Consider the following 67,946-nt stretch of genomic DNA (forward strand, 5'->3'; position numbering starts at 1 on the left):
TCTACACTGTGGGGGGATCGATCTAAGATATGCAACTCCAGCTACAAGAATAGCGCAGCTGAAGTCGACGTATCCAAATCTAATTAAAATTATGTACTTCGCATCCTCGCAGTGCTCGATCGACGGCCACAGCTCCCCCATCAACTTTGCTTCTGCCTCTCGCCAAGCTGGAGTTCAGCAGTCGATGGGAGAGTGATCGGGGATCGATTTATCACGTCTACACTACACGTGATAAATCGATCCCAAATAGATTGATCACTACCCGCTGATCCAGTGGGTAGTGTAGACACACCCACAGTTGCTGGGTGCCTGGCTAGTTATAGGATTGCTACTTACAAGGCCACCATCCCTGTTTCTGAGCAAAATAGTCACCATTTCCCACCCTTCCCTTCCTGGAAGCTCTTTTATGGACTTCAAAGAACTTGTGTCCCTATTTTTGTCCCAGAAATGTGGCTCTTTGTAGCTTCCCAGACCTTATCAAGGAAGCTACTGTGGTTAGTGCTGAAGGAACATTCCAGTCAAACAAGCCCATTAGAACCACCCATCTAGGCAAGCCAGGCACAACTGGGGAATGGGGGAGGCAAAGGGGACATTTATTTCCCCCCCCCCACACCCAACAGTCTTCAAGGGGCCCCACATAATGGTCAGAGAGGCCAAAATATGTACAAAGTTATCCAATGTTAAACAATGGAACAGCAGCAGACTGGTGAGCCTTCACCTTTTCATAGGTAACCGTTGACACATCAGCCAAGTTTTCCTTTTTTAAACTCTTAAAATCCAAGAGTTTCCAGGGGTCTAACTAGCCCTCGGACTCCTGGAAGGTTGTTTTGTTTCTAAAATCGTGACCTCCCAGAGTCCCAGACTGCTTGCCCCCCACTCCAAGTAATGGGACTCTAGAGCCACCCTCTGTGTCTAGGTCACACTGCTTCATGCAGAATAGCCCTCTTCCACTGTTCCTGGCTCCTTTAGCACTCATGAGTTCTCACAGACCATCAAGCCTTGCTGAAGGATCCCTTAGGGATGTGAATTGTTGCGGCTAGTAGTTGTGGTCCCATCTGCATATTTGACCTTTTAGTGGGCCCAAACTGTATGTCCACCAAATCGACATTGTCAGCATGGAGGGACATGGTCAAAATGCAGCCTGGTCCTGCTCCCACTGATCCGTGGTATAATGGGGCCCCCAATGTGGTAGCGTTTTACACCGAAGACAAGATCTGAATATTTTCCAACATACGATGTAGCAGTATTCACTGGGCTGTTTGTGTGCCTGTTGGATGAAGTTGGAACCTGTGCTGGTCCAGCAGTTAGTGATGAGATGGAAGAGGGACAGAGTTTGTTGCAGCACATAAATCTGTTTAGTTTTATCATTGGGTGAGAGAAGAAGCATGGTCCGTAGTCGACTGGGAGTAAGGTCTTGGGTTGTCCTATGGGCTGTACCACTAATACGCTATAAAAGGGGTGGCCAAACTGTGGCTCATGAGCCACATGCTGCTCTCTTACCGTCAAAGTGCCATTCACAGAGCCCCCCATGTCCCTCACTGCATTCTCCACCTACCAGACTGGGGAAGAGGGGGAAGCTCAGGATGTCTGCCTGCAGCAGGGTGGTGGGATAGGGGCTTCTGCCCAGTGGGAAGAGGGAGACTTGGGGCTTCAGCCCTGCGGGGCGCACCTGCCAGGGCTCAGGACTTTAGCAGGAGTGGGACTGAAGCCCCAAGCCCCGTCAGGAACCTATCACAGGGCTGAAGCCTGGAGCCTTGGCAGGTGTGCCCTGGCTCGCGAACTTCTGAAGATTGTTGTATGCGGCTCAGGGGATCAGTAAATTTGGCCACCCCTGCACTATAGGATCTTTGCTTAACGTATCTGTACTTCAGTTTTCCCATCTGAAAAGTGGGGATAATGGTGTCATCACAAGGGTGTTGAGGATTAACGGGTAACACCTGTAGAGCTCTCTGATTCTCAGAAACTGCTATAGCAATGCTAGGAGCTGTTTTTATTCTTTATCAGTGTTGTTAATGGAAGATCTGCTAATGATGTTCCCATGGAGATAAAAGAGCAGAAACATCCACTGAACTCCTGAGCAGTTTGCAAAGTGTTTAGCTTTTGCAAAGGCTGCCCTTGCTATGCTCTGATCTCAGCAAGGGGAAGAAGTGTCACTGGGAAGCTGTACGGTTAGAGGCCTGACAAGCCAGACAGCTAAAAGTCTAAACAAAAGTTATAACCACAAACACAATGCAAGACAGAATCTTATAGGGCACAGATGAGCCTGAAGTGGCAAGGTGTTTGTATGTCAAATAATAGAGGACACACAACATCTTGCATTAATATACCACCCTTCATCCTGGATCCCACAGTGCTTTACAAGACAATGTCACTGAAGTGCAGCCATTTCTGAGGTGGAGTGCAGCAGCCAGCTGATGGCACCACAGTGGGAGGACTTAAGAAAAGTGCTATGGGATCTTTTATGTTCACGTAATACAGATGGGATGTTGGTGTTAGGGCCTCATTGTGACGGGCAAAGTCAACTGTGCCAGGATTCAAACCTGTGGTTTCAAGGTGGTGTTGTTTCAACCCAGAAGCTTCTAAACCAGCCCCTCCAGCAATGGATTGACGGGCAGAGTGCTAGAAGAGTAGATGAACAGACAAAACAGTGGGTGGGTGAATGACTGGATGGAAAAGGAAAGAAAAAACGATTGATAAGTATATGGAGGAAAGATCACATGGATTGGTGCATGGATGATGGATGGATGAAAGAATAGACATTAAGATCGTGGCTGACTATCTAAATGGAAGAAAGAGTAGCAACAGTTAAATGGATAAATGGCTGAATAAAATGACTTACCGTATAACAGGCGAGGGATTGAAAGAAAGATGGTTACAAGAAAGGGGATAATTTGGCAGCAAATTCAGAGACCTAGAGTCAAAGAAGCAATTTCATTCAGTTCTCCTTCATTGGCAGCAGCCGCTTCCTCCAGCCACCAGCACAGATGAAGAATTGCAATTGCAGATAGCGCTCAGCCTGAGCAAAAAGGAGCATGAGAAGGTACCCCACACCCAGCAGGTCAAAGGGCACTTTCCTCTTCTTGGATTCTAACTTCATGAGTTTCTAAACGGACCTTTGGAGTATTAAACATTGTACAATTTTCTGCCTTGCTTGGTGTCTTCCTGGGAAGTGGTGTACCCCAGTCCTTCTGCTTCTGGTGCCTGCTTGGCTGTAAACGTACTTTCACTGCTCTTAAAGCTGTGTGCTGCATATTCCTAACAGTGGATTTATCATGAAATGTGCAAATACATCAGTAAAATAAAACAAGGCTGCTGCTGGCTAATGCATTACAGTTTCGGGCACAGCAGCCTCTGCCCTTGGTCTCTCTGCAGAGAGTCAGTGCACATTGGTGATCATTTATCCTGTGTCTTTACTGATCACATCCCGGACATATGCACTGTCCATTTTGACTGCAGGAAGTGAGGGCATGCCAAGGAGAGAACTCACTGCTACAGAGGGCACTGCAAGAGACCCACATGGGTATCGAGGAGGAGGAAGAAGAGGATAAGATGAAGAAAAGTCAGGTGAAAAGCTTTAGTTGGTGGTCTGGAGGTCTGGGGAGATATATAATGAGGTACAGAACATTCCATCTCTTGGTCTCTGGTTCAAATCTATCCTAGATTGGTAATGAGCAAAGGGATTTTACTTGATGGCTGTTCACTGGTGTATGTGACTTGATCTGGTGATCTCAGTGTAATGCTTCATGTCTGCATGATTTAAAAAACAAAAAAAAGACTCTCCATAACAGTTCACACCTCATTAGCAGCCTGACCAGGAAAACTGAATTATCCCTGGATTGTCCCTCCAGGATGGGTTTGAACGGGCTGGGAGACACTTGCCCTGTTTCTGCTCTGCTGTATTTGTTGTGTGCATAAGTAGAAGAGTTCAGCTGGCCTTGCTGTCCCCCTGGCTTTGTGCATGAGCGCTGCATTCACTTAAAGCTTTAGCTGGAATAGATTTTAAATGACGTATTTCTTGACTACAGAGAGAAGCCAGATCAGAGCATTCCTGCCCAGCCCTAAGATCTAAGCTTAGGTTGCTTCTCTGCAGGAAGTACAGACGTCTCCCATGTTACACAAACCTGACTTATGCAAATCCGCACTTACGGAAAAAGTTCCATAAGCTAGAAATACAGTTTTTTTGTTGGTTTTGTTTTTTGCGTAATGGTTGGGTATACGTTTCCGACTTATGCAAAATTCGAGTTACGCGAGGGTTCTGGAACAGAACGCTTGTGTAAGCGGGGAGCGTCTGTATGAGGTGATGTCTGGAGTTACCTGGGAAAAACCCCTCTAGTAGCCCCTTTCACTCCAGGAGCAATATCGGACAAGGCCTTGCAGGTATCCCTGATCCTTAACTTGTTTCTTTTTCTCCTTACAATTCTAGTCCTCTATTGCGGAGCTGGCAGACATTTTTGGACCAGCGCCAGTAACTTCAACCCATGTTTCAGCTGACCCATGGGATATTCCAGGTGGGGGCAACTTTCAATCTGCTGATGCTTGGGAGAATGGCAGAACCTTCTCCTGTCCATATCTGTCCTTGTCCAATTCTGGGGAACCTAACAGTAAGAATCTTTGATTGTGTTCTCTCTGTCTGCCCTTTCCCCTTATCCTCTGCTCACTCACTGCAATCTCATAGCAGCTTTTAACCACACCCGCTCTATTGAACAGAACCGAGAAATGAAGGAAGAAGGGTTGCAAATGGTAAACATGAGCTGATTACTAAATGCATCCTGCCTTCTGGCCTCATTTTGCTTTATGCGTTTCTTTCCCGATTACCTGCTCTTTTCTTTTCTTTCTTTCTCCTGCTCCTCTCTAACCTATTTGCCCCTTTGCCCCACCCCTGGCTGTGTTTCAGTTCTCTCTGCAATGCCTTTGAATGGTTCCCTCCCTTCATTCCACAACTTCCTGTGTGTCTTCCAGGTCTAAAGTCCAATGTGGAACCAGCAGGAGCCTCTTGGGTCACCTCTGGAGACCCCTGGGCTCCAATCCCTGCTGCTTCCGGGGATCCTCTAAGCCAGATGGCAGCATCAATCAACCAGACCTCCACAGGGCCTTGGGATCTTCCTCCCATAGTCTCCTCCTCCTCCTCCTCTGACCCTTGGGAGAAGACCCCCCTCTCTTCAAGTCTGTCATCAGCAGATGCCTGGGTAAAGGCATCCCCACCTTCTAAAGCTTCTGCTGATGCTACTTCTGCTGCTGATCCTTGGGGAGGTGTCGTTGACAGTCCTCCCAGGGCAGGTAAGAGAAGCTCATTTTGTTTGTCAGTTTCCATTGCTACTTGAAGCTCAGGATTATTCTTCCTGACTTCCTCACGATACTTATCATCACATGCCTTCTTTTGGGATCCAGTTTCCTCTGATCCTCTAACAAATCTCACCTAATACCTGCGTCTTGTATTTCCTTACCAGGGAACGTCTTTGATGGTCCACTTTGCCAGCTCCACTCTGATCCCTCTCCCGAGGAGGAGATTGTAGCAGTTTTTTGCCTAAATCTTGAGCACACTGGGAGACCTAGACCCACTCTTAGCCATGTCTATACACAAAAGAGAGTTGTTGTGAAAACGGTATAGCCCCCTGGGAGAAGAATAACAAAACCACAGATCAGGTCTGTCCAGTGTATGGTGAAAGTCCTTGCAACGCCCAAAGGGGAAAACCCCCAGGAGGACAGTAGTGTGTGATAGAGGAATTTACATTAGTCCCACTGGGGGAAAAAATGCTACAAGAGTTGGACTACACAGAGTGATACCAGTGCTGGTAAGGCCCACACGGGGGAATCAGAGCCACAAATGTGTAGAAGCACAAATTTGCAGACAAAGAATACTTGAGAAAGCAAATTTCTTAGGGCTTGACTCTGATCTGAGTTACAATGGTGTAAACTTGCAGTAACGCGGCTGAAATCAGTGGAGGAATGGATATTTAAAAGAAGCCAGATTCTGATCTCATTTACATGGGCATACATTCATGGTGAAATGACTCTGAATTTAAATGCATGTGAATGAAATCAGAGTCTGGCCCCTGGTGAATATCTTTTCCTTGCCTTTGTTACTAATTAATGATGATTATTTACGTATTATTTGTATTGCCATTGTGCCTTGGAGCTATGGTACCAAGGGCCCCCTGTGCAAGGTGCTGTACAAACACAAAAGATGTCCCCTGCCCAACTGAGCTCAGAATTTAAGTATTTCTCAACAATGGTTCTTTCCTTTAGAGAAAGGAATTCAGGTCACTGGCACTTCTTTGGGTTGCTAGCTTTTCTCGGTCTGTGCAGGCCTTAGGATAGAAATGAAGGGTGACAGGTTTCCGGAGTCATGGGGCGTGCCTGTCCCTGCAGGTCTGCGATTGGTCTGAACACACCTTCCAGTTGCCCTCTGAGGCACTAACAGTCGGGGAAGCTGCCAGGCTGCAGAGGATGGCATGTATGAAGTGGGCCCTCCCTTGCGTGCTTAGTTTCTCTGTCTCGTCTGCTGGCATTGGTTGGTCAATGGGTCACTGATTTGGACTCGGTGGTTCATTCATACAGGTAGCTTCAGGACTCACTGACCTATTTCATTCCTTTCTCCCTCTCTCTGGTGTTCTATGTTCTCCTTAACCCCTAACTCCCCATCTCTGCTTGTCTTGCCTTGTTTTTGTCCCTTTTAAAAATTGATTCCCTCTGTCCTTGCTCTGTTGTTTTCCTTCTCCTCACTTCCCTTCTGGGTCTGTCTGTCTCCTTTGTTCCTCTCAGCTTCAGGTGATGTCACTTTTGACTTGTTTGGAAAACCGCCACAACCAACAGAGCAGCTGGAACATGAGAGCTCACAGGCCCCATCCTCTGTCAAGCCTACCAGCCCTGTTGGTAAGAGAGTCCGAACAGATCAAGGATGCTGGGGCCAGAAGGGCAAATAGGGCACTGTGGAACAGGGGGGAAGTCGGCGGATGTGTGAGGGTGAGAGCTTCTTTGGGGCTCTGTGGGAGGGTATATTTGTTTCATATTGTGGCATGCATCTGCGTGATTATAACATGGCATATGGCTACTGACCCCAAAGTCTCTCACTGTCATAGTGTCGTACAATTTCATCTTTGTGTTAGACATCTGACGAAAGGGTTAACTATCCCAAAGTATTTGCATATGGGCGAAGATGGAGTCCGTGCAAGCTACTGTTTTTCCATTAGCTAGAAATACTTGGGAACAGCTGGGGCAAACTTCCATTGACATTTGTCTTCTGAGTCTGGCAACAATGTATGCCGCGACCTGCTGCTGAGCAGACAGAGGACGCAGCTTCTTGAAGCAGAGATGCTACTTCTGAGCTCGACTCCCTGCAACAACAATCTGTGTTAAGGAGAGTTTGTCCCAGATAAAAGAGAAGCATTTGTGAAGGCAATTCAAGCGTGTGCTTTCTGATTCTTCAAGACACAACAGTCAGCAGAGAGGCAACATCACTAGGCTTATGGTGCATTCAGTCTGCAGGATGCACTGTTCTGTTTCTCTCATATCGCAGTCCACACTTCTGCCTGTTGTTCTCTTGACGTTCATTATCCCATCTTTGTTATGCTATTAAGTCTCTGCTGTTTGTTCTAGATTTGGACCTGTTTGGCGACCCGATTCCCAGCACCAAGCAGAATGGAGTTAAAAACACAGATGTTTTTGATCTTGCGGGCTTAGGAGACTCTCTTACTGACCCCAACAAAGAAAGGAAAGATTGTAAAACTCCAGAGTCCTTTCTTGGCCCAACTGCCTCCTCCTTGGTGAATTTGGACTCCTTGGTGGTTGCCCCTGCAACCCTGAAGACTCATAATCCATTTTTGTCAGGTAGGTCATGGGGCACAGGGCCCAGTCAAAAAGGCCGCTGAAGGATGTTGTGCAGTTTTGGAGGGTGTATCTATGCTACAGCGTAAGTCTAGGGTTCAAACTCTGGCTCAAGCCTAATCCCCATTCTGTCTACACACAAATTGCACTAACCCAGGGTCCCAGGACCCCACAGGGATGAAGGGTCCGAGCCTGAGTCAACCTGGGACCCAGGGTTCAAGCCCTGTTGCTTTGCAGTGTAAATGCAGCCCCACTGAACTTGTGCTCTGGGAATCTGCAAAAAGTATCCCACAGTCCCATCGGCCAGCTTTCTTTGTCCAAGTTTGGTGGACAGTCAGATTTTCCCACGCTGCACCACGAACAAAAGGCTAGAGCAGCCACATATTCGGAGGGTGCTAGGAAGTCTGGAATACGGGTGGTTGAACTTGGGCCTGCACAATGCAGTGTAGGTGCCAAAGCCCTAGGTTCAGTAATTCCTGAGATGGGGTTACAAATGAGTGTAGATGCTCAGGCCCTAAATTAACAAACCCAGAGTCTGCTAACTTGAGTTCTACTAACCCCGGGCTTACGTTGCAGTGTAGATGTACCCTGAGGCTCTTGGTGGACTATGTAAGGATGACAGGTGGGACCTTCAGGTGGCTCATGAGCTGATGTGAATCAGAAGGCCACAAAAGGATGGTGTGCGGACCCTTGGGAATGTTTTCACAATGACTTGGTTTCACATGCAGCACCTACAGTGATCGAGCTTTGCCCTTAGTATCATAATGAAAACAAAACCACACTGAAGTTCTAATCCTGGCCAGGAAACGGAGGTCAGCCTGAAACTCATGACAGAAGCTTTTGTTTGAACTTAACTTCTCAAGCTAATTTTTTCAGTCTTCTGTCTGAATTTCTGAGGTTGAGTCAAAGCCTGAATGTTCCTGAATCATCGATTTAGCAGTTGAATTTAATAGCAGTATGTTTTGCGGCCAGTGACTAGCCTTGACCTTTAACCCTATCCCCTAACTTCCTGTCTAGTAGACTGTATCTCTGATGATGCTGTGTACTTTCTCCTGACAGGTCTCAGTGCACCTTCTCCCACAAACCCATTCAGCACCAGTGACCAGATCAAACCAACACTCAATCAGATGAGGACCAGCTCCCCGGTGCCAGGCATGACCATGGGGATGACCATGAACTCCATGACCTACAGTGCTTCACTCCCTCTTCCGCTCAGCAGCGTGCCAATGACCCTCCCCGTCTCCATGAGTGCCTTCCCGCAGGCCGGAGCAGGGCCGTTTCCACAGCTACCCAGTAACCTGCCTCAGCCTTTGTTGCCACTGACTGGCTCTGCTCTTCCCCCTGCCTCACAGGGGGTGATGAACCCTTTCCTCTGAAGTCTCTGGATCTGTGTTACGTGTAGTCTGTCTTGTCCCGCGCCCAGCTATTATGGAAATCTTTGCATGTTCTCATGCAAAGGCCTTGTGGGCACAAGTTCATTAGTTGTGATGGAGGAAACTATTCACCCGAAACGCGTAACCCAACACCTGCCCAGGTTACAGAGACACAGTTAGCATGAATCTCCTTGCTTGAAGTGCTGTAGAAGTATTTGGTGGGTAAAGGACGGCTAGATCTGCCTCTGATGGCAATAAGGACACTCTTGTCATCAGCTGGCATTCCCATGATCTGCAGAGTAGATGGAGGGTCCCTAAGAAAGGGCTTTAATTATCTAGGGCCCTCCACTCTCCAGCACATAAAGATATGCTGGTACATAAAGAGCCCAGTATGAAGCATCTTAACAGACATTTTCTAGTCGCCATAGATCTCTTGGAGATCATTGTGGGCCTGTCAGTGGGACAGAGGAATCCTTCTGTAATCTGCATGGAAGGTGCAATCACTTGCTGAGACTTGCAGCCCTAACACTTGCTGGAGGTCAGGATGTTCTCAGGCACAGAAGGAGTACTCCTTAAAATCCCTTTCCTCTGCCAAGTATCAGAGGGGTAGCCCTATTAGTCTGTATCCACAAAAGCAACGAAGAGTCTGGTGGCACCTTAAAGACTAACAGATTTATTTGGGCATAAGTTTTTGTGGATAAAAAACCACTTCTTCAGATGCATGGAGTGAAAATTACAGATACAGGCATAAATATACTGACACATGAAGAGAAGGGAGTTACCTTACAAGTGGAGAACCAGTGTTGACTCACTCTTACAGACCTTGAGAGGTAGGCCAGTCCTCGCTTACAGATGGCCCCCCGACCTGAAGCAAATACTCACCAGCAACTACACACCACAGAAACACTAACCCAGGAACCAATCCCTGAAACAAACACCATTGCCTACTCTGTCCCCATATCTACTCTAGCGACACCATCAGAGGACCCGACCACACGAGCCACATCATCAGGGGCTCATTCACCTGCACATCTACTAATGTGATATGTGCCAGCAATGCCCCTCTGCCATGTACATTGCCCAGACTGGACAGTCTTTACGTGAAAGAATAAATGGACACAAATCAGACATCAGGAATGGTAACATAGAAAAGCCAGTAGGAGAACACTTCAATCTCCCTAGACATTCAATAACAGATTTAAAAGTAGCTATCCTTCAACGAAAAAACTTCATAAACAGACTTCAAAGAGAAACTGCAGAGCTACAATTCTTTTGCAAACATAACACCATTAATTTGGGCTGGCTCATTACAAAAGCAATTTTCCCTCTCTTGTTACTGACACATTCATCAATTATTGGGAGTGGCTCATATCCACCCTGATTGAATTGGCCCTGTCAACACTGGTTCTCCACTTGTGAGGTAACTCCCTTCTCTTCGTGTGTCAGTATATTTCTGCATGTATCTGTAATTTTCACTCCATGCATCTAAAGAAGTTTTTCTTTTTTTTCCTACGAAAGCTTATGCTCAAATAAATCTGTTAGTCTTTAAGGTGCCACTGGACTCCTCGTTGTTTCCTCTGCTAGTCACCTGTATGTTTTTCCCCATGGATCTGGGGATAATTGAACTCTGATCCTGAGAATCCTCTTCCTCTCCTGCTGTCACCCATATGTTCCTCTATTTGGATGCTAATGTTTGGGACCCTTTTCTCTGCCTGCCTTATCCAGATGTCTTCCTCCCCCACATCTGGGTGTCACTCTTGGGAACCCTGTTTCTCTTCTGCTGTCACCTGGATGTTACTCTGCTTGGGTACTGATCTTTGGAAACCTTTTCTGCTGATGCTGTCATCTGTACTGTTCTCCAGGGGGTGCTGACCTCTGGAATGCTGATCCTTTGTGGATGTTCCCCATTTGTTCATTGACCTTGGTGCAGATCCTCACGGCCTGACCCCATCTCCCTTAAACTCAGCAAGAGACAAAACCTTTCCGAGACAACCCACATGGGCCTGGATAGCTTCAGCTACTGGATCCCAGTTTCAGCCAGTCAAAGCCCTCCTGCCAGGACTGCTGTGCTGTGTGGGAAATATATTGGAGTGGGGGAGGAAGGGCTAATGAGCTGGGATTGTAGGGTGGGGACAGTGTGAGGTTAATATCCAGCTGTGTCTTACTTTGAGGACTCTATGCCAACTCCATTAGACCCCAGTGCAGAGGGAGGGGATGACTCTGAGACACTAACACAGCAGAGGGAGGGGTGACTGGACAAGGAAGGGGGAGTTGCCATGCAATTGTTAGCTCTTTAGTGCATTCGTTTAACATTTCTCTAAAGCGGCAGCAGTAGCAGCACAGTAATGGAGACTTCGTGGCTATAATCGAACTTAGGAAAACATGAACTGACTATAAAACAATAAAATATGCTAGTGTATTTCGGTATGGGGCTTCTGACTTCCAAGGAAAATTGGTCTGGGCTTTACCCTTTATTTCCCTTCCTAAGTTTGAAGGCTTTGCTTCCCGCTTCTGTGTCTTTTACTGTCTGCCCATCACAGCAATGCCTGGCCTCTGGATCCAGACCCAATCCCTATCTTGATAACTGCCCTATCTCTGGCATTCACACTTGCCTTGCACCTTGGGTCATCATTTACACCATTGTCAAGTGGGTTTACAATGCTGCCATTCTGATTTGCCAGCATTTTTCACCCACTTTCATGCTAGTGTAAATGCCACAGGAAGGGCAGGGCAGTGGGGAATCAGGCCTGTTGACACTATGGTGATGGAAGCCATGTATGTGCCTGGATGGATTTATAAAGCATCTGTCACCGAGATGTTGGTTTCCTCCCAGAACTTCTACGTCTGCTCCCCATATCTGGGATGAGAGTCTGTGCTGTGCCTCCAGGAGGCTTTCAGCCACTTTTGCACCCTCCCAGTTCTGACCTGCTACAAGGGACAAAATGGTCCTTGGTGTAAATTAGAGCAGTTGGGTTCCACCTTGGGCAGCCTCTGGGCTGCTGCAGCCTAGACTCCCTGGTGCAATGGGCAACACCCCATGTTCCTGGGACATCCCCTGCACCAGGTCTGGGAAGGGAACCAGCATGTAGAGATGCTTACAGTGGCTGTACCAGGGACATTTCCCCCAAGCCATTTGCAGGCTGTTTCTGGCTCATGCATACCAGTACAGAGGCACAGAGAGTCTGGAGCAGGGATGAGAATCTCACTGCTGATCTTTTCTTTTACCAGTGCTGTGGGCTTTCTACTCTCCATTCCTGAGAAATGCCCTTCTGCTTCTCCCCTCCAATTGTGAACATCCTCCTCCCACCCTGGAGCTCTCTCCAGCACGGCATTACTCCCAGTCTGCCTGACCTCTCAGCAGTGCTCAGCTGCTTGCCCCCGCTTGGAATCTTTTGCCAGGCCTTCTGGATGAGTTTGTCGAGCAGGCATTTGAGAAGTTCCAGTGTCAAAGCAAAGGAGACTGTCTCTTTAAAAGAATGAGCCATGGACTTGCTGCCTTGTGCTCTGAAGGACAAGAATTGTTTCTGACTGAGCCAGGCCTCTGCAGGGTCCTTACGAGGAGCATCCTGCTCACTGCTGGCCTGCAGATCCTCTGCCCGTGGAGCAGACAGGGGATTTCAGTTCTGGCTTCGCTCAGGGTGTATTTCTGCCATTCGCTGTCTTGCCGAGCTACGTTCCCTTGGCAGCTCTTTGGAGATGGTTTGTTGTTTGCCTGCATGGGGGACGCGGGCATGTCAACTCCATCTACTCCTATGGAACAATAAACATGCTAACAGCTGTCAGCTCACAGGCAGTCTCAGCCAGAGCCGTCTGTCCAGGCGGCCTTTGCATTGAGCCAGAGAGGGCACCATGAAAGGCCTGGAGGCAGGGCCAGACTGGGCTCCCCCATCTTAAAGGCAGTGATAGCGCGCTAGAGGGGCAAAAGCGACTGGGTAGCATGAGGGGCTGTTTAATGTCATCTAGATGGAAAGGACAATATTCCTCCCAAGATGAAATCAGATCCCACTTGTGTGTGTGACATTTCATGGGGTCCCCAGATCCGAGTCACCTTGTCACTCCCTGCCTCCAGTCAGAGGGAGTCCGCTGCCTAAGCCTGTCAGCCCCTCGACCACTCTCCTCCGGGTTACGCCAGCCCTGAGTTGCCTTGCAGGTTAACAATACCTGCAGCCCTGTCCCCGAGTCCCTGAGATAGCTATTCCCTGCCACTGGCTACTCTCAGAAATCCCACACCCCTGCCCCAAAGGAGCAGTGTGTCTCAGTGAGCCAGTTTTACCTTAACATCCCCCACCCGCAACACACAGCCCTTGTAATAAAAAAAGAAGGTTTATTTGTGAAAGGACAGTGATTCTCCTAGAAACAAGTGTGACAGATGGAAACCAATGGTTGCAATACAAAACAAAATCATTGAACGCAAACTGGGTCTACACTTACTAACAGTTACCTTTCCTAGCTAATAAATTAGGCTTTCCCCTCAAAGTTCAGTCTGGTGCAGGGCTGGCTAGCTGGCTTCCCAGGAACCAGTATCCAATTTTTCATACTCATGCTGCCCCCAACCATGTCTGCTTAGTGAATGGATCCAGAGGCCTTTCCCCACCCTGTGTTATACTGATATAGTCTTTTGTCTTTATACAGAGCCAGGGTGATCCCCCATCTGTTGTTAATGTTCCTTTTTTTACCTCCAAGCGATTTAGATTGTTTGCGGTTGTCTATGATGGTTTTTTATTGAAAGTCTTGGGGTGGAACAAGGCCAGACAAATGTGCCTGGTATTACATTGGTGGCTAGCGAGGGCAGGGAGACAACTCCCTCCTGCTTGAATGGGCTACCACTGAGACACATTATCCCCTGGTGATTAACTTTTACTTCCAGTCCATAAAGCAGACTTTCAATATAGTTACCTTATAGGGTTGCCAACTTTCTAATTGCACAAAACCGAACACCCTTGCCTTGCCCCACTCCTTCTCTGAGGCCCTGCCCCCACTCACTCCATTCCCCTCCCTCCATCACTTGCTCTTCCCCACCCTCATTCACTTTCACTGGGCTGGGGCAGCAGGTTGGGGTGCGGAAGGGGCTGAGGGTTCCAGCTGGGGGTGCAGGCTCTGGGGTGGGCCAGAAATGAGGGGTTCAGGATGCGGGCTGGGGCTCTGGGCTGGGGCAGGGGGTTGGGGTGCAGGAGGAGGTGAGGGCTCTTGCTGGGAGTCCGGGGTCTGGGGTGGGGCTGGGCCAGGGATGAGGGGTTTGGAGTGCAGGAGCAAGGCTGCAGGCTGAGGGGTTTGGAGTGCGGGAGCAGGCTCAGGGCTAGGGCAGGGGGTTGGGGTGCAGAAGGGAGTGCAGGCTCTGGGATGGGGCTGGGGATGAAGGGTTTGGAGTGCAGGAGGGAGCTGCAGGCTTAGGCTGAGGAGTTTGGAGTGTGGGAGCAGGCTCAGGGCTAGGGCAGGGGGTTGGGGTGCAGAAGGGAGTGCAGGCTCTGGGATGGGGCTGGGGATGAAGGGTTTGGAGTGCAGGAGGGAGCTGCAGGCTTAGGCTGAGGAGTTTGGAGTGTGGGAGCAGGCTCAGGGCTAGGGCAGGGGGTTGGGGTGCAGAAGGGAGTGCAGGCTCTGGGATGGGGCTGGGGATGAAGGGTTTGGAGTGCAGGAGGGAGCTGCAGGCTTAGGCTGAGGAGTTTGGAGTGTGGGAGCAGGCTCAGGGCTAGGGCAGGGGGTTGGGGTGCAGAAGGGAGTGCAGGCTCTGGGATGGGGCTGGGGATGAAGGGTTTGGAGTGCAGGAGGGAGCTGCAGGCTTGCGCTGAGGGGTTTGGAGTGTGGGAGCAGGCTCAGGGCTAGGGCAGGGGGTTGGGGTGCAGAAGGAGATGAGAGATCTGGCTGGGGTGGGGCTGGGCTGGGGAGGAGGGGTTTGGAGTGCAGGAGGGGGGCTGCGGACTGAGGGGTAGGGCAGGGGTTTGGGGTGCAGAAGGGGGTGCAGGCTCCAGGGTGGAGCTGGGGATGAGCGGTTTGGAGTGCAGGAGCGGGGCTGCAGGCTGGAGCTGAGGGGTTTGGAGTGCGGGAGCGGGCTCAGAGCTAGGGCAGGGGGTTGGGGTGCAGAAGTGGGTGCAGGCTCTGAGGTGGAACTGAGGATGAGAGGTTTGGGGTGTAGCAGGGGCTCAGTGCTGGGACAGGGAGTTGGGCTGCAGGAGGAGGTATGGGGTGTGGGTTCCGGGAGGGAGTTAGGGTGTGAGAGGGGCTCAGAGCTGGAGCAGGGGGTTGGGGTGCAGGATTGGTTTCCAACCTGGGGCATGGGATTGGAGTGTGGGAGAAGGTTCAGGGTTCAGGCTTCAGCCAGGCGGCGCTTACCTCAGGCGGCTCCTGGTTGGAGCTAAGGCAGGCTCCCTGCCTGCCCTGGGTCCACATGGCTCTTGGAAGCAGCCGGCATGTCCGTGTCCTAGGCACAGGGGTGGGCAGGGGGCTCCACACAAAGGGTTCTTCTAGGCAGAGTTGAACCAACACAGACCCTGACCTCCCTTGTTACCCAAGGCTGGAATGGGCCCTCCATGGCAGGGGGGCAGAGCACAGCATGCGGTGGTGGACTGCTAACCATGAATGAACACAGAGCCTGAAGTCTCCTCTTTTAAGGGGTCAGGATGGAGGGGTGAGGGGGAAAGCTGACATAGCTTCAGAGAAAAGAGGTCAGTGCAACAAGTTGTTATAGCTGATCTTTTAGTAACAATCTAGCCAAGACATAAAGCAAAAAAAAAAAAGCCATCCCCTGGAGAAGAAGTGAATGTCATATATTCCAGCTCTCAAAGGGGCCTGCCTTTGCAGTCCTGAAATCTGCTTTGCACGTGGATCTTTTTTGCTGCAAAAGCTTTTTCTGTGCGTTACATAACACCCCTCCTTCCCCACCTCAAAAGGCACAACAGGAACAAAATAGGAACAATCTACCTGGGTTTAGCAGGTAATCAATTTAGTCAGGCTTCCTGTGCTCCGGGCGCTGCAGCTACGTTGTACCCGTCAGACTCCAAGTGTTTGGAAATTCAAATCAGCTCACCAAGGCGCTGACGCTGGGGTTTGGGGGAATGATCATTCATCTGGCAATTACCAAGCAGCGCTGCTTGTTTCATACCTTCATGACAACAAATATTTAATACCATCTTCTCTTCACATCCTGCAGCAAACAAACATGGACTCGGCTGCGGGAGGGAAGCTAATCCATCGCAGCACTGAATCAACCCCCTTAGCAAAGATGTGCTTTGCCTCCCACAGTATCATTAATAAACGCCAGTAAAAGGACAGCATTGTGCTTTCACAGGTGTCTTTTTTCTCCTCACCGCTGCACAAATAGGAAATCGATGCTCAAGAGCTAACAAGAGGCAGGGGGAGGTTAATGTGGCCAAGTCCTTCTCTTTGGTGTGAGCTGGGCAAGGGGGAGTGCTGGTGTGTAGGTTATCCAGTGGCACTTAAAAGCAGATCAATGCCGAGCAGTTAATTGAATAGTAAGGAAGCTGCAGAAGGAGCCTGGAGTGGAGCAACCTCCTTGGTTCAAAAAAGCTGATGCTGGCCAGGGAAAAAAGGGGGATCTGTCCAGTGTGGAACTACAAACAACGAGGAACCAGCCATGCAGAGCTGGCATGTGATGTGATGTAGGGTGTGAAATGCTCTATGCTGCTGCACTCTACTTTCTGGTAGATTGTCCTCTCTCACGTCCTGGATGAATTTTATTAATATATCCTCATTGTTTCCCGGGGTGAAACACAAATTATTGTGAGTGAGGAGTAAGTGCAAATGGTTGGGAGCTGTTCTGCATGTGTATAATTCATGTTGTGGTCCATTATGAGCATCCAGAGGAGGCAAATACATCTCCTGGGCCGTACTGTGACCTCATAGACAAGAACATAGTTCTCCATTGGTTTCCCCAAAGATCTTGGATTCCAGGGCATCCTCATCTGGATACGAAACCTGAGAGGGACTGGGTCAGACTGTTCATTGCTCCCTGGCCTTCAGGATCATGAAGGACTCATAAATAATAATACTTGGTATTTATTGAGTGGTTTTCATTCATGGATCTCAAAGCACTGCACAAAGGTGGGTCACCATCATGATCCCCATTTTATAAATGAATCAGAGAAGTTAAGGGGCAGCTATTTAAAGCAATTTAGGCACCTAAACAGGCAGCTAGGCACCTTATGGGATTTTCAAAGGCACCTACATGCCTGACTCCCACTGATATCAAGTTATCTTGAGTTATCAGCGTTCAAGTTACTTCTTTCGAGTTAGCTGAACTTGAGCGAAAGCAGCCATGCTACGACGGGGGATGGATCACTTGATGATTATCTGTTCTGTTCATTCCCTCTGAAGCACCTGGTACTGTAGGAAGACAGGATATTGGGCTAGATGGACCTTTGTTCTGACCCAGTATGACCATTCTTATGAATTAACACTTGTTCTTTTGAATTAACACTATATCACTGCTGGTGCTGCCATCACTCATGTGAGTCATTAAGACTTCTGGGGTCATAGCCCACAGTTCTTTGGCCTGCGGAAAGTGGAGCCACTTTGTGGCTTCTTTCCCAGTAAACTGTGGGAGAAGTCATCTGTCCTCTCTGCATATGGGGTGGGGTGGGGGTGGAGATTGTGGGAAGGGATTGGAGGATTAGTGGCACTTTAATGGAGCTAGTCAGCAACCACACTAGAATGGTTGTGTTAGTGCTGACACGTAGGTGCTGGCTCTAGCTTTAACCTATACCCACGATGGGCCCAGCCAACTTAGTTCAAATGCAGTGGTACCATTGCCTCAAGGGCTTCTGTGTGTGAAAGTGACTCAAGTTAGGGGGCAACACTTGAGTTATAACAGGAGTTAACTTTGGAGTGAAGACAAACTTGTGAGGGTTGTCCCATACCTCCAGTTGTGATGGCCTAGTCACGTTACTGGCACTACTGCGCATGGGTGAGGGATTTGTGTGTGACTGGGAGTTGAGTTACCAGGAACAATCAAGCTACACCATGGGGTGATGCTGTAGTAGCACCAAGGCTTAAGGTCCTTTTGAAAATCTCCACCTCAGTTCTCTAAAACTAGAATCTGCTGCTCCACCAAGGAAGGAAACAGCAAAGGCAGAAGGGCTCACACAAGAGATCCATTAGAGTTTGCTGCCCACAGGAAAAGTAAAGAAATTACATAGACAAGGGCTACTCTGTTCTCTTTGGTCAAAATGTACCGTGTGGGTGAATATAAACTGATAGGGTCTGAATATTCACTCTGAAAGGAAACATCCTACGACACTGCAGCCTCCAGGACAAATGTATCCCTGGTGTTTAGCTCCATTGAGTTAATGGTTGTTCTCCATCTGATCAGACTACACTGGAGTTACACAAAGGATGAAATTGGCCTCCGTTGCTTATGGTAGATGATAAAACCACTTAGCCTTCTGCAGAAGGTTTCAGTCACTAGAATGCCACAGATCAAGAAGAGGCTATTTTGAAGTGATCTGGCACAGACAGATCCTGATGATTTCAGAGTGACTAAGGAGGAGCAGGGGGAGTCGCCTACAGTCATTCTGACACATTGGCCTAACCTGATCAAGCTGTGTTGAAGGATCAGTGGTGTTTTATGCGGCTTGTGCAGGAATGGGAAATTGGCTCCACTCACATATGGGAAGGCAGCCATCTACCCCGGGGGCGGGGGGGGGGTAGCAGATGGTGGTGGCAGCTCTTTTTGGCCACAACCACCAGCATAAGGTCACAGAGACACGAGCGACTTGGGGAAGGGTAGAGGAAAAGAGAAAAAAATCCTATTGGGAGATAACGTGGCCTTTTTTTCACCAGGAAAAAAGGTGTGTACTTACCTCATGCTAGCTTACAAGAGGTATCTAACAGAGGTAAAATCCTAGGAAGACAAGGCAGTTGTAGTGTTAACACCATGTTAACACCAGTGATAAACCCATGCTCCCCCAGTGTTTACTTTGAGTTGCTAACATGTGAAAACTACACACTCCCTTATCTTCTCTAGGCTTTCACCTGATGTTAGTTACCCCATGTTAGCTAGCATGTGATTAGGACACACCATTTCCCCCACTCAGGTGGGGAGAGGTGGTGGCTAGAATAGACATTCTGGACTATCACCAACTCTCATGATTTTTAGCATCTTATGATATTTGGCATTTTTCTGAAAGCCCCAGCTCCTGGAGTCACATGAATCTCAGCTTTCATTCTTAAAAAATGGACATTTCTCTCTCTCATGGTTGCAGAGAAAAACTGGAAAATATGACCGCTCCCCTCAAAGCCCAGAGGGTGAAATAAAGAGCCCCCAGTTTTATTATTGCTTTCAATCTCCTGGTTTGGGGAGCTCTGACTCATGGCTTTTTGAATGCCTGGTGTTGGCAATACTTGCAGGGACTTTGACTGTGTGTGCAGTGCAGGATGATCACCGTTCCCTTATTTGATGCCTAATGTCCAAGGAGCGGTATCCAGTGTAGGCTTTGCTGTGCCCTGTATTCCAGCAATGATGACCTAAGAATGGCCACACTGGATCAGATCAATGGTCCATCTAGTCCAATATCATGTCCTCTGACAGTGGCTGGTGTCAGATGCTTCAGAAGGAATGAACAGAACAGGGCAATTTATCTACTGATCCATCACCAGTCACTCAGTCCCAGCTTGTAGCAGTCAGAGGTTTAGGGACACCCAGAGCATGGGGTTGTATCACTTTGACTATCAGCCTATGATGGACTTAACCTTCATGGACTTATCTAATTCTTTTTTGAACCCAAATACACTTTTGTCTTCACAACATCCCCTGGCAATGAGTTCCACAGGTTTACTTTGTGTTGCATGAAGTACTTCCTTTTGTTTGTTTTAAACCTAGTGCTTATTAATTTCACAGACAGGGGTGTTGGCATGTAGTCTTGTAACGGGGGATCTGGCTCTTCCCAGGAGCAAAGGCAGGGGCCCTGGCCCAGCCTGAATAGAGGACTGCAAAGAGGGGTGCAAACCCCAAAGCCTAGCAGGGTCCCGTGGGATTCAGGTCTGGAGCTGCCTCGGCCCAGGACTCAGACCCAGAGCCAACAATCATCCCCAGAGCGAGGGTTAGCCCCATCCTGGGGACCCAGAACCAGAGTCACCCCCTGAGCCAGGGTCACCCTCACCCAGGGTCACCCTCACCCTGGGGATTCAGCGCAGAGTCACCCCCGGAGCCTGAGCCAGGGTCACCCCTGTCCTGGGGACTCAGAGCCAGGGTCATCCCCAGAGCCAGCGTCACCCCTATCCTAGGGACTCAGAGCCAGGGCCACCCCCAGAGCCTGAGCCAGGGTCACCCCTGTCCTCGGGACTCAGCCCAGAGCCTGAGCCAGGGTCACCCGTGTCCTGGGGACTCAGAACCAGGGTCACCCCCATCCTGGGGACTCAGCCCCAGTCACTGCCCAAGCCTGAGCCAGGGTCACTCCTGTCCTGGGGACTCAGCCCCAGTCACCCCCAGAGCCTGAGCCAGGGTCACCCCTGTCCTGAGGACTCAGAACCAGGGTCACCCCTGTCCTGGGGGACTCAGCGCCAGAGCCACCCCCAGACTCAGAACCAGGGTCACCCCTGTCCTGGGGACTCAGCGCCAGTCACTGCCCAAGCCTGAGCCAGGGTCACTCCTGTCCTGAGGACTCAGCCCCAGTCACCCCCAGAGCCTGAGCCAGGGTCACCCCTGTCCTGGGGACTCAGAGCCACCCCCAGACTCAGAACCAGGGTCACCCCTGTCCTGGGGACTCAGAGCCAGAGCCACCCCCAGACTCAGAACCAGGGTCACCCCTGTCCTGGGGACTCAGAGCCAGGGCCACCCCCAGAGCGCAGGCAGGCGGACGCCTTAGCCGCAGTCCGGCTCCTCCCCCCCGGCGCAGCGCGCCTGTCCCGCCCAGTGGACCCGGCGCTGTCCGGCCGCTCCTAGGCCGGGAGCCGCTGCCGCCCCCTGCCGGCCTCCCCTCCTCCCCGCAGCCCGAGCCCGGGAGTGGGTCGCTGGCGGCGGCCATGATCTCCGCCCCCCTGCTGCGCCGCTGCTGCCGCCTGCTGTCCCGCCGGGCCGGAGCGAACCGAGCCGCCTGGACTCGCAGGTACCGGGGCCGAGCCCAGGGGACGGCCCGGACGGAGCCGGGCCAGGTGTTGGGCCCGGTCCGGGAACTGCTGACATGTCACAGCCCCACAGGAGCCCCGAGGGGAGCAGCCTTCCCGGGGCTGATCCAAGGGGGGCGGTGGTTCTGTCAGCCCCAGGGGGATCCCCCGGGCCCCCCACAGGATTGGGGGAGGGAGGCTGCTCTGTCTGACCCAGTAGGATCCGCCCCCCGGTCTGGCCCCGGCCCAAGGGGGCATGTGGTTCTCTGACCCAGTGAGATGCCCTGGCTTGTCTTTGATCCAGCCCCGGAGAAAGGCGGGGGAGAAAGTGTGGCTCTGTGTTGTGGTGGGAGCACCCTGGGTTACTGCTGTTACTGACCCTTGGGTGGTTCTGTCTGACCCACTCTCTGTCTAGGGTACTGATCCAGGGGAGAGGTTGTCTGCCCCAGGCGGAGAAGCCCCATCTCTGTCATTGGTACTGATCCGTTGGGGGGGGCAGTCATCTGTCCAGCCTGGCATTCTCCTCTGTCTGTCCCTGGCCAGGGCCAGCGCTTCCATTTAGGCAACCTAGGCGGTCGCCTAGGGCACCAGGATTTGGGAGGGCGGCAGACTGCTCCGGTGGACCTCCCGCAGGCGTGCCTGTGGAGGGTCCACTGGTCCCGCGGCTCCGGTGGAGCATCCACAGGCACGCCTGCGGCAGGTCCACCGGAGCCGCGGGACCGGTGAGCCGGCCCTGCGCCTAGGGCGCCAAAAGCCCTGGTGCCGCTCCTCTCCCTGGTGCTGACAGTTTTGATCCCTTTGCTCCCCCTAGTCTAGCCCAGAGAGAATTTCTGCCACACTTGAGTGTTGTCCTGCCTGCTGCTGTTATTAGTGAGGCATGATTTGTATTCTGAATCTGGCAGCCCCTAGGAGGCCTGTTGTGCTAAACACTACATGTTAAGTGCATGACAAGAGACAATTGGGCGATTCAACAAACTGAAATGGGTGGAGGTTATACAAGGTTACAGTAAGGTTCCCAATCTGTCCTACTGCCAGTCAAGAAAAATCACCAGCCCCAGTATAGCCCTATTCCCCTTGGCCACCCCTAGGACTGAGATGTTCCCTTAATCGCAGTATGAGAGTAAGTGTTCTCTACAGCTAGATCTGACCCAGTTTTGCTCCTGGGGTTTATGTGTTTGTTCAGCCTGCCACTGATCCCTGTTCAGATTGGTAATGACCAGGGAGAGATCAGCTGCCTCATTTGCCTGTCCCTGAATCTGAGCCCCATTCCTCACTATTAGGATGTTCGATGCTGTGCTGATGCCTGTACATCTGCCTGGTGCAGCATTGATTTTTTGTGAGTTGCAGTCTTTGGAGCTGATCCCAGAAGCAGTGTAATGTCAAGATCACTCGATACTAATCCCCCATATAAGTGTCTACTCTGCCTGTCTTGTCTTCTCTTGGCCTAAGCTTTGTAGTTAACCTTCCCCTTCATTCCCGTCTCTTGCTTTTGTCTTTGCTCTGTCTCCCACACCTGGAACCCTCTTCTGGACCTGCTCCACCCTGTCTCCATCCTCTCCTCCTCCTTCATGTCCCATTTTAGGAGTTACTCCAATCACAAGGCCCACCAGGGCCTTGGTCTCCTCCAAAATGATGACAAGAGAGTGAGAAAAGATGAGCCTTACAAAAAGCATGGGACCCAAGAGACAAGGTGACCCCACCCAGCTCACTAAATTACTTGTGTATGTTACTTCCTATCCTTTGTTGGCTTCTGCCTATTTAGACTGGGAACTCAGAGGAAGATCTTGTCTCTGGATCAGTGTGAGAAGCACCTGGCATGTTTTGGAGCTGTGTAAATGTAATGTCCCTGTTGCTGGTCTCCTTGTGGAGTGAGTCAAGGCTGTGGTGGTGAGGCCTTTTAAGGTCTGTGAGAACAGTTAGAAGGTAAAAGAAGAGATTTTTTTGGGAGGGGGGCTCCGCACAGAGGATCCTGAGGGCTGAGTTTCCTTGGGGTGCTAGGAGGTTGTGTGTGTGGTCCAGGTTGGGACACTGGCTGGAGACTTTGGAGACTCTAGGGATAGCTCAGTGGTTTGAGCATTGGCCTGTTAAACCCAGGGTTGTGAGTTCAATCCTTGAGGGGGCCATTTGGGGAACTGGGGTAAAAATCTGGGGATTGGTCCTGCTTTGAGCAGGGGATTGGACTAGATGAACTCCTGAGGTCCCTTCCAACCCTAATATTCTATGACTTGGGTTCAGTTGCCTACCCCACTGTGTGTAACTTGGGGTGAGTCTCTGTGCCTTGGTTCCCCAGCTGGAAGAGTGGGGAAGATAACTGTTCCCTATCTTGCAGGGATGTTGTGAGCAGGGCTGGTGCAACCATTTAGGCGGTCGCTTAGGGCACTAGGATTTGGGGGGGCGCCATTTTCTTTGGCAGTGACTGCGGCGGCCGGATCTTCAGCCTCCTCAGTCACCGCCAGCATTTAGGCGGAGGGAGCTGGGGCAGGGGAGCGCGGGGAGGGCCGCCTGCAGCAAGTAAGGGGGGGGTGGCACGCAGGGGAACTCCCAGCCCCAGCTCACCCCTGCTCCGTCTTCACCCCGAGCCCCCGTCGCTGCTTCACTTCTCCCACCTCCCAGGCTTGCGGCACCTAAGCTGATTGGCAGGAGTGAGCTGCTTCACTTCTCCCTGCTGCAAGGGGGGCACCTCGGGGTGGAGGGGGGGAGCTGCCGTGGGGAGGGGGGCGCCTCAGGGCGGGAGTGCAGGGGGAAGGGCGCAAGGTAGAAGTTTCGCCTAGGGTGTGAAACATCCTTGCACCGGCCCTGGTTGTGAGGCACTCACATACTGTGGGAATGAGTACAGGTACCTGCGACAGAATGAGGTGGTAGTTATGAGCTTTATATAGGTGGATGGTCTGTGTTGGACAGAAAAGGAAGCGTTTTGGAGTGTGCTCAAAGGAGCAGCAACCTATCGGGCTGGGGGCTGCAGGGAGAAGAGCCATGTGTATGCTGAGCAGGGAGCCTTCTGGGGTATGGCTAAGGAGCTGGTATTTGGCTGGAGGGACAGGACATAGCCCTTCCCTGCTGCAGCTGTGCACCTGGGCTGTAAGAGCCGCTCCCAGCTAGGCTATGACACAGCTCCCGGATCACAATGGCAGCATTAACACTCCTTCCCCTGACCACTGGGGGCGTGCTTGAGCTAGCTTTGTGCTGGCAGGGCCTAAGTCACCTCCACCCAGACCCCTGCAGTAACCCAAGAGGTTAGTGTCACAGCTCATGATTCCAGCCTGGGGTTTGCACTGAGGAGCCGGCAGCATTCACAGATACAGACTGAACACGCTGCCGCAACCAGCCCACCAGGTATCACTCTGGTCATGTACAGGGACCTCAAGAAGCCTGGCCCATATGCGGATCCAGTCCTTAGCAGTTCTTGGGACTTTGGTGTCTTACTCGACTGCGGGGATGAGCGATGCTAACAAACTTTTTTGTTCCTTGTCACAGGACTGTGTTTCTGAGAGGGGGCCCAGCCATGGCCACAGGAGGGAAAAGCAGCCGATCTAGCATCCATCGTTACACCAACCGTCTGATTAACGAGAAGTCTCCCTACCTCCTCCAGCATGCCCACAATCCGGTGGACTGGTGAGAGAGAGCCTTCCCCTCTCCCCTTTCATTTTACCAACAGTGAAGCTGGGTAGTCTGCGTGGGATTTGGAATGGATGGCAGCACAGCTTAAATCAGTGGTGGGCACCCTATGGCTTGCAGGCCACAGGTTGCTCACCACTGGCTTAAATATATAGCCAGAGTTTTCTATTAGGGACTTTTAGGTATGTGTGGGGTAGGGACTGGGTATCACCCTGATGCTGTGGAATTGTGTGTGTCACCCTGAGGCTATGGAGTTCTTCCCTTCATGTCGTGCATGCTCAGATTTGTGATAATCTTGTGGGGCAGGAAGTGAACGTGTGCTACAGGCCATAGCCTGGAATAGGATTTGATTATCCATAATGAGCACACTGATTGCCTCCCATCTTATAACAGGTTCTCAGCCAGTGTAAAATGTATCGTTATAAAACCCACCAGCCCTCATGGCAGAAGCCCCTTTCTTCCTTTTCTCCCAGGTACCCATGGGGCCAGGAAGCCTTTGATAAAGCAAAGAAAGAAAACAAGCTGATATTTCTGTCAGGTAACCCAAGAGCAAATGCACTGAGTTTTCCTATGCATGGTTATGTAAATTACACCATAGGCCAAGCGGCTTTGTCTCAGGCTAGTGTGTGAATGGCACTGGCGATTCTTCAAGAAGATTGCCTGATAACCTTATACTAAGTATCAGCATGAGAGGATCAGATAGTTTTAGGATTTGTCTACACAGAAGTTATTCCAGAATAAGATAGGATCTGAATTTAAATAACTATAGCTATTCCTGAATACCTTTTTGTGTGGATACACTTAATCCAGAACAAGAGTGCTGTTTTCAGGTTTTGCTTAATCCACCTCCAAAATGGATTAAGCATGATCAATTCTGGTTAATTCCCACATGTAGACTAGTCCTTAAGTGGATACTAGTTTAAGCTGGGCAAAAGCATGCTCTGAAGTGTCCCTAGTTTCTGTTTGCCAGAAGCTGGGAATGGGCAACAGGGGACGGATCTCTTGATGATTACCTGTTCTGTTCATTTCCTCTGAAGCACCGGGCATTGACCACTGTCAGAAGACAGGCTGCTGGGCTAGATGGACCTTTGATGTGATCCAGTATGGCCGTTCTTATGTTATTATCCAATGGGCTCCTTCCTTCTTGTTTACAAGAGCTTATGGGGCAAAATCCTAGGGGTTAGAGATGGAAATGACAGAGTGATCTAACCTGCATTCCCCAGTGCAGACTCATTCTCTGCAATTTACTCTCCAGTCCGATTTGTAACTGTTCCATTCAATGGGGATCCCCTTGGAAGAGTATTCCACAGTGAATAGATTTCATTAGTAGGACATTTGTACCAGTAATCAGCTTGGAACCTTTCTTTAATTGACAGTGTTTGTTTTCAGTCGGCTATTCCACCTGCCACTGGTGCCACGTGATGGAGCAGGAGTCCTTCAAGAACAAAGCGATCGGCAAGATTCTGAACGACAACTTTGTGTGCATAAAAGTGGATCGTGAGGAGAGGCCAGATGTGGATAAAGTTTACATGACCTTTGTGCAGGTGAGGAGGTGGGTCTGACGAGGGACAATGAGAAGAAAGGGGAAATGCAGGACAAGAGGTGTGGAGAGTCCCTCTCCACCATCCCTGGGTTAGACACGCACATTATGATACCAAGCGATGGCTGAGAGATGATCACTTATCCATGGTTTTTCTTGTAGGCTACCAGCAGTGGAGGAGGCTGGCCAATGAGTGTGTGGCTGACTCCTGACCTCAAACCCTTCATAGGTGGGACGTATTTCCCTCCCGAAGATGGAATTTACCAAGTTGGCTTTCGAACTGTGCTGCTCCGAATTGCCGATCAGGTATATATACATTTTTGTGGCCTGAGATTTTGTGGTAGGTTTTTGGATCCTCATCAGAAAAATACAGCACAGAAACCTGGGACAGGGAAGTGGACTAGCCTTTGCTATTAACACTTATTGTTTGATTTGGAGGGTTGATGGGGAAAATTGGATTTGGGGTTGGGATAGTGGGGACATGTGTGTTTGGGGGACAAGCGAACTGGATGTGGGGAAAAGAGAGGGGCCAGTTAGTGAGAAAAAACACCAGCTGATGGACTTTGCACAGGGGAGAGGCACAGAGCTCTGGATGGGTTAGAGATTGATTAAAATTTATCTGGGAAGAGGAATGATTGGGTGCTGGACCAAAGAACTGGACTGGGGCCTGAAGACAGAATCTGGATTTGAATAACACAGGGAACCTCATCAAGAGGGGACAAAGGCCATGAACAGCTGATGGGGCAAGACTGACCTTCCGGCTCTTTCATGGTCTCCTTCCTAGTGGAAGCGGAACAAAAATGCCCTTTTGGAGAATAGCCAGAGGATTATGTCAGCGCTGCTGGCCAGGGCTGAGATCAGCATCAAAGGGGAAGATTCACCCCCACCTTTTCCAGAGGTGATGGCCAGGTGTTTCCAGCAGCTGTCTGAATCATATGATGAGGAATACGGTGGCTTTTCAGAGTTTCCAAAGTTCCCCACGCCAGGTCAGTCCATTGTCTCCTAGCTGAGCCATCGCAGCAGAAGGGAGCAGCGCAGGGCATGGAACTGACCTCAGGTGCGCTACTTTGTTATTGTATTGCAGTCAATTTAAATTTCCTGTTCACATACTGGGCCCTACACCGGGCATCACCTGATGGTGCACGGGCCTTGCAGATGGCGCTGCACACTCTCAAGATGATGGCCTATGGTGGGATTCATGATCACATTGCTCAGGTAAGGGGGGCTGGGTGTTAGATGTCCTGGAGCGATGGCTCTTGGAGGCATCTTGCTTGGCCAGCATGAAGGAAAACCCTGGATGTATAATCACATTGCTGACCAGGGGTGCGCTGGGCCCTGGTGCACGTGTACTGTTTCTGTCTCTGCAGGGATTCCACCGCTACTCCACCGACCAGAGATGGCACGTTCCTCACTTTGAGAAGATGCTGTATGATCAGGGGCAGCTAGCCGTGGCCTATGCCAGGGCGTTTCAGGTAGGCCCACTTTAACTCTTAGCTCTAGTGATAACTTAAAGCTCTGAATCAAGACTCAGAAGAATTGGCCCCTGAGCAGAGGTCTGATCTCAGCAGGAAGCAGCTCATTTTGGACAGTCTAGACTGCAGAGTGTGCTTGGTGTGGGGAGGACTGGAAAACTTGCCAGCTGTCCTCGTGCCGAGAGAGAGACAGATACCATACTCACGGGTAGCCTCAGCCCGGTTCCATGTCCTGTCCCAAGACGCTCAGGTGAGGGGAGGCTGGGATGCAAAGGGGCTGTTGACAGGCTTGTCCCTGACAGAATGTCGGTGTGATGGGGAGCAGCAGCAGTGCAGCCGGTACTCCCTGGTGAGAGGCTTCTCTGGCACTAGCTGGCTGTTTAGTTCCACAGGAGCGTGATGAGAGCTGATAGCAGAGCCTCGGGCGGCAAGGAGAGAACATTGCTGAGCAGTTGGATTTACATGGCATTATCCGGGCTGAGGATTTCCGCAGGGGAAGGAGAGCGAGAGCTGGCTTGCCAGAGCAAAGCCTCGTGACACGGGCTGCCTGAGGCAGAGGGAATTCCAACCAAGCCAGCAGGCAACGTCTTCCCAGCATCTTGGGACATACCCGCCACCCTCCCCTTCCTGGCAAGCTCTGCCAATATCCTCTTCCCCGGACCCATTTGCTGTGTCCCCACTGAGATCCCAGGCTTAGCCCCTGAGCTACCTAACCCTACCTGGTTAGAGTAACACTGTGACTTTGTGAAAGCCGCACTCAGGGGTCTCTGAGAGCTTTACAAAGCGGGGTGGGGGAGGGTGAGGAAGTAGCGCTGCCCCCATTTTACAGGTGGGGTAGCTAAGGCACAACAAGGTGAAGTGACTTGGCCAAGGTCACACGTCAAGTCAGTGACAGAGCCAGGACTTGCCCCCAGACCTCTACTTTACCCCCAGGACAACTGGCTCCAGTCAAAAACTCCACCCGACCCTCTGGTGGTTCCTGTCCATAGCACTGAGAGGAAGTTTGTCTGAGCTTTGAGCTGGCCAGGCACAGAAGCTGCTGCACAAGCACTGGCAGGATGAGAGGGAGCTCTGGGCCAGGCCATTGACAGGCGCCGAATGCAGTTAGGTGCCAGATCATTTCAATGACATTTGAGATCCTGCTTGTGGCTCTGGAGAATCCCAGCATGTTGCAGAGCAAGAGCAGCACTTGTGTCAAATTGGCAGCTAGTTGGCGTCCCGTCCCCAGCACTGGTACAGCACCGGCAAGGGCAGCGCACCCCTCCCCCGTACAGCCCTGCCAACGTGCCCCAGCCCTCACCGGACACTGTCAGCAACGAGCATTGTTGTAATGGAAACATTGATCTGCTAGCATCTCACCCAGGAACCACGGACTCGTTCCCCACAGACCGCTGAGCGGAGAGCAGATGGGAAGAACTGGATCCTCCCAGCCAGCCTGAGCCCTTTGTCTGTCCTCAGCCCTTTCCCACCGAAGACAGGCCGAGGGAATCTGGCAGCAGCTTCAGATACAGATGCTCTGAATACAGAATACTTCAGATACAGAAGCTACTCACTCTGACACTTGACAGGGGGTTTCTTAGGGTGCCTCCCTATTCCACCCCTGTGTGTCAGGGTCCCTCCACCCTCCCCACATGTCTCAACAGTGTTTGAGAGTTAATCGGTTCCCTCTGAACTACCATTAGCGAATGCCTTCGGAAACGCTCACTTAGACGCTCCACCAGTGTGTGTCCCAGGGCACAAGCATGGGTTGTTGATGCACGCTGGGGGAGTCTGTAGATCAGGATGTACACAGCTGTTAGCCACCTCGGGTTAACCAGCAATCAGTGAAGTGGAGTTACAGCAGGTGTCTCGTACGTGGGTGTCTCAGCATCTTCTCCAGTGTGTCAAGTTCCCTGCACCAGCCCCCCAGTGGCTCTCTGTCCCATCTCAACGCTCTTCCTTGGTCTTAACCCTTTCTCTGCCAGGCTCAGTAATGCCATCCTCTTCCTTCTCTCTGCTGACAGGTTGGGGAGGGGAGTGTGTGGGAGAGGTGTGAACCCCTGGTCTCAGAGAGCCGGAGAACTGTACAGGGGTTGGAAGGGGGCAGAGAGCTGCAGATGGGATGGGGAGTTTCATGTTTGGGATGTGACCTAGGAAGGACCCCCTTGTGCTCCAACTCCTCTGCCAGGAGCACGGGGCGGGAAAGTCTCAGGAGCATCGGAGTCATGCATTTGGGCTGCGGGCATGAAGGATGCCCCTGCATTCCTCATGCCCCCAACCTGCCTGGAGTGAGGAGCCCAGAGGAAGGTGCTGGCGTTAGCTTGGCTTCACGAGCTGCCTGCAGGTTGAGGCTCCTCTCCCCGTTACGCAGAGGGGGAAGAGGAAAGCTGTCGAACCTGTGAGCCATCAGCCAAAAGCACGGCACAGGTGGAAAGATCCCTCAGCTGAGCATCCGTGGAGACGCCTTCCCACAGGGACAGGGCAGAGGGTGGACACAGACCCCACTGGGAGCTCGGCTCCCCTGGCACGGGGATCCTGCTTCCCAGAGCAGCGGGTGTGAATCAGCAGGAGAGAGGCTGTGCGTGGCCACACCAAAGCAATACCGGATCTAAGTGTAGGGCCCAAGTATGATGGATCTGAGGACCCTTGTTACCTGTCACCTGCAATGGAGGCAAATGAAATTACTGGCCCATCTATTGTCTTGAGATCATCCCAGGAAATTCAGCTTGTCTGAAGCCGGGGACTCTGGCCATGCTCTGCCAGTCTCTGGCCAGACGGGGATTCCTGCCTCACCCTGCTAGCCTCCAAAGGGTTTTGCTGCCAAGGTTTCAAACACAAGCAAGAGTGGAGCTTTGGGTGGGACGTTCTAAGCTTGACAAAGGACGTCTGCTCTCGGCAACCCTGGTGTAGATCTGGGGTAACTCACAGAGACCAGCAGATTTCCCTGGTGTGACGGCGACCCTCCAATCCAGTCCTGGGTGTGCAATCCTTGAACCAACAGATCTGCTGTTTCCCTGCACGAGCCTTTAAATCAGGAGCCCCTGCTCAATCTTGTTAGCGTCGCTGTTCCTCCCTTTGTTATCACTGGAATGGAATCCTCGTTGTGTCTTTAACAGATTTCTGGCGATGACTTCTTTGCAGATGTTGCTGCAGACGTTCTGCTCTACGTCTCCCGAGATCTGAGCGACAGGGTAAGTCAGCACCTTCACACGGGTGCGGGAATCACTTGCCTCATTGCTGCCATCACGTCCGGTGGCTCCCGTGCTTTGCCAGCGATCAAAGTCGCTGGCACGAGGGCAACCCGCTCCTCCACTCCCGGTGCCCAGGCTCCTTCGTGCCTGTGTATCCCCACCTCTGCTGGCTGCAACAGACTGGTCTGTGCCAGTTCTGTCTCCTCTCTTGCCCCTGCAGTGCTTCCGGCTGCCTGGGACAGAGACAGGTCTATGCCTGACCTGTGTAGGTATTTCCATGATCCTCACGACTGTCCTACCTGAGCGCCTCACAATCAGTAATGGATTTTAGCCTCACAACACCCTGGTAGGGAGGGAAGTGCCATCCCCATTTTATGGAGGGGGAATGGAGGCACGGGGAGATTTAGGGATTTGCCCACGGTCAGACAAGAAGCTGAGACACGAACTGAACCCAGATCTCTTGCATCCCCAGACCATACTGATATATCAGTATGCTGCACCTGGAGTATCCCCTTCTGCCCTGTTCTCTGCAGTGCCTCCTGCTGGCTAGGGTGGAGATTTCTCTGTGTCCGAAGTAGACCCCTCTGCCCTGTTCCCTGCAGCGCCACCCATTGGCCAGGGTGATCAGTTACAGAGGCTTGATTGTACATCGCTAACGCATGTGTGGTGAGGGGGTGGCAGCTCTTACCGGCCGGCGTGTTTGTGTTAATGGTGCTGCTGCTTGTTTCAGGCTGGAGGATTCTACAGCGCAGAGGACGCAGACTCCTATCCGACAGCCAAGTCCAAAGAAAAGCGGGAGGGGGCGTTCTGCGTGTGGACGGCAGAGGAAATACGGCGCCTCCTTCCAGAGCCTGTGGAGGGGGCTTCAGAGAGGAAGACTCTGGCAGATGTGTTCATGCATCACTATGGGGTGAAGGAAGGTGGGAACGTGAGCCCAGCGAAGGTGAGCTGGGAGAGGGGGCCTCAGGCTATGGGGAGGGAAATGGAGGAGGGGAGGTGACACAGGGGACACTGGCCTCTGAACTGTGCGGACAGGCGTAGTGAAGGGAGAAGGATTTCAACGTAACTGTATTGGCAGGGGAATTCTGGGAAGGTGTATGGAGATATCAGCAGTTAGCCAGACTGGGAGGGGATGATACGTGGCAACTGGGGGTACTGGGAGAAAGTGACTCTAGCAGCTGAGGATACTGGGAAGACACCATGTGGAAATATTGGCTGTTAGTCACACTGATAGCTGTGGTTATTGGGAGGAAGCTGCACTGGCGGCTGGGGATACTGGGGGGCAGTGGTGCTGGCTGCTGGGGCCTGGGGAAGGAGGTACTGCTAGCTAGGGGTCCCTGGAGAGAGCCACCCTGGGGATAGAACACAGTCGCCTACCTGAGTTTGTGATGGGAGGCCGTCCTGGCTGTTCCTTGGTGTGATAGGAAGTTTCCTGGAGAGCACGAGTGTAGGCCTGGCCAGCGGTGCAGCCTCATCTGGTCCATGAGGCGGGAGGTGTGATGCTGCTGGCTCCTCGTTTCAGGACCCGCACAAGGAGCTGAGGGGGCAGAACGTGCTGATTGTGCAGTATTCCCTGGAGCTGACGGCAGCCAGGTTCGGGCTGGGCCTGGAACAGCTCAAGACGATGCTGGCGAAGAGCAGAGAGCGTCTCTGCGAAGCCCGGGGTCACCGACCGCTCCCACATCTGGACACCAAGATGCTGGCGTCCTGGAACGGTGAGAAGGGCTCAGGGGAATTGCTGGGCGTGAAAGGTGCACACGACTCGCGGGGAGTCACGTGCAGCTAGTGCTGCGCTCGCATCCCCAAATGCTTTGGCTACAGAAGCACCCAAGAGGCCTTGTCTAAATCTCTGGAGAGTAACCATAGTCCAGGGCTTGATTATAGAATCTGAGGGCCTAGGCCCACCCCATAACAGGGGACCTCCCTTGCCTCCCACTGCACTGGGGCACTGCCCCCACGACATAGCTCCACGCTTCACTCGGTGGGCTTGGGCCAGCTCACACCTCTCCGAGCTGTTGTTTCAGGCTGGGTGCAGACTCAGGCAAGTGTCAGCCACGCTTGGGTCACATGGTCAAGCTTTTCCCCACAACGCAAAGGGCTAGGAGCTTACTTTTTTTTTTTTTTTTTTTTTAAATGAAAGCTGAGATTTGGCTGTTATCACATGACTCCAGGAGCAGGGGCCTTGTGCTCTAACCCTGCGCTGCTATAGTCTCATCTGCCCAGGAGCGAGCAGCCCGTCCAGACACTGAGATCAGCTGAGAGAGTGGTTTGAGGGAGGGCTCTTTGAATGAATTGTCCCAGACACCAGGAGGTGCTGCAAGAAATGAGACGGGGAGATACCCAGGGCATAGAGCAGTCTTGGGCCCAGCCTGCGGGAGGCAGTGCAGAGCCGAGAGTCCCTTTTGGACCCCGAGTTCAGTGCCTTTAGGCCACAGTCATGGCTGAATTCCCTCCCTTGCTTCCTGTTTGGGCTTGGCCTTCGGCTCTGCCTCTTGGCCTGCCAGTCCCTGCGGGGGATGGTCTGGGGGCCTGCAGAGCCTTCCAATGTGGGGGTGGGAGGTATGTCAGGCTGCTGGGGCATCCTGGGCACATATAGGTGAGGCGCAATTGCTCGAGGGGTCCCTGCCTTTGTTACTTCACAGCCGGGAGCCGACCCTGCCAAGAAGTCGTGGGCTGGGAGCTCAGCAGCAAGGCAGCTCAATTCCAGGCAGGGCTACATCCGGCAGGCCCTCTGCCCTTTGTTCTCTTTCTTCCCCTCTAGCACCTCGCCCGCCTTCCCCTTCCCCAGCCCCTGGCATCCCCTCCCTGACTGTCCATGGCTTCCCCTCCACCCACCCCTCAGACCCCTTCTCCTGCTGATGGTCCCTGCTGGGCTCTGCTCTCCGTCTGTTGGACTGTGACCTTTCTTCATCTCTGGGGCATCTCCAGCGCCCTGGGTCAAGCTGAGAGGCCCCTCTGGGAGCATGGGCAAGGTGAAGCCTCCCTCCTGGGAAGGCATCTGGCAGGACAGTGCCCTGCCTCTCCTGCAGGCCTGACGCAGGCATCGCCTTTGTTCCCAGGTGCTGCGGAGATACTCCCTCTCTGAGGCTCTCCGCCTCCCGGTCCTGGGTATTTCTCTGCGAGTGGCAAGGTTATAACGGAGCAAACCCAGGGAGGGGGCACTCAGAACGGCTTGTCAAGACGCTTCTCCTATTTGCCAGCAGGGGGCAGCAGAACCTTTCTCTGGTTTTCAGGGCAGCCTTTGTAGAGGCTCCTTAACCCATGTAAACTGTCAAAAGTGTCTGTGTGGCGCAGTGGGGCTGAGATGTCATGGGTTCAAGTCCCAGGCTAGGATCAGAGCCCATGGCCAGCACTGACTGCTGGCTGGCATGGGGGTGGAGAGGCCAGGTGTCTGTGTATCGCTGGTACAAGCCCAAGGGTCCCATGGTAGGTAGTAACCTCTGTCCTGTCCGGCGTTCCCTCCCAATGAATCAGGCCGCATGTGAGCTCTCCTGAAGTCAGAGGGCTGCTGTGCTTGTCTGTCATGACCGCACGGCTTGGCTGGGGTACTGCAGGTGGGAGATACTCCGTGTTCCACCAAAGGGGCATTTCGGAGCTTTTTTCCTGTCAGGTGCCACTCTGATGAGATGTGATGTTCTCAGTGGCTTACGCTGGTTGTCAGGGGCTGTGGCCTGTCCTGTGTTCAGCCTGGCTTTGACTTCAGCAAAGCGAAGCTCCAGACGGGCTGTTTAAACAAGGAGTGGAGCTGGCTGCTTAGTAAACAGTCCTAGCTGCAGCCTGAGTGAGGCTCTGTTCTCTCTCTGACCCATGCAGGCCTGATGATCTCGGGCTTCGCTCAGAGCGGGATGATCCTCGGCAAGGAGGAGTACGTCAGCCGGGCCGGGCGGGCAGCTGACTTCCTGCGAGGCCACCTGTTCGACGTCTGCAGCGGTAGGCTGCTGCGGAGCTGCTACCGGGGCAAAGGCAGCTCGGTGGAGCAGAGGTGAGTGCAGGAGAAGTTGCTTAGCATGGCGTTGGGTGGGAGGGCGTATCGGCACAGAACTAAGGAGGCTGATTGTCTGTCCAGTCAGTCTGTCTGTCTCTTTAATCTGCCTCATCTGTTCTGCTGCATTTCGAAGGTGGACATTGTTGTGGTGTCTGGGCTCCGGTTTCCGTGCTGAGCAGGTTTTCTGCGTCCCTTTGAGTGTCCTCCACTCCGTTCACAGCCCCCAGCCTTCCAATTGGGAGCCCTCACGCTGTCCAGCCTGCAGGCTGCCAAAGGGGTCGCCGGGACTACACGCCTCATGGACTGCAGTCACTGCCCTTCTGGCGCTCCCCCCCCTCGCTGCCAGGCTGGAGAGGGAGAGGCTGACGTTGGCTGGTGCTGCAGGATGTTGCCACTGGTCTAGCAGACTGGCCGGTCGGTTTCAGCCTTGGAACGAGAGAGCAGGGAAGAGACTGAGAAGCAGGGTCCCAGCCAGGCCACGATGGCGTGGCAATTCCAGACAACTCTGCACAGCTGGAGGGACCCTCTGTCCGAAGGTCTATCTGGACCATTGTCTGTATGGCCATGCAGCCCTCTGCCTGTGGGTCCATTCAGCTCTCAGTCCACCTGCCCCTTCGGGGCGAGGTTCTGCTCAGAGGGGCGGATGCTGCAACAGCCTGGGGCAGGTCTGTTTCCCATGTCTGTGTTTGAGGTTAGCTTAATTCAGCTCAGGGTGGATGGGCTCCCAAGAGAGCTCAGAGGAATTAAGGTCAAATCCTCTCCCGGCTCTTTTTTATCTTTACCATTCGAAGACGCTTTCTTCCCCTGCTGCCTGCAGAATGACAGCTGGGGCTGAGCATGGTAAGCGCCAGTCTATGCACAGATCGAGATTGGACTGGATCGGTAACAAAGCTCCATTTATCAAGGGCCAGCGCTAGTTGCTGCCCAGAGGGAAACACTCAAAGGCCCTGCTCCAAACAGCTTCTGCTAACCCCCCACTAGCCTCCCGCGCCGTGTGCCGTGCCTTTGACTACGTCTCCCTCTAGTGACTGGCCCCTCTCAGCCTCCCACTGGTGGCAAAAGGTTCCAGTTGAGCTTATGCAGGAGGGTCACATGCTTTTGTAACAGATCATCCTATTGGCAACCCCTGCTGACATCTACGAGGCGTTGTGTTTGTTACACGCACCTCCAGAGTGACGCACACCCCAACACATGGTGTAAACATACAGAGAGTGTAGGCAGGGGCAGACCCAGACGTGAACACACACATACACACGTGTGTGCGTGCCTACAAGCACACCCACACGTCAGTGCATACGGTGCACACGCGTGCAAGGACCATGCACATCAGATACAGGTGCAGCCCTCACGACGTACATGCAGGCCCCCTTGGAGTCCAGGCGCAAGGGAGCTGCTGCATGCTCGGAGCTGCACAGCACCCCAGCAATGGGCACTTTCTTAATATTTGCCAGCAGCGCCAGTGAAACAATGGGACAACTGTGACAACAGACGCCAGTAGCTCCACAATCTGGATGAACCCCCTTGCCCCCCCTTCACTTCTTCCTTCCTTGCCACTGTGCTCTCCTGGGCAAACACAAATTAGGCGTGTGTCAACAGGGATGAAGAGAGTTTGAATGGAAGGTTATTTGCCTGGCTAACGACTGACTGCAGCGTGGGATGGGCTGCACATGTGTTTGTGGACCCTGTTGTTTGCCTGGCAGGGCTCCAGGCTTGAAGGCGGTTTGGAGTGCGAATGTGAGGCCAGGGAGATGGGTCCCTAACCATGTTCCGTTCACCCTCGCCAGCACTGGGAGGGAGACGGTCTGATCCTCAGCGGTGCTGAGCCCCCTCCTTTCTCACTGATTTCAGTGGGAATTGAGGGGCTCTGACCTTGTGGAGGCAGAGGATCCGGCCCTTTGTATCTGTTTCCATATCCAGGCTGGTACTTTACTAGTCGTGTGGGAGATGGCTGGGGGTCATGTGCTGGCACGAGGGTATCAGGTTACAAACAACGGGCCAGATCCTCAGCTGGTGTAAACTGGCTTAGCTCCAGTAAAGTCAGTCTGCACTAGCTGAGGATCTGGCCCAATATCCTTCAGGTCATAAGCTGACCACAAGCTGGGCTCAGGAAGACCCCCCACTGCATGGGGCAGTGTTCCCCAGCAGCGTGCTCCACGGGAGGAGGGGTCATCTGCCTTCCAGTGTTTACAGGGAGCACAGACCCATTCCGGTGTGGTGGATCTCATGTTTTTCTGTCCCTCCCTTCCCTGACTGTCTTTGCAGCGCTGTTCCCATTCAGGGCTTCCTGGAGGATTATGTCTTTGTGATCCAGGCGCTCTTTGACCTTTACGAGGCCTCGCTGAACCAGGGCTGGCTGGAGTGGGCCGTGCAGCTCCAGCGCAAACAAGACGAGCTCTTCTGGGACTCCAAAGGCTTTGCGTATTTCTCCAGTGAGGCTGGGGACTCCTCTCTGCTCCTCCGCTTGAAGGATGGTAAGTGCCCCATGGAGCCGGACTGGGTCCCCGGACTCAAGTTGAGAATGAGGAAGTCTTGAGAACTCATCATAAGGTCATGCTGGGCACAGTGGTGTTTATGTGTAGGACCTACAAGAAGCTCGGCTGTCATTTTCTTTAGTTGTAGTCGTAGTTTCATCAAGAAGCGGAGAGTGGGATACCCCAAAAGCAGCAGAGTCCTTCTCCAGCAGTGCTTTGTGTGGTGGTGCCGGGCATTGGCTCACAAGGGGGAGCTGATATGCAGAGCATCACGCTAGTCATTGCTTGGTTGCAGAGGTCCTTGCAGGCTAGCATGGGAATTCTCTATAGCTTTCCCAGCCTAGACAGTGACCGTCCCAGTCAGGCTTGGAGCCTGGTCTCCAGCATGGCAGTGCAGGCCACTACTCTGCTGCCGTGAGTTGCTGGGGGCCTTGGTAATGTCTTTTAACAAGCAGCCCGGGTTTGACCTCTCCATGGTGAAATTGAAACAGGGCCCAGGGAAAGATTTCCCAGCCCCTGGATCTTTTATGCTTTGTCTGTGGCCTAGGTCTCAAGGCAGCAGCCTTCGCAGACATCTGCCCTGGGTGCATCTCAGAGCAGCAGCCCTGGAGACACCGAGCAGCGCCCGGCCCTGACACCCAGCACGCTGACATACTCCTTTGGCAGCGTCCTGCTGGCATGCCAGGCAGCCGTGTCCCCATGGCGAGTGCTGCGCCCAGGGGGCACTGGGTGGCTTGGCTGACAGGCTCTTGTCTCCCTGTAGATCAAGATGGCGTGGAGCCCAGTGCCAACTCCGTAGCCGTTGCTAACCTGCTCAGGGCAGCCTGTTACTCCGGCAACATGGAGTGGGTGGAGAAAGCCGGGCAGATCCTGGCTGCCTTCTCGGAGAGGCTGCTGAAGTTCCCCGTGGCCCTGCCAGAGATGGCCCGAGCCACCGTGGCCTTTCACCGCACTCTCAAACAGGTAGGGAGTTTGGTCAGTGGATCTGTGTGGTCAGAGACTCACCTGCTGCTCCCCCGGCACATCCTGCTCTGTCCTAGCATAGAGGCTCCTCCCTCATATGTTGGGGGCGCTGGGGGATCTGAGAGAGGGGATGGCAGTGTCTGTGTGAGTTTGCTCTTGCCCATAGGCACATGTCCTTGTGTCTGGGTGTGCATCTGGATTTGTATGTGCATTTGTGCATATGTATGCGCTTGTGTATCTATGGGTCTGTGTGTTTGGGCACGAATGCATGCACATGTGTGCCTCTGTACCTGGTGGTTTTGCGGTGTGTGTTTGTGGATGTGCATGTCCGAGTGTTGCTGTGCACGTGTGTGTATTTGGGAGGGGAGATGCCGGAACGGAGATAGCCCTCTTTGGAGCGCTGTCCTAGTCCTAATGTATGGGAGAGTCAGATGAAAGCGCTCCGGGTGAGTGGTAAGAACATGCCTGTCATCCTTGTCCTTACCTGGCTTTAGGATCGAATGCAGGTCATGGGCAGATCGGGGGCAGCGTCCCCCACTCCTGCTTTCCCTTGCTTTAGTTGTGTCTCTGTGCTGCTGAGTTGCTTTGTTCCAAGCCAGCTCTTACAAGGGAGAATCCCGCAGTGCTGTGAAGTGACAGCACAAGGCAGAGGGGCTGAGGTCTGCCTGGATTTGGCTTCTGAAGGGCTGGCTGTGTGTCTGGGCCCATTGTTCCTGCCCTCTTCCAGGTGATTTCTGGGCACCGCTGCCCCGTGGAGTGGTTAGGATTCGGAAGGATGACTGGGTTTGAAGCCCCGCTAGAGGAGTATTACCCATGCACTGTGCTGTCTGTCTGCGGATTCCAGAGCACCCATACAGGCAGTCGTGGAATCCCACTGCTCCCACGCAAGGGACCACCATCTCCAGTCCACAGCAGGGGAACACTGAGTCCCAGAGTGGTAAAGTCACCACAAACCAGGAATCCTACCCTCTAAACATGAGCCAAGCTTCCTCTCTTCAGTTATGCCGCCTACGTACCGTGCCCCACTGTGCAGACAGGGGTCCTTAGGCATCCCTCTCCACTCTATCAGATCGCCACGGGTGAGGGAGGGCAGCGTCTGAATGGCTGGGCGCTTGTGCAAGAAGCTATGCAGGCTTAGTCTGAATTACTGGTGCCCTTGTTGCCCTGGGTTGCCCTGGCGAGGCAGCCACTCTCCGGTGGAGGCACATTGGTTTGTGGCTGGTGGCATGTACCCTGGGGAAGGGATGAGTTTCTCTGCCTGGCAGCTCCTGTGGGGATATTAGGGTGTATGGGACTGTAGGACATACCCTTGCATCCCGCAGAGAGCCTCCGGGGAGGGAGGGGAGAGAGAGCAGTGCCCTTCGCAGCCCCTAGCTGGCTGGAGCATGTGTGCAGCCACTGGCCACGGCTTCCCCATTTGGGAACAGGTGGTGGCAATTCTGCTGTGTGTATCCCCAGGAGTCGGATTAGGCTGGTACCGTAAGTGACTGACTAGGAGTGACTCTGAAATCGCCCCGTGATCATTCCATGACCTCCTTTGCTTCTCCATGTGTTTCTGGTTGGTTTGGTCCTTTGCAGGCTTTCTACTCTCTGCCTGCAGGCAGACTAGATGGGTGGGAGGGGAGGGGCAAGGCGGAGATGAATGAATCACAAGGATGAGCGAGCCCGTAGCACGGGGATCCCAAAATGCTGCTTACCGCAGGGGAAGGAAAGGGTCATTTCCCCATCACTGACATGCAGCTACTTCTGGGGTGCCACACGACAGCAAGGAGACAGCACTCAGCAGCACTACAAAGCAGTTTGGGACAGGAAGTGAAGAACAATTGAAACAGCACGAATCCAGTCACCAGACTTGGATGCCTTCCTCTTGCCACAGTAACTTGTGTCCCTCTGCTTTCTGATATGTAGGCCCCACCTAGAACCGCCCCTTGCCATGGTCTGTCTGATACCCCTTGGTCTCTGATACCCCCTTCCCACCTCTCCCCTCCTCTGGTCTGCCTCTCCCCTGGTTTCTGTCATACCCCCTGCCCACCACTCCCCTCCCCTGGTCTGCCTCTCCCCCAGTTTCTGTCATACCTCCTTCCCTCCTCACCCCTCCCCTCCCCTGGTCTTCCTCTCCCCCCCCAGGTTCTGTCATACCCCCCCCCCCCCCCCCCCCCCCNTCTGCTTTCTGATATGTAGGCCCCACCTAGAACCGCCCCTTGCCATGGTCTGTCTGATACCCCTTGGTCTCTGATACCCCCTTCCCACCTCTCCCCTCCTCTGGTCTGCCTATACCCTGGTTTCTGTCATACCCCCTGCCCACCACTCCCCTCCCCTGGTCTGCCTCTCCCCCGGTTTCTGTCATACCCCCTGCCCACCCCTCCCCTTCCCTGGTCTCTCTGATACCCTGCCCTCCCCTCATCTGTTCTCTCCTTGAGATCTCTGACAAGGGGCAGGCAGACAGGTGGGCTAGCTAGGAAGCAGAAGACCTTGTGGTGGTGCAGAGGGCTGGGTGATGGTTGAGCGTTGCTATCCAGGATATTCCTTCCAAAGGGCAGAGCAGGCTGCTGAGCCCTGATATGCTTGTGTCACTCCCCAGGTAGTGTGCAGGAGACTCCTCCTTGCTGAGCAAGCTGAAAGCAGAGGGTGCATGCGTGTGTACACAGGCATCAAGTCAGTCTTGACTGACCCTCCCACCCCCAGTCTGTCTGCCACCCCTGCTTGGCTCGCTTGTAATGCTTAGAAGAACCTGGGGCTGCTAATTCACTGTAGGGAGAGAGCCTTCTCCCGCACGGTGGGAGCAGGGGGAGCTGGCGCTTGTGGGGCCACACTGACCTGGCAGCAAGCACACAGGAGAGGCGAGCAAAAGGCAGTGCCACTCGCTCCAGGGTATCCTGCCTTTCTTAATGACAGTGACTTGCATCCTTGCCTCCTGCCTGCTCTGTGCTGATGTAGTTCAACGCCCAGCCTTGGGCTACTTCCCCCAGTAAGCCTATTCTTACTGGTTCCCTGCCACAGCCTGCTTTCAGAGCTGTTTTAAGGCCCTTCAGGGCAGGAGGCGGGTTACTGCCCCACTACAGGCAGATGAAATTCAGTGTTGATAAATGCAGAGTAATGCACACTGGAAAACATAATCCCAACTATACATATAAAATGATGAGGTCTAAATTAGCGGTTACCACTCACAAAAGAGATCTTGGAGTCATTGTGGATAGTTCTCTGAAAACATTCACTCAGTGGGCAGCGGCAGTCAGAAAAGCAAACAGAATGTTGGGAATCATTAGGAGAGGGATAAATAATAATATAGAAAATATCACGTTGCCTCTATATAAATCCATGGTACGCCCACATCTTGAATACTGTGTGCAGATGTGGTTGCCCCATCTCAAAAAAAGATATATTGGAATTGGAAAAGGTTCAGAAAAGGGCAACAAAAATGATTAGGGGTATGCTTAGCTTCCATGTGAGGAGAGATTAATAAGTGGGATTATTCAGCTTGGAAAAAGTGACAACTAAAGGGGATATGATAAAGGTCTTTAAAATCATGACTGGTGTGGAGAAAGTAAATAAGGAAGTGTTATTTACTCCTTCTCATAACACAAGAACAAGGGGCCATCAAATGAAGTTAATGGGCAGCAGGTTTAAAACAAACAAAAGGCAGTATTTCTTCACACAATGCACAGTCAACCTGTGGAACTCTTTGCCAGAGGATGTTGTGAAGGCAAAGACACCAACAGGGTTCAAAAAAGAACAAGATAAATTCATGGAGGATTAGCCAGGACGGGCAGGGATGGTGTCCCTAGCCTCTGTTTTCCCAGAAGCTGGGAATGGGCGACAGGATGGATCACTTGATGATTACTTGTTCTGTTCATTTCCCTTGGAACACCTGGCATTGGCCACTGTCGGTAGACAGGATACTGGGTTAGATGGACCTTAGGTCTGACCCAGTATGGCTGTTCTTATGTTATTTTCTCCCATCTCCATCTGGCCTGCACACCCTACCCCACCTTACAGTGTGATCCTGCCTGGCTAAGCCAAGCCAGTGCTAACATGTGGGAACCCAAGGTTCAGCTTTGAGCAGGGGGTTGGACTAGATGACCTTCTGAGGTCCCTTCCAACCCTGAGATTCTTTGATTCTATGTTGATGATTCAGTAGTGGATGCCATCCCCTTGAATCAATACTGAACCAGTGTCCCCACAGCCCCAGGCTAAGAGGCCTTTTGCTACTGACGGTGCTGTCTCTCAGGTGAGACGTACAATGGGAGCCCTGATCTCTTGTGCTCAGTGATGCCCCCAAGGGCTGTTTGTGTGTGGTGGCTCCAGTTTCCTGGCCAGATTATATCTTGGAATTATATTCTATGACCCAGATTCCTCCTGCAGGTTCAATTGAACGAGATCTTTTTCGTGGCTGGCCCAAAATGTTTGCGGTAGCCTTGCTGAGTGATGTTAAACAGCTGCTTCGTTCCGCCCCAAAAGTGGCTGCATTTCAGTGGTGGGGGAAGCGATCCCTGAATAGTTTGTCTGTCGGTTCCTAGGCGAAGCGCTTTGGGATCCTGTTAGTGAGAGGGAAGAGCCAGTGGAGCAGATCTGCAGCTGGTGTAAACAGATGTGAGGAGCGAGCCTGATGTGGTTCCATTTACAGTCTGGTTCCATTTACCTTTGCATTCCTTTCTCTGCGGACAGGTTGTTATCTGCGGCGCCCCAGAAGGAGAAGATACTAAAGATCTGCTCCGCTGTGTCCACTCCGTCTTCACTCCAAACAAGGTACCCGCTCCACAACCTGCCAGACAGCCGCCGGGCACACAGGCTGGTTCTGCTTCCCTGCCTCTCTTCACACCTGGCGCTGGCTCTCTGCAGCCTGCTGGATTCCTGATGCTCTTTCTCCCCCACCCACTCTCCCTCCCCCCACTCCATCCCTGCCTTTCTTTTAAAGGGGTGCCCTACTTTCCCCACATGCCCTCCAGATGCTGTGCCTTGTTTATCAGCTTGAGAGGCAAGGAGCATGAATATCGCTCCCCGGGCGCCTCTCCTGACACAGAGAAATGGCTGCAGAGGCTCTTTCTGTCAGCCCGTTCCTGGGAAATGAATTGTTACAATGCAGCATGTGTGTTTACATGGGGCTCCCAGAGAGAGACACTTGTTCCAGGGCGGACGTACCCGGCCCAGCTGTCAGCACTGAATTGCACATGTATCTAGGTTTCTGAACTCAGCAACACAACTTCGGCCTGGAAGTGCACCATCATCTTTGCTCTCAGCCCCACGCCCTCAACTGGAACCCTGCAAACTCCCTCAGAAACTCCTCTGATCCCTCAGTTCCAGTGTCAAGAACTCCCCGCTTCCCCCCAAGCCTAATGTCCTCTTCCAGCCATTCGAATCCCCATATCTCTCTTAGATCCTCCCTCAGCCCCAGCCCCCGAGACCAAGATCCATGCATCCACTCTAAGGTCCAGGAGTTACCATGAGCCCAATGCTGCCCCCATTTTCCTCACCCCCAAGTGCCTTGTGCTGTCCATGTTATGGGCTGAGGGCAGCCAGCTCTGCGCGGAGCAGTTGCCTTGGACAGGGGGTTTGTCATTTACCCGCATGTTGGATGCAATCCCTTTAGATGTTAAACAAGCCCCTGGCGCGTGGCTGTTCCTTGCAGTTAGCAGTGACTGTATTTTAAGGCATTTCCCTGTGGAGGGTGAGCATGAGGTGTAACATCTTCCCATCGTTCACCTCATGTTCTGCTCTCCCAGTGGAACGGAAATGATTTGTCACTCCTGATTAGGGCTGTGTGGCTCTGTCGGCCCCGGCGTGGCTGGGAAGGAGCACCGAGCACCCTGGCTGGGGCCCTGGAGGAGCCGCAGTGTTGCTGCCTGGGGATGGGAGTGGAGCTGTCGGATTGCTGTAGAAGAGGCAGAAATCCCTCCAAACAGCATGACAGCTGGACCCCGTGGCAGCTGTCACATTCAGCTGGCAGTGTCTCTGCCCCTTTGATTGACAGCTTGCTTACTTGGTAACATGTCAATCTGAACGAAACAGGGCAGAAGAAAAGGGATGGGGTCAGTGCCAAAGGAGAAGAAAGTTTGTAGCTGTGAACAGCTGGACTGGGTTCATCTCTGACAGCAGCAGTTCAGAGCCCTACTGCCAGGAGTCACACGCCCAACCAGATGCTGGAGCGCTAGTGCCAGGAGTCGCATGCCCAGCCACACACCAGAGCACTAGTGCCAGGAATCACACGCCCAGCTGCACACCAGAGCACTAGTGCCAGGAGTCACACGCCCAGCTGGATGCCAGAGCGCTAGTGCCAGGAGTCGCATAGCAGCCACACGCTGGAGCACTAGTGCCAGGAGTCACACGCCCAGCTGCATGCCGGAGCACTAGTGCCAGGAGTCACACGCCCAGCTGGATGCCAGAGCACTAGTGCCAGGAGTCGCACGCCCAGCCGCACGCCGGAGCACTAGTGCCAGGAGTCACACGCCCAGCTGCACGCCGGAGCACTAGTGCCAGGAGTCACACGCCCAGCTGGATGCCAGAGCACTAGTGCCAGGAGTCGCACACCCAGCCGCACGCCGGAGCACTAGTGCCAGGAGTCACACGCCCAGCTGCACGCCGGAGCACTAGTGCCAGGAGTCACACGCCCAGCTGCACGCCGGAGCACTAGTGCCGGGAGTCACACGCCCAGCCACACGCCGGAGCACTAGTGCCGGGAGTCACACGCTGGAGCACTAGTGCCAGGAGTCACATGCCCAGCTGGATGCCAGAGTGCTAGTGCCAGGAGTCGCACACCAGAGCAGTAGTGCCAGGAGTCGCATGCCCAGCCCCACTACTGTGCACTAGTGCCAGGTGTTGCACACCCAGCTACATGCCTGAGCAGGAGTCAAACACCCAGCCGCACGCCAGAGCGTGCACAGGATATGGGGAGGTGTTATGAAGGGAACGTGGCTCCTGGTTGCCCAGAGCCTGTTCTTCTCCTGCTGGCTCCAGCATCTCTCTGGTGCTGGCTTCATGACAGGCTGTCCTGTCCCATGGCTCCAGTGTGCCCTGGACCAGCCCTTGTTCTGCTTGCGGGGTCTCTTTCCATTCCAGCTTTATTCCTCCCCCTCTCCCTTGGAAGGATTAAAGCCAGTGACCCACTTTGCTGGAATTGAACGTACTGTGTTGGCAGAGGGAGGCTGAGTCCTCTGGTGCCACTGTTAATAAATTACTCCCTGTTCAACAGCTGTGCCAGCCTTTGTTCTCTGCAACCTGAGCAGGTTCTGCAAGGGGGACTTGGACGACAAATTGACCGGGGAGCACGAGCAAATCAAATGGCAAGGAAATTCACTTCCTTTCTAGCTGTTCAATTCAATTGCTTCCAACTGCAGCATGGAGCTTTGGAAGCCAAAGCCCAGCTGTTTGAGACATTCACTCTAGCACTGCAGAGATAGGTGAGGGAATATCTCTTACTCCTCTTGGTACAGGGCGATAGAAGCTCCCTAAAAGTGAGAGGACCACCTGTGCCTGAACTATGGCCCCACCTGCCCTACCCCCTTTCCTCTATGGCCCCACTCCTTGCCCAGGGCCCCACCGCATACCCCCCCTTCCCTCTGAGGCCTCGCAGCATGTCACCCCTTCCCTCTGAGGCCCGGCCTCCACGCCGCCCCTTCTCCCCAAGGTTCTGCTCCCATGCCGCCTCTTCCCCCCAAGACTCTGGCCCTCGCTCACTCCTCTCCACCCGTTCCAGTGCCCCTGCCTCTTGGGTTTGCCTTCCCCACAATACCAGGCAGGAAAGAGCAGGAGGAACTTTGGTCTCTTGAATGGGTTTCACGTCAGAGCCTGGACTTGCGGAGATAGTTAAAATACCAAAGTGTGGGCTCCTTGGCAACCGCCCGAGCATTCCATGTTTGGCCTAGTCACTGGGGTTGTAAAAAGATTGTGGGATTGGGAGCAGGGTAAGAAACCACAGCTGGTTTTTGGCTGATGAGTGGAGGAAGGTTGAGAATTTTTTGCCCAATTGTTTGTCGGCCACAACTATTAGTGCGTGAAGAACCCAGCAGCCATCTCTGTTTTTAGGAGATCAGTTAGCAGAACCAGAGCAGGTGCCCTCCACCGATCCTTTAACAACAGCTGTTGCGCTTGTGCTTCTGTTGATCTCCTAGGGCCTTCCCTTTTCCTGCCTTATAGAAAGGAGCCTGAGCAGGGTTGGATTTGGGTTATCCTCTTTGTGATTCCATCCGACTCCGGTCCTGCCGATGGGTATTGAATGAAACTACACGCTAGTGTTCTGTTGCATGGTTCCCATTTGGGTCCTAGTGACAATTGTGGCGCTAAAAGACTCCTTCCCTATCCCTCTAAATAAATGTTGCCTCTGACATGATGTGTTATTTCCCTGTTGTTACATCACATCCCAGTCTCTAAAATCACTTTGCAGAATTCAGGAAGAAATAACTTGCTTTGGAGTCTTTCCATGTGTCTATAAAAGATTCCAGTAAAAAGAGCAGAGAAGCCCTGGAGACTGACTGACTGATAAACCAGAGATAAGGACGGCCTCAGCAGAGAGGGCTGTGCTTTGAAATGAACTTTCAGTGCTTTTTAGAACAGCAAGGTATGAGTTGCTAGTTCCTGAGCACAGTCAGTGAAGAGAACAATGGCATTGCTGAGATGCAAGCAGAGGAATGGGCAGCAGCCTTGTTTCACTCAAGATATAAACAGTGACATGTAGGAGAACACACAGGAAATGACAACAGACTGTTGAACAGGAAGCGAACTGTGACATCATCAGGATGGGGCGCTGACTTGTCGATCACGTCATTCGTAGCACTATGCAGAGGACGGAAACTCTGTTTCAGGAGGATTACAAGATTTTGAAATTTGGTTTAAGTTCTACTCAGAACAAAATGCAGAAATTTCAGAATTCTCCAGGAAGAAAAGCTTCATTTCAGATCAGTCGAAACGTTTTGTTTCTATTTCTATTTGAATTTCATAAATCTCTAATAAAATTAAAAAATCAAAAAATTTGGAAGCAAAAAGTTGTTCCTGGGTAAATAATCAAAACTCTTTGTTTTGAGAACACCGAAACAGGATTCTTTGATGTTGGCAGAACTTTTTTCCCAGATTTGTCTCCACAATGAAATTTCTATGAAATCAACATGATTTTATGAAGTGTTTTGATTTTGATGGAACTTCATTTTCCAATAGAAAATGATTCTGTCCAAGATCTTCTGACTGCCAAGACTGTAACAGGATTCAAAAAAGAACTAGATAAGTTCATGGAGGATAGGTCCATCAATGGCTGTTAGCCAGCAAGGGCAGAGATGGTGTCCCTTGCACAGGGGTCCCCAATGTGGTGCCCGTGGGTGCCATGGCGCCCGCTGGGGCATCTGTGTGCACCTGCCTACTGGCCGCCGGACAAGCAGACGCCCAAATGCTGCCGAGAAGTGGCAACATCAAGAAGCCTCTTGATGACGCTGCTTTTTGGCAGCATTTCGGCGGCGATGCTTCTTGACGTTGTCACTTCTCTGTGGCATTTTGGTGGCTACTTGTCCGGTGGCCACAGTCCTCGGTCCATCGCCCACCACACGTAAAAGGTTGGGGACCACTGCCCCAGCGTCTGTTTGCCAGAAGCTGGGAATGGACGACGGGATGGATCTCTTACGATTAACTGTTCTGTTCATTCTCCCTGAAGCACCTGGCATTGGCCACTGTCAGAAGACAGGATACTGGGCTAGATGGACCTTGGGTCTGATCCAGTCTGGTTATTCTTATTAGTTGGGGATGCTAGAGGGACTCTTGTCAGTTTTCCATAGGGATGGGCCTAAACCAGAATCCTGGATTCCAACCCGCCTGAAGCTTGGAAAAATTTCGATCAGAACATCTCAAGTTACACAGACCAGGGTCCATGAAGGACTCTCAGTGCTGGTGTCTTCAGCAAGCAAGGTACCGTCCCCTGCTCAGCCTATCTATAATGGACAGGATGTCAGAGGCCTGCACCCGTCCTAGGCTGAAAGATCCTGTCTCATCCACAAGTAATTGACGCTGACAAGGAGACAGAGCTGCTGAACACAAGCACCGCTTGGATTGTCATACTAGGGCTTATCTGGTGCCATGCTGCCCCCTCACATTTTGATAAAACAGGGCTGAGAGCAGAAGAATTGGAGCTGAAGTCTCTTGTGACTTGCCAGCTTGGGGCTGCGGCCAGAGCAGGAGCCAGGCATGGTGTCTCTGCTGCCACTGGAGGGAGAGAAGCAGCTCTGTCTTTGCTGCAGCTGAGAGGTTAAGTGCCGAGGAAACTCCAGGCAGGAGCCTGAAGAAAGATGCCTCCATGCTGCTGGGTCCCATGGATGTGATAGGGTTTGCTGCTCCTGGGGCTTTTGACACACTGTGCTACTGAAAGGTGCCAGACTGTCAGCCCTAGGGCTGGCGTCTTCTGACTGTGCCCAGAATTGGCAGTGCAGGCAGCAGCAGTCCAAGCTCCCCCACGCCATCCTGCCCATGTGCCTCTGGTGTGATCTGCAGAAACCCACCTCTGAGGACAAGAGAAATGCTGCTAACTCAGTCTCCATGGCCCCCGTGGGTCCCGGGTCACCACAGGAACTGGACTGAGACCATCAACTCATTTCCCAGCCACTTCCAGTCATTACCAGCTGGGGCTGGGTTCAGCAGAATGACTTGGCAGTGAAAGGCTCTGAGATGTTTAATGATGGGATGTTATACTGGCTGCAGGTTGCAGTCTCAAGGGGCTGGTCTCTCCCTTGCCCACTAGAAGGGGACAGAGCCCCAAGTTACACTTGCACCTCAGGCTGCCTCTGGCCCCCGTGCAAACACTACCAAGGGGTGCAGTCCATGCCCACTTTGCACCAGTGTCCGTGCCTGCCCCAAGTGCAGGGCAAGGAGAACCAGCCCCAGGAGAGTTCCTGCAGGGAGGATTGAGCTAGTCCAGGGTACAGGCTTGCCATGAAGTGGGAGCAGAGTCCCAGATTCATCCAGGGAGTGGGCTGGAGGGCTCCATTCTCCCCAGGGCAAGCAGGGAGCATGAGCCCCGTGGAACCCCACTGGGGAGCATGGTCAAGTATGGGGAGGGCAAATCCAGAAGGGCTGGAGCTGGGGCACCAGCACGGCTTCCCCCTGGGATCCCTGGATGTGCCGGGCAGCACTGCTGTCTGCTTCCCGCCCTCTGTGCGGAGCCCGTTATGCGTCTTGGCAGTTAACTGGCACTTTTTCCCCATCTAAAGGAGAGGAGGGGCAAAGCCTTCCAGCCACATTGTTCAGTATTTGGACACGCTCAGACCCCAGACCCCAGACCAACTTTCCTGTCCAATGAGACGTGTGGCAGCCTGGGCCCAAACTGCCTTTTCCCCTCTCAGCAGGAGCACTGCTAGCTTTTTTGGCGCCCTGGGTGGCAGAAGGTCCTGCCCCCGAAATACTGCCGATGGCTGGGGCAGTCGAAGATCTGGCTGCTGCAGTCGCTGCCCCCAAATGTTAGCGCCCTACTAATGGGTTGCGCCAGCCCTGCCCCTCAGAAGGCCGCTCGCCCAGAACTCATCACAGGCGCCTCCGCCCTTTTTGGGTCCCCTCCCCCCCACTCTCCATTTCTCCACCCCTCTCTTGCTCTGAAGACGGCAGAGCTCTGGGGAGCAGCTGTGTCCGGAGTTTAAGAGACATCAGTATGACGCCCCCGCCCACCCACCCGTTGGTGGCAGGCTGCTGGGGGCTAGGCTCGGCTGCATTGATGTAATTATCTAGGTCGTTCCAGTAATTAGTTCCTTGCAAACATCACAGCGAAATGCTTGCCATAGTGAAAAAACAGCATTGAGATTGAGAGAGCTGGTGAATTTACATCGGCTACCAGTGTTGGGGGGTGGGGGGGAACACCTGGGGCAAGGAAGCAGCCATTGCTCTGTGAGGAGGGTGTTCATTTAACCCTTTGCTGTGCTGAGGTGGGGTAGCAGGGACCCACGTCTGGAATGTCAAGCCTGTCATTTTATATGGTAACATTTCAGGGCAAGGTGCATGATAACCAGGGGTTAACAGCGATAGCATCCTTCGTTTATCTAGCATCCTTCATCCCATCTTTAGACACTTCACCAACTGATGGAAGAAGGGGGGCCTGAAGGCTCACTTCTCCTTCCCTCCAAAGTGCAGCCTACTCTGGGGCAGAGCACGGCATCTCTTTAGCAGCCATCAGCAATGCTACCTGGCAGCTTGGGAACAAGAAGTGAAGCAGAAAACTATACAACTTAGCCTATGGTTACACTGGAGAGTTTACAGCTTACACCTCTTGGTTGTAGTGAGCCGGGAGTCATGCACCCTGTTCCTGACCTGCTGCTGATTTACTGGGCAGGTCATTTCCCTGCTTTGTGACTCAGTGTACCCCCCGGAGAATGTGGGTCCTTTACCCATTATGACACTTGCTCTTAGAGTCACCTCCACTCTTGTAACACGCATTGAGCTAAAAGGAAGCTGCATCTGTGCAGTTCTTGCCGTCACTCTTCCAAGGGTCCGTGCATTCAGTAGGCCAGGGGGTCTCGGGCTGCCCCATGTGGTTGTGTGGCTAGTACTGTGCTCCCTGAAAGGGGTGGAGGAGCCCTTCATTGAAATCTCTTCTGACTGTGAAGGTGGACTAGGCTTGTGGGGCTCTTGCTGATTGGCTAGAAATGGGGAGTCCAGCTTTCACCTGTGAGCTGCAGCCCTCCTTGCACTGACCCTCTGAGAACATGCCTTGGATTCCCCACTGCTCTATGCCAGCAGGGGCTGGTACACTGGGGAGGAAAGAGACGTTGGTGTCTTTTCCTCCTAATCTTGCCCAGTGCTAGGAGCCGATGGCAGTGTCCTGACAGTGGCAGGTAGATTTCAGTCACTGCCAGAGGCATGGCATAGGCCGGGGCCTGAGCCTGCTCCTGGGTTAATTCCCTAGCCTGCTAATGGCCTGCAGGGTAATTATGAAGGATTTCATTATCTCCTCTTCCATGGAGCGTGAGCGCACCAGCCCTGCTTTGTCCTGGTCCAGCCAGAGGACCTCAGGGAGGCTGCAAGAAAATGAATAATGAATATCAGATTGGATATGAATTGGTAATTAATCACTCCTGGAATTAATTCCAGACAAAGCCAGTGGGGCACTGGGGGGAGGCAGGAGGGGGTTGGGAGAGAAAGGATGCCCATCCTGCGCTGGAGCCAGAGACGGGAGGGGGCCCTGCCAGCCAGGGAGGGGGCAGCAAGCTCCAGGCACCTGTGGAGGAGATGGGAGCAAGCTGAATGGAAAGCGCTCGGGGAGAGAGATATGGTCCGTAAGAGGGCAGCAGTGGCTGCTGTGTGAAGAGGGGGCCTGCTACCCAAATGGAGGGGAATGGGGCTGGACAGCTGTTGGGGTGAGGGTGGGAGTTTGGGACATGTCAGAGAGGACAGTAGGGGAAGGCTAGCTGGGTCTGTGCGGTGCAGGCTGAGGCCTGGCTGGGAGGAATCCAGGGCAAGCCCAGGGCTTTAGCAGAGGAGCTAAGAGAGGTCTGTGGGTCGCAGCGTTTGAAGTAGGCTCAGTGCGATGTGGGTGGGGCTGTTTTGGAGGGGTGCAGCGTGTGTCAGTGGGTGGGATTTTTGCCTGCCTCTGGTGTGCAAGGGGTGCAAGGTAGGTGGTGGTTGGGGTGGGGAGCTGACGTGTTGTGTGGAAGCGCAAGTTGGGGTGATGTGTGCAGTGTTTGCTGCTCTAGGGTGTTGTATGTGAGTGCCGGGGAGCATTGGTATGATCTGTGCTGTGCTTGCTGCATTAGGGTGTGAGGGTTGTGTCAGTGGTTGTGTGTGTGTGTGTGTGTTTAAGAACAGATGTGATCCGTGATGGAGGTTTGGGTGTGCTGTTGCTGGGGAGTGTGTGTATGTTTAGGGATTAGTGGTGGGATCGGTGTGATGGTTGTGGTGTGATGTGTATGGTTGTATTGGTGTGTGTCTGTGCCGAGGGATGTGGGTATGATCTCTGTGGTGGTTGCTGGGTTAGAGTGGGAGGAGTGTTGGTGTCAGGTGTGTGTCTGTTCTCAGGGGTGTGGGTATGATCTGTGTGGTGGTTGCTGAGTTAGGGTGGGAGGCGTGTGTTGGTGTTAGGAGTGTGTCGGCACTGAGGGGCGTGGGTGTGATCTGTGCGGTGGTTGCTGGGTTAGGGCGATAGACGTGTGTTGGTGTCAGGAGTGTATCTACGCTCGGGGTGTGGGTGTGATCTGTGCGGTGGTTGCTGGGTTAGGGCGATAGGCATGTGTTGGTGTCAGGAGTGTATCTATGCTGAATCCCGGGGTGCTGGGATTAGGCGCCTGCTGGGCAGACAGTGCAGGAACGTGGCCCTTTGCTGGCATTGGAGAACAGGCTGGCTGGGGAAAACATACATCCTTCCGCCCCCTGGCAGCAGGTGCTGGCCCACAGCAAATGAGCGGGTGAGTGACAGCAGAGTCAGGGCATTGCGTGAGAGCGCACGCTCTGGTGGGGAAGGATGATCAGCATTTTGGCTTGAAAATTGTCCAGGTGCCATGTGAACCATGATGAAGGCTACAATTTTGTCATGGAGGTTGTGGAAGTCATGGAATCTGTGACTGCTAGGGACCTCCGTGACTTCAGCCCCCCACTGGTAGGAGCTGCAGGGTCCCCCGCCGCCCCTGATGGCTGGGAACTGTGCGGTACCCCTGCTGCCTGGGGCAGTGGGGCCCCCTGAGCCACTGCGGGCTGTGGGGGTACCCTGCAGCTCCCAGCAGCCACAGGCAGCAAGGCAGTGGGAGGATGCTGCTGCTCTGAGCCATAGGTGGTGGGGGACCCTGGAACTCCGGGCCCCCATGGGCATTGGGGGCCCCCACAGCTCCCCATTTTGTCACACATATTTTTATTGAAAGTCAGGGACGGGTCTTTATTGCCTGTGACCTGTCCATGACTTTTACTTAAAATATCCGTGACAAAGGCTTAGCTTTAGCCACGAGCCACCAGTGGCAGGGTTGTTGGACGGCTTGACAGCCTCCCAGTGTCATTGCATCCTGCACCAGGATTTCTCTGCCCTGAGTCCCCTGGCTTCGTCCCCCTCTGTCTGGCATGCTGGAAGATTTGTCTCCCTCTCTGGGCTCCGTAGGTGGTGTCAGGGGAAAGGGAGTCAGTGCTGGACAAGCAGCCACTGGCCTGAGAGGCTTATTTAGCGTCCGCCCCACTTAGGAAATCGGCTCCTTGTCGAGTGTCGCAGGGATCTGAGGGGAGCGTTATTTCTCAGGCCGGCTTGGGTCTGTCGGCTCTGACTCCTGCCCGCAGGAAGCTGGCATGGCTTAAAAGAGGTTAATGCCGTTTGAGCTCAATTAGAGAAGCGAGTTTGAAGCCTGCTGGGCAGCGGGGGTGTTGCCGGCAGTGCTGTTATCACAGTTTGTTTGTCGAGTGAACAGGACTTGGGTGGGTTTGCGGCAGAGTTAGTCACTGCCCCAGCACACGGCCCAGCACCACGATGGGCCCTGTGCGGCTGCTCCCGACAGCGAGGGGTTGTGCAACTACACATACAAATAAGCCCCCCCCCCCCCGCGCCACTGTACGTGGTGCCCCCAGGCGGTACCCCTCATTGCATGTCAGCGCTCCCTTGCACAACACCCCTCACTGCACACACAGCCCTAGGCACTACTGCCCCCAGCATGCCAACCCTGCCCAGGCACCCACACAGAGAGCACACTGAGCCCCCAGGCGGCACCCCTCCCCACACACTGAGCCCCCAGGCGGTACCCCTCCCTGCACACCAACCCCCCAGGCACCACCTCTTCCCGCACACCGAGCCCCCAGGTGGTACCTCTCCCACACACCAAGCCCCCAGGCACCACCCCTCCCCACACACCGAGTCCCCAGGCGGTACCTCTCCCCACACACCAAGCCCCCAGGCGGTACCCCTTCCCACACACCAAGCCCCCAGGCGGTACCCCTTCCCGCACACCGAGTCCCCAGGCGGTACCCGTCCCCGCACACCGAGCCCACAGGCGGTACTCCTCCCTGCACACCGAGCCCACAGGCGGTACCCCTCCCTGCACCCTGAGCCCACAGGCGGTACCCCTCCCTGCACACCGAGCCTACAGGCAGTACCCCTTACTGCATGCCAGCTCCCATCACTGCACACTGAACCTCTCATGTGATACTCAGCAGTGCATGCCGAGCCCTCCTCAGGCCCCACCTGTCACCACACCCTCCACCGAACCCTGAGCCCTTTCAGTATACCAGCAGGGTGGCTTGAGTGGGGGTTGGAGGGATCAGCACCTTCCAGGGTGGAGCCCTAAATTACCACAGAAACAATGAGAGGAGAGTGACCTGCATTGAGAAGCTCTGGCCATATGCTCCGATGCTCGCTCTGGTCAGGAGGGTGCTGTACGTTTCTGTTGCTAAGCGGGAAAAACGGGCATTAAGGCCTCAGGGGAGACATGAACAAAGAGAGGAGAGGTAGCAGGCTGGGTCAGGCAGGATATGCCATGTATGGGGGGTGGCTAGAAATGGGGGCAGTTAGTGGTCCCACATTCTTCTGGCAGCATGGGTTGGTCTGTAGGGCCCAGGTCTCTCTGAAATAGAAGCATAGGACTGGAAGGGACCACAAGAGTCATGTAGTCTAACCCCCTTCCAAGCTGCAGGCTTTGTTGTGTCTAAACCACCTAAGACAGGCGGCTCTCCAGCCTCCTTTTGAAAACCTCCAGTGAAGGTGTTTCTGTGACCTCCCTAGGCAGTCTGTGCCCTGGCCTCCTGTTCTTACAGTTGGGAAGTTTTCCCTGAGATTTAATCTCAATCTGCTGTGCTGGAGTTTGAACCCATCGCCTCTTGTCCTGCCCCCTGTGGCAAGAGAGAACAACTTTTCTCCATCTTTTTGATGGCAACCTTTCAAGTAGCTGGCATGCCCACCCCATCTCCTCTCTTCCAAACTAAACATACCCAGTCCCTTCAGCCTTCGAAGAAGTCAGTAAATAGCAGCAGTGAAGGGTGTGGGGATGTGATCAAAGGGGCTGTGCTCAGTGAGACATACCCTAAGATCTGTATCTGGTTCTCTTTGTCTTCTGTCCTCTCCTCTCCTAGCATGTATAGGCGTGCTAGGATGCAGTCAGCACTGGCACTTCCCGCGGTGGGCCAGGGAGGCTGACCGAATCTTGACTGTGTTCTTCCTCTCATTCCATCCCTGACCCTCTCTGTCTCCGTGTATCCCAGGTGCTGATGCTGGCGGACGGGGACAGCACTGGATTCCTGTACCACCACTTGCCCTTCCTCTCCTCCCTGGAGAGGAAAGACGGAAAAGCCACTGCTTATCTCTGTGAAAACTTTGCCTGCTCCCTGCCCGTCACCTCCTCCCAGGAGCTGCGCAGGCTGCTGCTGCTATGAGCTGTCACCCCGTGGCCTCGCCATGCACCCTGCTGTCTCCGCGAAGGTGAAAGAAAATAGACTAACGAGAAAGCCGCGGTGACTGTGCACGGACACAGCGCAGAACTCTGCAATAAAATCACCTTTTGCCCAAGCCGCCTGCCGGATTGTTCTTAGTGAAACTGACAAGCAGTCTCAGCCATCCATCCCTGCTGGCTCCCCGGCACGCACCCGTGAGCAGCTCTGTCTTCGGAGATGGTTTTAGCCCTTGGGTTTCTGTTGTAGCAGTGTCCTTTCTCCTCCTCATCAGGAAGACTCACACACCACGGTTCTCAAGAGCACTGCCCTTTGGGGGCAGATTATGTTCCCAGCCTTCAAATTCCCAGGGACAGGTGCAGTCAGTTCTAATCTGAACCATGCAGTTGAGTCACATATGAAGAGTCCACATGCAGTGGAATCTAATCATAACAGTGTCCAATCAGATCGCTCCTTTTCTTATTAGGTTTTGCAGCACCCCGGGAGGTGGCATTGTCCCTGTTTATGGAAACTGAGGCACTGCGAGATTCATCTGCCCAGGTTACATAGGAAGAGCCAGGAATTGAACCCAGGAGTCCTGACTTCCCATCCCCCTACTTCAATGTTTCTCAACTGATGGATTGCGATCCCTGGGAGTGGAGTGGGTGTTGTGTAAGGCAATCCAGGGTGCTGGAAGGAGGCACTGGAAACTTTATTACAAATGAAAACAAAGAAAGTCTCACTCCCTGCACAGCCTCCCCTTTCAATGTCAAGGATTCTCTGTCAGCCTCTCCAAACACACACGCACAAATCAATTAAACAGGCTTATTAGCACTAGTAGCATGAATACCTTTTTACTCATACTTTGATTGTAAATGCAAGGACGGTCCCAACAATTTTTTACTTTAAATAAGGATCTGCCCACTGAAAAGGCTGCGAAGCAGTGCCCTCCTCTAGCCAGTGTCAAAGGCAATGCAGAGGAGTGTCTAGCTGTGAACAGTCATGTGCAGCAGTGGCTAATTCCAGTGAGCCACAGGCAGTGTGGTCTAATTCAGGGCTCCCTAAACTTTTTTCCCTGTGGCCCCCTGTGCAGCTGCAATAGACACTGCGGCCTGCTATTAACAACTAGGGTCATTAGTAATTGTAATTATTACATACAACTAAATAAAGAATTCCCATGTTTCCTTTTCATTTTAATGTACACAGTTGTAAAGCTAGAAATCCCTAGCAATATGTACGCGAGGACAAGCTTGAAGGTCTTTGAAACCAAACAGTTCTAGTAAAGCTACACTTTAAAAAAACATATTGAGAGCAAAATGTGGTGTTGAAAGAGGGCAAACAATGTGGAACTGTACCATGTGGAAAACTGAACAATAAGCAACACAACCATGTTAACAGAATTGTTAAAAAACAGTTTTGTTGATTTTTAAACTTTGAACCCTATATTGTGTTTTCAATATTTTTTAGTGTAAAATCTGATTTTAGTGTTGTATAAGTAAAGACTGAACCGGACTCTCCTCTAATTAGGAAAAAAATCAAATATTGTACATAAAAATGTAAAATAACAGTTCTATAACACACCAAGGTAACAGGTACTCAACCTGTCCGGTAAAAGAGAATCCAATCTTCCAGCATGCGTCATCGTATTTTCTTATCACTTCACTTTTTTTGGTTGGCTCATTTTGTGTCACTGTAGATGGTCCAGGACTTTCATCATCATCTCCACCAGCTCATTCTTCTTGCTTCTGAAAAATAAATCCAGCCAGGTCAGATAGAAATACTGCTTGCCATTTTTTACAGTTGTAAGCAGCGGACTGTGTGGACATTGCTCGGTTATCTTGCAGTGAAATGCATCATTGTATTCGTGAGAATTAAGCTGGACATATTGCAGCTTGGGTTTTTATAAATAACTAAAGTTTTTTCTATACTCTGTCCAGCATATATGGCTCAAAACATTTCACTGCTATAGCTTTTACTCAAATGATGCACATGGAGTTAAAGATTTACTAAGAGCTTGACTGGAGACTACAGTTACACTGTCAGACCATGTGGGACTGTGCCGCAGCCCTCAGTTTGGGAACCCTGGGTCTAATTCGCTGTGTCATGGGGCATTTACTCATGTGCAGTGGGGTCTTTAAGAGTCAGTGGTGCAACCTGCAGTGGCTGCTGGTTTTGGTCCAAGCAGATAGCTCCATTTCCCTCTTGCCACCACTGGGAACCAGCGTACGTGCCTGGTTGGGGCTAATAGCATCCCTCAATAAAACCCTGACTCCCTTGGGCTCAGAAAGTTCAGCATGGGTCACTTTAAACACATGCTCAAACCGTATAAGGTAGAAAATAGAAGCGTGGCTAATTGGGTATGTGGTGCCTGGGGCAGGAGCGGGCTGGGACACTGGCTCCCATTAAAAGCAAAATCATTGTCAGGCCAGAGGAGATGTTTCCTTCAGTGCTGTGGAGGCTTCCTTGTGATCACGCCACCCCCTCACTGGTGGTGCAGGCAGGCAGGCCGTTCATTCCCACCCCAAAGGCAGCTAGCAGAGCAGGCTGAGTGAGCAGGCATGAAGCCAGGGAGGGTTCTTAGGACAAGCCCCTCCCCTCTTGGGAGCTGCAGCTGTGTCGGGAAAGCAGGGGATGAGTTAGAACCCAGTCTTCTAGCTGTGGCACTGCTTGATCTCCCATTTTTCCCTTCTTTGTAGCTCTCCCGGTTGCTTTGCCTCTCCTACTCCTGTACCAGCTATATGCCTAATTATAGGAGAGATTCAGGGGCCTCTAATCGTCACCATGGAACAGGCTGTGGTGGAGGGATGCTACTCTAGTAACTAACCCTATTGGGCCTGACCTGCTACCTTTGTGCTAGCTGGTACGATAGGTACAGCCACAGCCCAGTGATAGAGTTACTCATGGGAGCAAGGAACCCAACTAAGTGTAGCAGAATTGGGCCCACCGTAAGCGAATGCAGACCCAATACACTGGCCTGACCATCATCCTGTGAGCCCTGTTGTCGCCTGGGTGATACCAGTCTCAGCTGCTTGCCCCTTGGACTCCCAGCTCAGCTCCTCAGGAGCATGTTCACCTGTGACTGATGTCTGCACAGGAGGCAGAAAGGGGAGGAGAGAGTGTAACTCTGGAGAGAAGAGGCAATGACTCTGCTGGGAATGGGATGGATAGAGAGAGGTTCGGGGTCTCCGAACCCCACTGCTGATCCTGGAAGGGAACTAGTGAATGACATTTCTGGACCCCTGGCAACAGCCTCACTCCCCGCCTAGCAGCTCTGTTTGCATTACATGCTGCAAACCTGGAGCTTGGCTGACCCTGGTGACTGAGCAATTTGCTTTGAGAAGGGCCAGTCAAAGGGAGATTAGAGCAGCCTGATGTGCCCCCGCAAACTAACAGCCAGCAAGAGAGCCTGGAGCAGGTACCAGGCTGGGGGAACAGTGGGCAATGCATCCAGTGTGGCTGCCAACTGGCCATTGCTACTGACACTATTGCAATGAAACCAACATTTAGCACCTACAAACAGCTGCATAACACTTTACCTTTCCAAGGCATGGATAGGGATGAGACAGACAGAGAAGCTGAGGCACAAAGAGGCCCAAATGGCTTGTTCCTGATCACACAGCAAAGCAGAATTGCTGACTACCCATCCTGGGGTCAGTCTGTTAGTCCAAGGATTTCACTCTGCAGACCTGAGTGTAGGAGACAGGCTGTTTTATTGACCTAGTTCCTCCCCACAGATCCCCTATGGGGCAGTTCTTGAAATGTTGCATTCTGTGAACCACCAGGAGGGCCTGCTTGAACTACAACATCCATCCACTTGACTTTCAGTGCATTAGGCTGCCCCTCAGAGCCTTGAATCACCTAACTTCTAGGTATACTCCAACTTCCGAGAGAGACCTGGGAGGATTCATTATATGTACCTATTTATTCCTCGTTCTGATTGGTTGAAACCATCCTATAAACACCAGGCTTTAGGTTATAAAAGCAGGAACAGCTCACTGCTCCCTTTGCTCAGAGGTAATGTTTTTGGAAGACAAGATGGTTGCCAGCCCTCAGAAGAAGATTTACACACTAGGGTGGGTGTTGTGCAGTGTAAAGGGGTCTCTTGTTGCCCCTCTCCTGGCTTTGTGAAATAGGGACAGCAATCCTTTAGGATAGAAACATTGCCTTGCTCTTGAATCACAGCGAATGCTGGACTGAGGTTGAGATTCTAATAAGCCAGCTTGCTTTCCCTGTCTTCTATTTACTGAGAATACACAGAGTTATACAGGTGAATGGCATAAACAGAAGGCAACTGATGGATATTAACAGCACTGTGTTACATGGGCAGTAGGAAGCAAAGCTGGGGTTTGATGTAGTAAGTCAGTGTGTATACAAGTAACAGGCAGACATGCAGGTGAGCCAGTCCATATGCTATAGCAGAGGTTATTGGGTTCTGTAGTCTGCAGAATGCTCTCATAGAGCAGAACTAATGCAGTTCTGTGTCATTGTTGTAGTTTCCTGCATGCTGTGCTATTGGGGAGGTAATGAGGAGGTCAGAGCTTGCTGTTTTAGTCTGTCTGAAACTATGCTCTAGCTCAGGAATGCAGTTGTACTGGAGTACTTGAGTCTCCTGGATGCTTTGCTCAGCGAGGGACAGTGGGGCCAGGTCTCAATGTTAGAGTTGGTTGGAAAATGTTTTGGTTTTTTTCCCTATGGAAAATTTCAATGAAAACGGGAGGGGGAGAAATCATTTCATGGTTGGTTGGTACGTTGTTTTTTCAGAAAAGTGCCTTTTTGACACACCCACAAAAATAATCAAAAACCAAAAACTTTTGACTGAAAATGTTTGGTTTCAGCCAAAATTTTTTGAGTTTTGATTATTTTTTTTGTGGGTGTATCAAAAGTTTGAGTTTTGATTCAGAAATACCACCATGCTGCTTTGAGAATTGCAGTTTGGGTGTCTCATGGCTCCATTCCTCTCTCCTAGCTGGACCACATTGGCCATGGTGCATCATGGCCTCCCTTCTTGCTGAGCAGCTGCAGTGCATCATAGAAGATGTAGTTCAGCTGGGGAGCATAGTACATAGAGGAGAAGTGGGGAAGGGAGAACATGAACTACAACTTCAATAAGACACAACTGTTGCATTTCTGAATCAAAATTTTTCAGATTTTGGTTTTTGGGTGTTTGGGGGTTTTTTGATGAAAAGTTGAAAGTTCCATGGAAAACAGACACTTCTAGAGGAAAATTGTATTTAATCAAACCCCCTAATTTTCCCATCACTAAAAGGTTTAACCATCCCTAGGGGGTCTGATCTTGCTCCTATTGAATGGGAAAACTTCCATAAACTCCAATACTGCAGGATCAATCCCTAGCAGAGGCAATGCAGTCATGTCCCAGTGCTTGAGTCTCCCAGATGCTGGAGGTACCATAATGCAGTTCATGTGTCAGAGCAGAAGGTTCCATGACATGGAGGAAGGAAGATACATGTTTCATCATCATGGCAGCCCTTGTTTCTGTGTTCATTTAAAGGCATTCATGTTATTTACTGCATGGAGATCAGAGAGAGATTTTTTTTTAACAATCTCTTCCTTCTAGGTAGAATGGGGCATCTTTAATGTCATGAGATCCCTTTGGTAGAATGTAAACTTTGGTGTTCTCCCTTACCCCATTTCTGTTTGCAAACAGGGAAGCACAGTACTTTCAAAGTCTCTCTGATATTGTCAGGCTCCCTTTGAAATGCAGGCTGCTTCCTGCTTTCCTTTTCACCTCGACAAAAAGATGCTGTAATCTGGAAGCTTGAGTCACAGGGGAAGTGAGAGCTTTGTACTGTACTTTGCCAGCTGGTTGCATGAAGAGCTTTCCAATGGAATATGCCAGGAATCAGGAGTAACTGGCCAGGAGAAATGTTTTTGAAGTCAAGGAGGAATTTTGCACCTCATCTCGTGAGTACTTTTTACTGTTCTGGAAGAGGGAAAGAGAATAATAAAAAAAAAAAGGTGAAACTCTTTTTGGGACTCTTATCATAAGAATATAAAAATGGCCGTATTGGGTCAGACCAATGTTCCATCTAGCCCGGTATCCTGTCTTCTGACTGAGGTCAATGCCAGATGATTCAGAGGGAATGAACAGGACAGAACAATTATCAAGTCATCCACGCCCTATCATCCAGTCCCTGTTTCTGGCAGTTAGAGGTTTAGGGACACCCAGTTGTGTCCCTGATCATCTTTGCTAATAGCCATTGATGGACCTATTCTCCATGAATTTATCTTATTTGTTTTTGAACCCAGTTATATGTTTGGCTTTCACAACATCCCCTTGCAGTGAGTTCCAGAGGTTGACTGTGTAGAAGTATACACAGGTTGTGTGAAGAAGTACTTCCTTTTGTTTGGTTTCAACCTGCTGCATATTAATTTCATCATATGACCCCCTGGTCCTTGTGTTATATGAAGGGGGTAAATAACACTTCCTTCTTCACTTTCTCCATACATTCATGACTTTATAAACCTCTATTAGATCCTCCCCTTAATTGTCTCTTTTCTAAGCTGAACAGTTCCAGTCTTTTTAATCTCTCCTTCTCTGGAAGCTGTTCCATACCCCTAATCATTTTTGTTGCCCTTCTCTGTACCTTTTCCAATTCTAATATATCTTTTTGGAGATGAGGTGACCAGAAATGCATGCAGCATTCCAGGTGTGTCATCATGCTATTTTCTGTTTTATTATCTATCCCTTTCCTAATGGCTCCTAATATTCGCTTTTTTGACTGCTGCTGCGCATTGAGCAGATGTTATTGGAGAACTATCCACGATGACTCCAAGATCTTTCTTTCTTGAGTGGTAACAGCTTATTTAGACTCCCTCCTTTTGTATTTATAGCAGGAATTGTTTCCCAATGTGCATTACTTTGCATTTATCGACATTGAATTTCATCTGCCATTTGGTTGCCCAGTTCTGTGAAATTCCTTTTGTCACGGAGTCCCAGGGCGATGCTCTGGAACTGCTCCCCACAAAGCCAGTCAGGACTTTGGGGAGCCTCCTCTCCCTCAGAGCAGACTGTCTTCAGAACAAGAAGCTCACACAGCTTCACCTTCTGGGTCTCTCCTTGGAGCATTCAGGATATGCCCCTCCATGCGCTTCCCACAGCGAGTCTGCCCCAGTAGGGTCCTGAGGAAGCCAGAGGGTCCTACACGCACCCCCACTTCGCAGTCAGACATGACTCTCAGCCAGCCAGTAGAACACAGGTTTATTAGGTGACAGGAACTCAGTCTAAACCAGAGCTTGTAGGTAAAAAGAACCAGATCCCTCAGCCGGGTCCATCCTGGTGTCCTGTGAGCCAGACACCCCCATCTGCCCTCCCTCCTAGTCCCCAGCTAGCTCCAAACTGTAACCCCCTCCAGCCCCTCCTTTCTGGCCTTTGTCTCTTTCCCGGGCCAGGAGGTCACCTGATCTGTTTGTCTCCAACACCTTCAGTTGGCACCTTTGCAGAGGAGGGGCCCAGGCCATCAGTTGCTAGGAGACAGAGTGCCAGGCATTTATGTACACTGGCCCTTTGCTCTGCAGCAACCATACACCCTTGTCCCACCACCTAGATACTTAAGAACTGCATAGGGGAAACTGAGGCACCCACAGAGTATTCAGAGAAAACATTAAGATCATTCCCAGTTTGTCACACCTTTGTAACTCTTTGCACTCGATTTTCATGTGTTGAGGCCAGGGGCTTCATGGTTCACTCACTCCAGGAGGTTAATGGTGTACCCTCTGGATTTGTGTGTGTTTTCCTCTTAACATTTAAATGTTTCCAGTGATTTGCTCCAGCCTGCACTGTCTTCTTGATTTGATTCATTAGCATGCGGGGCCATGCAAAATGATTGCTCCCAGGAACTTCTGTTCCCATTGGACAGAGGGTCAAACCCTCCAACTTGGGGAAAGACCTGACTTTCACATCTGGCCCTTAGGTCTATCATGGGGTGACCCAGACCTTCGAATCTGAAAACCTCCAAACTTCATAGCTGGCTCCTATGCACCAAGATGACCTCCCTGATCTCACCTGAGTCCACCCAAGCTTGGGCGGAGTTCAGGGCAAACACTGGATGCAAAGTTTGCCACTTGGGCTCCTCTCTAATTTACCTGACTTTCAGAAGCTATTATGGGAAAGGTCTTGAATCCCAAGCGTCTCCTTACAAAGGGAAGTTCATCAGGATGGCAGCGTGACCAACTTTCATGATTATCACAAACCCAGAGATATTTGGTATTTTTCTCAAAGCCTAAGGTCCTGGAGTCTGGTGATTAGATGAGAATCTCTGCTTTCATGTAAAAAAAGTTTAGTCCTCGTTGTGGAGAAAAGCTGGAAAAGGTGACCTGAGTGCCCCCTAGACGCCAAAGCCAGCAGGGCAGGAAAAAAAGTCCCCATTTGATTATATTTTTAAGCCAATCTGATTTTTGAATACCTGGGTTTAGCAACAGTGGGATTGGGTGTCCACTTCTGCTTTCTCAAATCACGGAGGTTAGCGCTGGAAAAAACCCGTCAGGCAGGGATGCTGGACCAATGTGTATAGTGGGGGTGCTGAGAGCCATTGAGCTAAACTGTAAACCCTGTATATGATGGAAACCACTTCAAGCCCAGAGGGTTGCAGCACCCCCTGCACCCATAGTTCCAGCACCTAAGCTGTCAGGTTTGCTAATCCAGCCACTCGAGCTCCGGGCAAGAGTGTTCCCCTTCGGTATATTTACAAACACAAGGAAATGTCAGTGCAGAAAGTGAACTGAACTCAACGTGAATTGAAAGGGTTGCAATACAAGCGCCCGGATGTTCACATGTTAATGTTTCTGGGCCAATGTTAACTTGGCCCCATTGTGTTCAGACAGATCCCTGAAACGCTGATCGGTACACCACTGCTCTCTCTATGCACAGAATTAATGCCCTAGTGCCCAGCTCCAGCTCAGCGCCGCCTACCTGCCAACCCGGTGCAAATCGGAGTCAGATGCCCTTTCACAACAGATCTGCCCCAGCGCACATCCACTGTAGACAACTCACTAGTGGCAATGGGGGAGAGTGCTGGGCATTCAGGATACCGTTCTGCCAATTGGTTGTTGAGAACTCTCTGATATGACCTACTGGCCAAATCAACTGAGTGTTTGAGGGTAGGGAGCAGAATCCTGGGGCTGGCTTTTCTCTCTACAGGCTCTCAGCATGGTATAGTCCTTCCAACTTTGAGCAGCATCAGCACCTGGCCCTGCCATCCCAAGGGTGTTTTGTGATGATGCCTGCCTGGAGCTGTTAGCTGGGAATGGAATAAATTCTCACCTCCAGGGCGGTGGCACTGCTGGAGCCTGGCAGAGAGGGCTGCTCCCTTCTCCGTTGGCCCCCCCACCAGTCCCTGCTGCAGTGCAGAGCCTCTTATTTAAATTTTAATTGCTCATGCAGAGTTGAAAAGGAAGGAATGTAGGTTAAGACAGGAGACAATCCCCACTGCACCATAGCAAAATGCCTATTTAAAGAGCCAGGAGCTGAGTTGGGGAGAGTCTGTCATGAAAAAAGAGAACGGCGGGAAGACCAGAGCCTTCCCAGCACAGGCAGTGGTTGGGAATATCAGAGACACCTGTGCAGTGACGCTGAACCTAAGTAAAACACCCTCCCCAAAAAATCACAAATATCAATCTGCTTCAGCCCCTTCCTTTGGTCTCTGGGGATACAGCCTCTTGCTGTAACACAACTGAAACTTTAAAAAGGCTTGGCTTCTTCCTGACGTCAGTGTCAGCACCCATAAGATTAATCCTTGAGCCAGATACCACTGCAGGAACAGAGGGACTTTTCCCAGGCACAGTTGTTAAATTCGCAGCCCTGAAATCCGGCGAGATCCCATAGGGAAGGGTTCTCAAACTTCATTGCAGTGCGACCCCCTTCTGACAATAAAGTTACTACATGAACCTTCGGGGGAGGGGGGCAGAGGGGCTGCAGCCCAAGCCCCACCGCCTCCAGTGTGGAGGGGGGTCTGCAGCCCGAGCCCTGCCGCTCCTGAGTGGGGTGGAGCTTGGGCTTCAGTTTCTGCCCCTAGAACTACATCAAATCTAATGTTGGAGCTGGAGACCCCAACCCTCTGTTTGAGAATAGCGGCCATAGAGCATGGTAGTGCATAAGTGCATGAAGAGGCACTCTTTGCATCACTAGAGCAGTAGGAATTCTCCAGGGCTTTGCAGCAAGAACAAACACGCTGTGGGAGAAGGAGGTACACCCTGGTCACAGCTGTGAGGAGAGGTCCCCCAGGGCTCCATGAAGTGGTGCAGGCTGCAAGATGAGGTGGTGTTCCCCAGGCACTGCTGGGAGGAAGCTTGCTCTGCTGGAAGGGTACCTGTTTTTCCACTGGAGCTTGGCAAGGGGTGTCAAACTGTCCTGTCATCAAATGCTCCTCTCCTGTCAGCGGCTGAATTCATGGAGCAACTGAGCCAGTGACCCAAGAGACAGAGCAGCATAAGAAGCAAAAAGTTAAACTCTCCCCAAGAAGTTTCCTTCCTCATTACTGTTCCTGCCAGTAACTCACCAATTTCCTTGCAAATTACGTTGATTTGCTGAAACTGTTGTTTTCCACCCCTTGCTTGTCTGCACAATTACATTAAGGTTTTGTTGACAGCCCCAGTGCACAGACATGACAAGAAGCAGCGATGTGAAAAGTTTCTGCTCAGTGACTCCCATGCTGATTGTGTTCTGTGTTTAATGGGGCCTGTGGTGTCTCCTTCTGGGATGCCGGGCTGCTGTGCCCAGGCTTCCAGCATATGGCGCTTGTGAGCTTTGGTGTTAATGAAGATATCAGTGGGATAACTCATGGCGTGTGGGGTCTGTGTTAAAGGGCAGGGTTGGGGGGATAGAGCATTGATCTAACTCATCCTTGTTGCAGAGTGCCGTCGCAGAATAACTAGCTTCAGAGTTTATCCAGAAGTACTTCCTCCCTCAAAATGCCTGTCGAAACTAAGGGGTGTCTTGCCTCCATGAAGGATTGGTGGCAAGATTTTCAAAGGTATTTGGGCAGCTAAACAGGGGGTGACAGACCCAGGGGAGCAGGGGAAAGCTAAAGCCTCTGTCATGGAAAGATTGTTGGGGATCTACCCATGCGTAAACTCCCTCATGCCCAGGCATGGGGTTCGAGGTAAGAGCAGCACCCAGAGTGGTTGCCATGGCACCCAGGATCAGGCCAAGGAGCAGGAAGTGGGCTGGAATGGGCCTGGCAGCAGAAAGGATGTTCCTGCCCAGCCTGGCATCTGCTGCCTCCCTCATCGTCCCCCACCCAGTCTCAGTAGCCCCACCTCTATCCCTCTTCCCCCCCCCCCCGCTATTCACAGGTAGCTCCCCCAACTCACTTAAAGATGCAGATAAAGTAATCCCAGTGGGGTTGGCAACTGAGCACTTTGAAAAATCCCACTAGGCAACTGTCTCCATCTTTTGGGCACGCTACATATCTTTAAATACTTGCGTCATCCCTTATAAGTCAAGGATACAGTATTCTGCAGTGACTGCACGTATCTAGCAAGGGGTTGGCACCTTTCAGAGTGCTGTGCCGAATGTTCTTTATTCACATCTGCTTTAAGGTTTGGTGCCAAGTAATACATTTTAACGTTCTTAGAAGGTGCTCTTATCTATACGTTCTATAATATTAACTTAAAATATATTTGTGTGGTAAAGTAATAAACGTTTTAAAAATGTTTAAGAAGCTTCATTTAAAATTAAATTCGAAAATGCACAGCCCCTAGACCTTGTGCCAGGACCCGGGCATCGTGAGTGCCTGAATCAGCTCGTGTGCCGCAGGTTGCCTACCCGGTCTAGCCGAACGACCAGGACACTTATAAAGTCAGAGAACCTCTACTGGCGATGACTGGGCTATGTTTTAATAAGGGTGATCACGTTGGGATTCTGAAACCTTTTTTAATACAGGGGTTCATAAGTAGATGGGTAAGGTAAGGGTTAATTTCTTTTGCTGTAAGGGTGAACAAAGGAACCAAACACACCTGACCAGAGGACCAAATCAGAGAACTGGATTTTTTAAAGTCAGGGGCGGAATTGTGTACTCTAGGTCTTTTTGTTTTTCCCAGCTATGGAGGGAAACATCTTTTCTGCTAACTCCTATTTCTTTCTAATATTTTTCTACAAAGTGTGAGTACAAAGGAAACAAAGTAATTCCGCGCTGTGATGAGCTTTGTGTTGTATTTACAGGGTGTTGATTTGCTGGCACTG

At 52.0% G+C, this 67,946-nt stretch overlaps 2 protein-coding genes across 12 annotated transcripts in view; both read left to right on the forward strand.

Moving 5' to 3' along the window:
• EPN3 (epsin 3) overlaps positions 1 to 9,550 on the forward strand; it is an 18,875-nt gene extending 9,325 nt beyond the window's left edge. For 2 of the 3 annotated variants that reach the window (XM_032785126.2, XM_075071717.1), the window contains 6 exons: positions 3,457 to 3,564; positions 4,424 to 4,508; positions 4,960 to 5,277; positions 6,763 to 6,873; positions 7,597 to 7,827; positions 8,884 to 9,550. In XM_032785126.2, the coding sequence (XP_032641017.1) occupies positions 3,457 to 3,564; positions 4,424 to 4,508; positions 4,960 to 5,277; positions 6,763 to 6,873; positions 7,597 to 7,827; positions 8,884 to 9,200 (1,170 nt within the window). In that variant the 3' untranslated portion in view covers positions 9,201 to 9,550. The remainder of the gene's footprint in view (positions 1 to 3,456; positions 3,565 to 4,423; positions 4,509 to 4,959; positions 5,278 to 6,762; positions 6,874 to 7,596; positions 7,828 to 8,883) is intronic. The other variant, XM_075071718.1, reaches the window with a different exon arrangement.
• An 11,495-nt stretch (positions 9,551 to 21,045) lies between these two features.
• On the forward strand, positions 21,046 to 57,376 carry SPATA20 (spermatogenesis associated 20). 9 transcript variants are annotated; one of them, XM_032785134.2, is made up of 17 exons: positions 21,132 to 21,253; positions 24,726 to 24,863; positions 25,340 to 25,404; positions 26,256 to 26,410; positions 26,569 to 26,712; positions 27,191 to 27,392; positions 27,491 to 27,621; positions 27,774 to 27,878; positions 30,974 to 31,048; positions 31,779 to 31,991; positions 32,571 to 32,763; positions 34,862 to 35,030; positions 37,296 to 37,504; positions 38,268 to 38,467; positions 39,067 to 39,194; positions 43,133 to 43,213; positions 55,583 to 55,670. In XM_032785134.2, the coding sequence occupies exons 1-17, from the start codon at positions 21,171 to 21,173 to the stop codon at positions 55,587 to 55,589; spliced, it is 2,298 nt and encodes a 765-aa protein (XP_032641025.1). In that variant the 5' UTR covers positions 21,132 to 21,170; the 3' UTR covers positions 55,590 to 55,670. The 9 variants fall into 9 exon arrangements, with proteins under 9 accessions (XP_032641024.1, XP_032641025.1, XP_032641023.1 ...); XM_032785132.2 differs by lacking the exon at positions 55,583 to 55,670 and adding an exon at positions 43,383 to 44,750; XM_032785129.2 differs by lacking the exon at positions 55,583 to 55,670 and adding an exon at positions 23,014 to 23,138 and having other exon boundaries at positions 21,166 to 21,253; positions 43,133 to 43,368.
• Positions 57,377 to 67,946: the final 10,570 nt, after the last annotated feature.

Source organism: Chelonoidis abingdonii, chromosome 13, assembly GCF_003597395.2.
Source record: "Chelonoidis abingdonii isolate Lonesome George chromosome 13, CheloAbing_2.0, whole genome shotgun sequence".
In the NCBI taxonomy this organism is placed as follows: domain Eukaryota; kingdom Metazoa; phylum Chordata; order Testudines; family Testudinidae; genus Chelonoidis; species Chelonoidis abingdonii.

Bases quoted from the DNA above. Each gene is read 5' to 3' on its own strand.
- SPATA20 (XM_032785128.2), top strand. From the start codon at position 21,171: ATGATCTCCGCCCCCCTGCTGCGCCGCTGCTGCCGCCTGCTGTCCCGC. The intron at 26,713-27,190 runs GTATATATACAT...TCTCCTTCCTAG, and splicing joins TGCTCCGAATTGCCGATCAG to TGGAAGCGGAACAAAAATGC. The intron at 27,622-27,773 runs GTAAGGGGGGCT...CTGTCTCTGCAG, and splicing joins TTCATGATCACATTGCTCAG to GGATTCCACCGCTACTCCAC.